Source organism: Zingiber officinale, unplaced genomic scaffold (genome assembly GCF_018446385.1).
Source record: "Zingiber officinale cultivar Zhangliang unplaced genomic scaffold, Zo_v1.1 ctg200, whole genome shotgun sequence".
Taxonomy (NCBI): domain Eukaryota; kingdom Viridiplantae; phylum Streptophyta; class Magnoliopsida; order Zingiberales; family Zingiberaceae; genus Zingiber; species Zingiber officinale.
In genome coordinates, this window is record NW_024589883.1 from 380 (window position 1) to 70589 (window position 70210).

The following is a 70210-nucleotide window of genomic DNA, read 5'->3' on the forward strand; positions in this document are numbered from 1 at the left end:
ATTTAAGTCAGCCAATTAAATGTTGGCATGAGATTATGATTATGGTCTTTTGAGGTCTCTATACTACATGGAGGATTATTATGACAAGGCTGCCAGCTGCACGAGGCTCTAATTTATCGATTTTCTTACAAAACTGCAGAGTTTGGTTGCATAAGCTGTTAAATCCATGGTAACTTCTTTGCTGGACTTGAGACTCATCTTTGCTGAGAAACAATTTAACTTGTGCACGTACAATTCAGTCTCCTGACTTGCATTACACCAACTGAATCCGCTTACATGAGTTTGCAACTGAAGGTTCATGCTGTCGAAGTACAAACTTGGGATCCTCCCTTTTCTTTGTCCTCCCCTTTTTGCTACAAAAGCTTGAGATGTAGATCATGCTATGGTTGGGATGTATTCTTGTGATTAGTTATATGGTTTAGCAACGTGTAAAGCAGTAGTGTTGTAGGTCATATCTCTATTAGCAATTGTAGGGAAACATTTTGTTACTTATGAGTAAATTTGGCATTGTATTAATGCTCTTAAAGTGTTCATAAGTCATAACAACCTCAGTCCTTTACAGAATCTGAAAATGGAAGCTGCATATCATGTTCATCAGTTTGTTAGCAAGTCGGTGAATACATCTTATTCTCAATTTCCTCCATTGGATTGTTGTTCTAGTAAATCACCAAAACCATCCGTACAAGAACTGAATTCAGATGTCTTGAATGACATACACGACATGCCATTATCGGAAGTAGTAACTCGAACTGATGCAAGTATTACTTCTTTGAAAGATTATTCAATTTATAACATTTTAGTTTAAAATCTTTTTGTTTGGCAGACGTGCAAGGGGAGCTCAACAGATGCAAGAATGGCTCCAACATCAGTTCTTATCATCATACAAAGTGGTATGCCACTGCCTTTTGTTCCGGTGTACATTATCAACTTCTAGGCTCAACTATAGATGCCTCACATGTAAATATTGAGTTATTGGTTCTAGTACAGGGCATTTATGATGATCCTTTTTGCCCTAATATTTGAAATGAGATAGTTAGACAGGGAGCAGACTCCCCTATATTGTTCGATGCAATGTTTTCAATACATAGATTTCACAGCTTGATTTGATGATTCAATTTATGCCGACAATTTAGTTAAACAAGAGTATCAAATCAAGAATCAGTTTGGTTGAGATTCATAGATTTAGTTTGGTTTGACAAGAGTACCAAATCAAGAATCAGTTTGGTTGAGATTCATAGATTTAGTTTGATAAGAGTATCAAATCAAGAATCAGTTTGGTTGAGATTCATAGATTTAGTTTGGTTTGACAAGAGTATCAAATCAAGAATCAGTTTGGTTATGATTCACAGATTTGGTTTGGTTTGGTTTGGTATGAATATGTTTTATGCTCTTTTCGATGTGGATTGGTATATTTTTCGCAGGTGTTCTTGATTTTCAGTAGTTTTTTTACTTATAAATTTTTAAATTTATCGAAGGTGATACTGTCATAAACATGAAATTGATTTTATTTTTAATCATTTAATATAATATTCGTTTGAACTCTAAAGCAATCCAAATCCAAATTGGATTCGAACTCCTTTGTCGCTCAGCTCTGCCGACCTCACCCAAAAAGCAATGTACTCAAAACACGCAACAGCCAACACCAAATCCAGCCACTGTTCATCGACAACCCTTTCCTGGGGTCATCTTCTCACCGCAAGACCTCTACTCGGTGTTCGATACAACCATCCAATCCTCGACCCCACGAGGTACACGTGGGATTGCCAACTTTCCTAATCGAACACGACAAAATCCAGAATTTTCTAGCCTTAAAAGGGCATAATTGAAAAATTAGGGCCTCGTCATCCACATTTTACAAGATTTGAGAAAGCAAGCGATAGTCATCTGCCTTCTACGCCTTTCCCTCGTGCGGCTGCTGGTTTCTTTCCGCTTTGTCAGGTATGTTTTGCTAGAGATCATCCGTTTCAATGTTCTTAACTCGACTTCGTCGCTTGATTCGTGCGCGGATCTGTTTGATTCGATCCGTCATTCTAACTTTGTGTTCGCCGGAGCATGTTCTTTCATCGGTGCGTGGATCTGGTTGATCCACGGTTCCATGATCGATAGGATGCCGATTGTTGTTCAAGACAGATTTTGAAGCAGCTCTGCTAGTTCAGGCTTTACTGTGTGCCAAATTTACGCAATCGGGAGTGACTGGGTCATATCCCTACGCTTAAAGGAAGGGTCTTTACTGATGATTATTTTGCAAGGAACCATTGATTGATGTTTTGAAGCATTCTATTGTGTTAATACAGCCCCTTTGGTTTCAAGGAATGGAAGGGGGAATACATGTTACATCTCTGAAACATCATCTTCATCAGGAATTTGGATCGCTAGATCCAGGTTTCATGCTTCATCTTATCTTTCATTTGCTACCTGAATTAATGCTTCAGATACGAAGATTAGAAGACCTTTGATGCGGGGACTTATTCTTTTGAACTGCTGGGAAGGACCAGCATATGCCCCTGATCTAGACTTTGTTCACTTGTTCAGAAACTAAGGTTTTTTAATTTTTCCTGTTAGATGTACATAGTTATTTTCCATATCATTCGTTGAGTAAGAAGTATGGCCGCAACCCTCCCTAGCCTTTTCACATTACAAAAAAAAACATTTTTTTATTTGCTCTTGTTTGAATTGTCTTAATGGCATAGAATCTTAATCCTTAATTACCAGATTTTGATGGCAACTGTATCGATGTCTGCTGTTTACAGTTGCTATTTGGTGAGCCAACATGAGTCGCCCACACGATGCGCCTCGCACATTCTTTCCCTTAGGAAATCCTTTCAGGACTATCTTCCCCAGGGGATCTCATCAATCACTGAAGATTCATGCATTGCTGTTTTCTTTTGAGCAAGATCTGACAGAAAAATTTACAAAACTAATGCCTGAGGATGTCTCAGATGTCCTTACCTTATCTTGGATGAGGTTTGCGATTCAGCTCCTATCAGATGCTCATAATGGCCTGAGAACTTTTATTAATGAGCTTCAGTTGCCTGTTTCCCAGTGGGATGAGAAATGGATTGATGTATACTTGGATGGCAGCGCGAAGTTGCTTGACATCTGCATAGCACTATCCTCTGGGTTATCTCGTTTGGATCAGGGCCAGCTTTTGCTGCAGTATGTGCTGCATCTTGTGGACATGTCAACTACTGCTCCACCAGCCCAAAAGCTTGTACAAGCCCGATCATATCTTCAAGAGTGGATTGAACTAATCGACTCTAAAAGCCCTAAACTGGACACTTGTCCTTCGATCATTAAGCGCCTTCAAGGAACTCTTGACCTCCCAAAGGTCAAGAGCTCAAAAGGGAAGGCATTGATGAGAGCCTTATACGGAGTTAAAGTCATGACATTATTTGTCTGTAATCTTTTTACAACAACACTGTCAGGTAGCCCAAAAGTATTTCCAGATCTAAACGTTTCCGAAGAGTTCGTTTGGTATGATGCTTTTAGTCACTTGCAAGCTGCTGTGACAGAGGAAATAAAGAGACTCTGTGATACTGGCACGGTTTCATTATTCAAAGAGTTCGAGTCAGTTAAAGTTTGTGCTTTGAGGCTACAAGATATGATTAGCAGCATCAGTTGCAACGGAGAACCAGTGCAAGAGGAAGAAACTGTACCTGGGAAGAGTACCGACTTTGGAAGACAAAGGTTGCGAGATTCTGTTACCAATTTAGCGGACGGTGTACAGACACTCGGGCATGAGCTAGATTCTCTGTCGAAACAGACAAATGATTTTTTCGAGCTTATTTTGGCTGGACGAGATGCTTTGCTTTGTAATCTCAGAGTGCATCTTTTAACCCCAGAAAATTCTTCAGAGGCAAGGATTTGATTGGTGAGTTTGCCCCATGAAAAACTTGGTGTCTTGTTGGATGTGGGATTTGAAAGTCTCTCACTGTCCATAATAAGCTAATTCGAGAGACCATGCAACATATGTATTTTATGTATTCTGTAAAGTGTATTGGGTACTTTTGAACAAGTTTTATATTGCGTGATTTAGATTTGGAGGTGTTTCAGTCATTCTGTGTTTGCTACGGAGAGAACCATTTGGACAAGTAAGGACATAATGCCCTCTCCAAATCTACTAATCCAATATCTTTGATCTTTGGTTGTGTCATTTCTTACATGTCTTTGTGATTTGTAGGTGTCGTTGTGTTTCCTACTTAGAGTCAAAGAAATCAGCAAGAAGCTTCACAGGCAAAGCTCAAAGATTTTCTCCTTCAATCTCCTAAACAAAATTAAGGGCCACAATTTATAGGACAATTTCAGGTAGCCCACATAAACAGCTACAAATCTAGGATATCTTCAGATCTGTTTGATAGCATGTTGTTTGGTAGCATGTCCTCTTCCAAATTAGCATAATTATCAATCTTTACATAAGAAAGCCTAATTAATGTGGGTCAGGTACCATGTCGCCTTCCTAATAACCATCAATCATAATTAAACCAAATTGGTTCAACAAGAAAGGAACAAGAACTAAGAAGTAAAAAACATTTGAACTAGTTATTTATGTATGTCATACATAATATTATTACCTAAGAAACAATCCCATCGAAAGTTTGTTATAAAGAGCCATTGGTTTATTTTCAGGTCTATTAATCATTTGATAATTATCCAATTTTTTTCATAATAATAGTTAAATATACTCCTTTAAAAAAAAACAAAAAACTAAAAGTCCCTATCAATTTTCTTTTCTTCATTCTTACTAAAAGTCAAGGGCTAAACTTGTTTTTCAAGGAAAGTATAACCTCCATGGCACAACCACCTTGAAGCTCTAATCAACTTGTTTTGCTTAGTTGAACTACCATTAATGATTGTAATGTGACTATGTGAGCATGAATTTTTCAAATGCAATGAAATATTATGACACGCTCAACTACTACTACAACAATAATATTTTACATTATAATTTTCTAATAATTAAATTCTAGTTATACAATTTCATATTTATTTTTATTTTTTATCTATTAAAACTATTCTAATTTATTTAAGAACAATACTAAATGGCTAGATTTTAGCCAGAATGAACTTTTTTTATAATATTTAGGATCATTATATTTTTTTTAGAGTAATATCATATTTTATTAGTCAATTATATCCTTTCTTACTTTTTTTTTTCATATTTAATTTTTTAAAAATATTTTCTAATTAATTTTTTAAACTACATTACCTATAAAAGTTACGTTCTAAATTTATTAAATTGATAAATTAAAGAAGATAATCAATTTTCAAAAATAATCAATATTTACATTATAAAAATTAAAAAATAAGTGTGAGAAAATTTTTTTGATAAACTAGATAACATCAAATTTAATATGATTGATTTGATCTTAAAAAACTTTTCATTGACCGTTAGGATAAATCAGAAAGCGCTCAAAACAAATAGTCTAGAAATCCAGCATCATATAGTTACACATCTCATTTGGAAAAAAAAAATTACTATAACTAGGGACCAAATCATGTGAGCATCTCTCCATGGAATTATAACCCAAGCAAATTTTTTTTTTAAAAAAAAGAGAGAGGGTCTAAGTTGGTGCTTAAGATAAGTATTCCTTTAGAATCATTATTTTATCAATGCAATAATAACATAATTAAAAAAAATTCTCCGATTTGATTTTTTAAAAAATTATTGTTATTAAAATCAATCATCTCTCTGTACTTTTCAATCATTTTTTTCAATGATTGAGAGGAAAAAATATTATTATTATTTTTTTCAATGATTGGGAGGACTCAAAAATTATTGTAACATTGACTCTGTATAATAATATATAAAAATTATAATTATCAAGACAATAAAGAAATATTAAGACAAATTTAAAAATAATCTTAACAACAAACGCTATTGAAGAATGATAAGGAAAGGAAGAAGAAAACAAAAAGGAATTAATGTTATAGAATTATTAGAAGCATTTTGATAATAAAATTAAAATTTGAAAGGTATTTTGACACAAGTAAATTACTAACGAGAGTTGATGTAAATAGAACTCTAAATATCAACTTTTAATGTGAAATAAAAAAACCCTTTCATATTGAATAAGAGAGTTACCAAAATATTTTTCTTTAAAAATTAATTTTATTTATATATTTTATTCCCATAAACCAACTTTTATTTCTTTAATATTAATCAAAATATAAATTAATGAGATGAGATGAGTCGTTTCTTATCTTAAACTTATAATCACTTATATTTCCAATTTAAAACAATTTACTTAGGATTGATCTTCTAAAATCCTCTTCTTTTTTTGTAATTAATTCCAACTTGACATTATAATTAACGTTTAATTTCTATTTAAATTCCAATTTGCGATCATCGTCTATATTTAACAAGGAAAAGAATTAGAAAAAGAAGAAGAATAAAATGACTTGCCTGAAATAGCTACATATATCTAAAACTATCTCATATCTTACTGATAAATTAAACTATTTTTGTGCTAATCATTTGGCTTATCTTATTAAAAATCTGTTTTTTAATTATTAAATTTATATTTTTACTTGAAATTAATATAGATATCCAATAATTAATACAAGTTTAATTGTATAAAATTATGATTTGTTTAAAATGTAATCATAAGGATATCAAACAATTCATTAATTAGATTAATAAGAGCCACTAATCTGATGGAATTTGCAAATATTGATGTCCTCACATGGTTACTTGAAAGAAGATAAATAAAAATGTCCCCTCGGGATGGTCTAGTGGCTAGCATATATGGTATTGTCATCATGAGGTCTGGGGTTCAAATCTCGACAAAGCTGAGATAAATGTCTTCCTTATGTGTTAGTCATTATTCCAAAGGCTAGTAGCCGTCCGTGATTTATCTCCTCTGTATTGACCCTAGGGTGAGTTGGCGAGGACGCTGGGGGCGAGCGTATTCGTCTTTTACCACTTTGAAAGAAGATAAATAACAAAGTTTATAGGTGGAAGGAGTTTTTTTTCAGGTGCATATTATAATAAATTTATTACTCTCTAGTCAACTGGCCAATCTGTAAGGACAAAAAAAAAAAAAAAAAAAAAATCAATTATGATATTATTAGTAATGGCACTACTTAAAAAAAATAGGATTAAAATGTTTTAATCACTTCCCATGGTACATTAACCATTTTTATTTCTATACAGGTTTATAATTAATTATATTTGTCTTTTGATATTTTTTATCAATTATATTTTTAAAAAATTGGCATAAAATAAAAAAAATATAGTTGTGGTGGAAACCATTTTATTTCGGAGTTGCTTTATGTAAAGGAGATATTTTAATTTAAAAATTATAATTTTTACGATAAAGATAAATAAAAGATATATATACTTTAATTTTTTATTGATAAAAATTCAAAGGACACCATTTTTTAAAATATCTTTATTTTTCAATAATCATAGTTTGTTATAAATTGGACCAACTATTGAAATAATTATGTGACACGTGGCATAAGCTATTGATTCTATTAATTTGTGTACGAATAATGAAAGTAATCTCTTATAATTGATTCGAAGAGGAATATAATGTTCCATGAAAAAAATGACAACTCTAAATAGTAGTAATCAAAACTATTTCAAAATAACTAAAAAAGGTTTAATTATATGGAGTTAATTATGGACCAAAAATCTAATTGCAAGCTGAAAATATAAAAAATACCTTAAATATAAAATATAAAAGTTACTAAAATGTGTAAAATTGATGTTCAGAGTCTCTGAAATGTCTTAAATGGTATTTTTTTATCTGAAAGTTAAGTTGAATTTTGATTAAGTCAAATAACGTTTTATTTTGATATCCAAATTAAAAGTTATAGTTTTAAAACCAACATCATTATTAGTGATTTTAATTAATTTGATAAATAAAATTTTGATATAATAGTTAAATTATAGTAATTTTAGTGTATTCATTTTATTTATTTATTGTTAACTCGTGCGAAATAAAAAAAATGTAATGTTAGTTGTTTTTGTATACAATTTTGGATCAATTTGACTTCATTAAAAAAAAAAAAAAAGGAAATTCTCCACCAAATTTTGGTAACCTCACTGGCCACGGCGGCGAGTGACCGGACCCACAAGCCCCTTGTTGCGAATGGGATATAATCCTCCGCCGGTTGGTGGAGAAAGCGAAGCTGCTGCTGCTGCTTCTTCTTCTTCTTCTTCTTCTCGGCCGCCGCCTCCGAAGCGAAGGGTTCCATAGTTAGCGATCGTTAGAATTCGAGAAGACGAGAGGGGGTCGAATGCAAAGTAGACTTCCCCGGAGAGCACAATCCGTGCCGTGCACGCTATAAATAGTAGACGCTTGTCTGTTGCCGTTCTCTTCTATCGGGGGAAGAAGGGGGTTTCGTAACGTTCTCGGAACGCTAATCTTGGCTGCGGGGACGGAGTGCGGTTGTGCTCGATCTGCTTTTGGTTGCTTTGTTGCGGATGCCCCCTCTCGAGCTCCGTATTAGATCTCACCCGATCGGCTCCGTTGCATTGAGCTATGGCACCAGGTGCGTCTCTTTTCTTTGTTTGTCTGCGGCTGAGACGTTCGGTTCGTGATTGTCTTGAAAGTTGGGATTGATGTTGTTTCTTTTACTCCGAGTTCGTTCTTCCAGAGGGATTCGATTTTTGTTTGTTTGTTGGTTGGATCCTTTGAGAAATTAAATTTGGGTAGTGTATTTGCTGTGGAATTGAAGGTTTCGTGCTGTGAAGAGATTAATAACGAATGGATTGATTGGCATTTCGTTGTTCCGACGGGGGCAAAAAAATCTTTTGTTAGGTGTAGTGTATAATAGTAGGTTTAGGGTGACCTTGAACTGTTTTAATAGGGAACCTTTCTTTGTTTACTAGTTTTTTCTCCCCCTCTGGCTCCAACAACGATTTGGTTTGCTGGTGATATTGCTCTGGGCGGAGAATTTTGCTTGTTGAAGAAGTAGAGAATGAGACAAATATTTGGGCATTAGCTTTTTCTCGGAGATATTTTGCTTCTTTTACTCATATTTGTGCTCCATTACTTCTTGTATAATTTGGTGAGAGTAAGTCATTGATAGCTGATCATTTCAGTGAATCTTCTGTTATCTTTTATTTTTCTGTTCGAGGAATTCTTTTTACGTCTGTAGGTCATGAATATAAGTTATGTCTAGGCAAACCAGAAATTAGGCACTGCTCCATGTTAATGCTCTGAGTGATGCTGGAAAGAAGTACGAGTTGTGTTACCACTCAGACTTGTAAGAATGGTCATAGACGATTACCTTTTGTGGTCACTAGAGTAGACCTGGAAAAGGGTCGCCAACAGTGTCAGAATACATCTGTGATTCTGGCACGAGATAAATTAGCAAGAAAATGACATCTGCTTATAAGAACTGCAGGAAGACCTATGTTAAAATTGAAGACCTATGTTAGGGTTTATCTAGCTTCTATTTTGTAGGATATGAATTAGGATAATTATAAGACAAGAAATTTGTTGGCGATTGCTACAAGTACTATACTGTATTCATGTGTAAGTTGATCTAATAAATTCTGTGATTTTTCTTTGTCTATAGTTAATTGTTAAACAAGTAGATATAATGAACCATAAAGTTTATTCCTCTCTCCCTCTCGTCCTCACTTTCTCCTCACTCCCTAATTTTCTTGATACTTGAAGAACTTTTGAGGAGGTTTTACAGGACAACTTGTTGATTTGCTGCTTCATTATGCTCCTGCTCTCGTGGAAACCCAAATCCAACACCCAGCAAGAATTTCAAAGCCCTAGAAAGGAGGATGATTAGGGAGGAGGGACTGCAAGGAAGAGGAGAGAGAGATTGAGTAGAAAAATCAAAGAGAGAGAGAGAGGGGGGGGGGGGGAGGGGGAGGGGGGGATTTCACCTACATAGGGACTGAAATTATACAATTATGTAACTGTAACAAAAAAAAAATTCTTGTGCGTCTAATTGCAACAAAATGCACATATACTTGGTGTTTTATTTAATGTATTTACCCTTTCTGAAATCAATGTTACTTTGATGAATCAATACTACAGCAATAAAATGACATGAGCATTTGATATCATTAATTGTCATTGCACAACATGTTTTCTGGCAGTAACAGATGTTCTGCTCTGTGTTATGCGGGCTCTGATGTTGTGTTATGATTGTTTTGCATCAGGTTCAGGTCTAGAGAACGATATCTTATGAGATACTATTGCTCCAACACTGTGTTTGTGTTCTAAACATCTGTTCTGAATTCATCCAGTATTTGTGATAATAACAAATATCTTGAAACTTTGCTTGCATAAATAAATGCTCAAGTCGGTCCCACAGCACACAGTCACGTCACCAAGGGGGTCCCTGCATCAATTTGTTCATCAAATGAGCCTCAAACATTCTGTCATGGAAGCTAGGCAGAAGATGTCCTTATCTGCCTTTCCTGAAAAAAGAGGCAAGGTAAAATCTTTGCAGCAATCGGATGCTCATGTGACCAGTGACCATCCTTTGAAGCTTAAAGAACACAGATTAGATATTGGAGATGAAAATTATGATTTGTTGGGATATGAAGTTTACTCTGGGAAACTTGTTCTAGATAATAAAAACAAAAGCACAACTGCTGATGAACAAATTGGATCAAGGATTGGAAACTCTGATAGTATTGATGCAAAGCTTTCAAGCAAAGCCCTAGCTTGGGGTTCCCATGTGCTACATGTTGGCGATGTCATATCAGTGAGTTCAACAAGTTTTTCTTTTAGTGGAAAAGATTCTCTCATGCTTTCTGTAAAATTCCTTGTTTTTTTTTTTGATAATTTTGACCCACTTCTGGCAGGTTTCATATACTGCTTGTTTCCGACATTTTACTGTTCATGCATACCCTCTCAGAAGAAGATCATGTGGTCTTTCTTGTTTTGTGAAACCTCAAAGATATCAAAAAGATTTTTGTTTTGTAGCATCTAATCCAGAGGAAGCCGTAAGGTGGGTCCAGAGCTTTGCAGATCTCCAATGCTACATAAACTGCTCGCCGCATCCAATAGTGTCTTGCAAGAAGCAGTCTACAAATGTAGTGGCATCTGAGCCTCTGTATGCCATTCCATATATAAAATGCAAAAGTCAACCAAGGATATTAGTGATTTTGAATCCTCGTTCTGGGCATGGTTGTTCAAGTAAAGTATTCCATAATAAAGTTGAGCCAATTTTTAAGGTGTGACAGGTCTTCTACATTCTTGACTAGGAAATAGTAGAAACTAAAAAATATCTTCAATTATTGAAAATCTGACACTACTATGAGTGTTTATGCTTGTTTATTCACAGAGAAGCTTATTGACAGCTTGCAGGCTTTGTAATGGAAGTGGTTAAAACAGAATATGCTGGTCATGCAAGAGAACTTGCTTCCACTGTAGAAATCAGCACCTACCCTGATGGTATGCTAACATAGGTTGGTTGGCTTAGATTTACACTTGAAAATCAAAAGCTTACTGTCTCACTACTGAAAATGTCTCAGGAATAGTATGTGTTGGAGGAGATGGCATTGTGAATGAGGTACATTGATTTTGCTTTCCGCTATTTACTCATCTTGTTTTGTGCATTTTATTTGTTTGGGTAAGTTAAAGTTGATTAAGAAAATCATTAGATGCAATAATAGAAATTCCTTGATAAGTGTGCATTACTAGTGCCAAAGGCTAAAAAAGTTTTGCAAAATGTTGCCCATCTTCTTCCACTTCATTCTACCACTTTTTCACCTCCAGCTCCTCATTACTCTACTGTTTCATAGTTGCCAACGTCCTGTTGAGTCTGCCTTCTTTGGCCAATGATCTGTTACAATGAATCAAAATTTAATAATTCAAATTTCCAGCTAGGATAAGCTAAGTTAGGTTGTCTCTTTCTGATTTTTAGTTAAAAAGACTGGCAATTGTGCATCAATTTCCTTTAACCTGATTGATTATTTCTTTTTAGTGATCACCATCTTATGAGCTTGTCACTAAATTGACCAATTTGAATGGACAACTACTATGGAGAACTAACTTATCCCTTCCTGGAATCTTATCAACTTTGTGCTAATGCTTTTTCTCCTTTGTAGAACTATTGCATCTCCCTTACTCTTTGTAAATTTTTCTTTGCTCTCTTCCTTTTTAAGTAAGTTTAGGTGGTATGTCTCTCCCAGTGATTCTTTTATTCACTTTCTGTACATATTTTATTTTTATAATCTGTACAGTAAGCACAACATGATTTGCTGAAAATTAATATTTTTTGTACTTGTCTACCCTGCCAGAACTTTGATAGAAACCATGGAATTACAACATTGCTGAAGTCAATACATTTGGTTGTGAAAATTGACAGATGAATATCTGGTGCATTGATATATCTTGCTTAATATCTCTGCTGCAGATTTTGAATTTTATAGGACAGGAGCTGAACTAACATTTTAGCATCTTCCTATGAGCATTTTGAAGCTGATCAATGATATTGCAATTATATTGTGACTGCATGATCTATATTAATAGGTCTCCTTTACGTCTCGGCTTTTTTGGTATTAGATCAATTATGAACTCTATATGAACTTTGACACCAACTCTCAATGATGCCAATAACCTACTGGCTTCCTATGGTTCTTTTTCTTAGTCTGTTTGTCATCTGCCCGATAATTCACCTTTCCTGTGATGTTATATAATTCTATAGACCAAGCATTGGCTATTTGAAATTTGATAATTAGCTTACACGATCATGCAGGTACTTAATGGTCTTCTGAGCAGAGATAACCAGAAGGAAGCACTTTCTATTCCAATTGGCATCATTCCTGCTGGTTCAGACAATTCACTAGTCTGGACTATTTTGGGGGTCAGGGATCCTATTTCTGCTGCAATGGCTATTGTAAAGGTAGGTTCGTAACTAACTGGAACTAGCTGAAGCATAATCTTCTTCTCAACATTCTTGATGGTTTTCTGTCAGTTTGCATTCCTCATTTAATTATATTTGTTATTTTGAGCAATTTATGTGTTCCTAGATTTTCCAAAAATATCTCACAGTTGTTTTAGTATAGTTCTGGTTTGTTTGTAGATATTCCAATTGGAAAGAAATTTCTTGCTGAATCTGTCATTTTGCTTCTGTAAATGATTTTTTTCTTATTTCTCTGTTGTTACCTTCCAAACACAGGGTGGACTGACTTCTACTGATGTTTTTGCTGTTGAATGGATTCAGAGTGGAGCTATTCATTATGGGTCAACTGTTTCATACTTTGGCTTTCTTAGTGATGGTAAATTTTTTTTATTGTCTCTCTGGTTCTAGCTTCAATTGTTTTAAACTGGCTGCCTTTTTAGATGTTAATATAAATGAAGTTTCCTACATTTCCATATGATCATTGGTAAATCTATTTCTAAAAATGCCGATTGGATATATAGTTGGCAGCATTTAAATATGTAGCAAGAATAGATACTTCTCTGATAGAATTTAATGTGCCTGATTTCAGTGTCATAACTTGCTAGTGAGTCAGTTTATAGCACCAAATATTAGTGGCTCATCTAATGCAAGTGCTAGCAGGAATGATAACTAGGATTCTTGTGAGGAAGTGTGATTCTTCTCTTTTCTGTAAAATTGTTGCTATTATCATGAATCTTTAGTTTGGATGATATGAGTATCCATTAGTATTTCCATTTAGTCAAAGTAGTTTTAGTATAACTTAGGCCCTTGTCCAAGTCACAATACTTTCTAGTGAATCCAGTCCACCATGTATCTACATGATTTGCATTCAATTCTTGTTTTTATCCTTGAATTGATTCAATGTGGTAAGAAGTTGGCATGCCAATACATGCTAATTTACTATATTCTTAAATAGGGGTATTTGTCTAGTGAGTTTAGTCCCTTATTAGTAGTTCTAGCCCATGAATAAATTTATATCAAAAATGAATACAATGCAATTTTTTTTTTGGTTTTTCCCAAATTCTATATAGTATGAGAGCCACTCTCTATAAGGATCTATAGAGGTATCCCTTCGTGATCTCTCCCTCTCTCAATCATTCTTTCTCTATCCCTTATTTGTGCTTTCCGAACTGCCATGCATTACCTGGCCTTGGTTTCTCTCATACTTATCTTCCACGAAGTCTATGCAAGCTCATTGGTAAAATTTTCTCTCTTAAATCAACTTCAATTACATTAAATAGAGTTTTCATTGGTCTTCTACTATCCATCACACATTTAATTTTATTGACTCAACTTGTCTAATAATAGAATGCATGGATTATCTTTGAACATGTATGTTCTGTCTCGACCTGTTTTTTTTCTCTCTCTTTTTTTAAAAATTTTTTTTTTCGAGTGATGTACATAAAAGTGAACTTTAAGAGGGTTGGATAACTAACCTTGAAGGTTTGGTTCATTTGATATATAGAAGGAATTGCTAAAGAATAAAATAATTATTAAGGAATAGAATTGACATTGAATATATTAGCAATGCCAATTCGTTAATTTGGTTTGCAGGAAGAAATGGATACTTCATTTGAATTCCTATGTTTCATTTGTAGTAATATTATCAGTAATATAGAAGTAATTGTTTTCACAAAGATAAAGTAGTCCTTCATGAAATAATTGGTTCAATTCATCCAATTCACAAGACATGTTTGGCCTGGCTGCCCGACATCCACGTTTCTCCATGGAGTAAGAATTGGTAATTTTCAGAGGATTGAATAAAAGAGTGATAGCTATTCTGCAATTAATGAATAAGTGTTCCTATGGAATTTGTATTCGGGCTTATTTTTGTAACCAAATATTAAAAAACTTATTTCTTAAGAGTTTACAGGGAATAACTATTCATATTAACTAAGCATATCATTAGTGTTTGTGGAAAGAATTGATGTGGAAAAATTCACATTCCTTACATAATGGGAATATCCAACATTGTATACAAAATTAGAATATAAGAGAGAATAGGAAACTAATTATTCCTAAAGATATCTTTCTAACTAAATCCCTTAATTTAAGGGATTTCTTACTCTGTTCTCAAGCTGTTTATTCCTGTTATTTCTATGTTGCTCGACACTCCCTCAGGCCGAGGAATATATATTTTCCATTCCTAACTTGACTATAAGATCATGCAATCTAGAACTGTTCAGTCTCTTTGTTAACACATCAACAAATTATAATTTTAAAGGGACATATGACATACACACTAATTCTTTCTTCAATTTTTCCTTGATGAAATGCATATCAATTTCACTATGCTTAGTCCTATCATATTGAATAGGATTATGAACAATATTGTTACTTGACTTATTGTCACAATAGAGTTTCATGGGGCATTCCTATTTGATTTTCAAATAATCTAGAATAATCTTCAAACAGAGTAGTTGACATAATCCTTGAGCAATGACCCTAAATTCTAATTTTGCAAATAATCTTGCCACCACATTTGCTTTCTGCTCCTTTATGTCACCATATTACCATCAAGGTAAGTACAATATCCTGTAGTTGATCTTCTATCTACTAGAGAACTTGCATAGTTTCCATCTATATAAGCTTCTAAAGCTAGTGTTGTTGGTTGGTCCTAGGAAGATCATATCGGTTCCACTGTACAAAAATTTTGTACAAGTGTCGAACCTTTCCTAACAACCTATTGTGTTCTTTAGAAATTAAATTCGGAATCGCAAACGGAACTTAACGTTATTGATTCCAAATTTAACTTATCTGTTCTTAGTGGTTTAGACTTAGATCGCAAACGATACTTAACATTATAGATCCAAATCCACCTAGGTTACAAATTTAATTAAATATTAATTTCGGAAATCGGCTCCCAGGTCAAACATGGCGAGGCACATGACCTTCTTGGGTATGGGAACATCCACCACTGCCTCGACAAAGCCTCTTAACGAAATTCAATATTTAATTTTCTTATATAACCTTAGGTTTAACCAAAAGGAACAATCGAATCACAAGATCGACAAATAAAATAAAAGAAACACAACTTCGAATTACAAATCCGAAAATCTAGAATCTCTAGCCTCTTGTGTTTGAAATTCATACAAAGAAAAACTAGTATGATGCGGAAAACAATTACTAGTTATACCTTTCTTTGTAAGCAATAACCTCTTGATCTTCTACCGTATTCCTCTTCTTATCTCGGACGTTGTGTGGGCAACGATCTACCGAGATGAGAACCACCAACACCTTCCTTCTTGCAAGATTCGGCCACCAACCTTCAAGCTCCAAAGGATGCAAGAGCAAAGCCTCCTTTCTCTCCTTCTCCTAGCTAGAACCAACCACCAAGGACTCCTCTAGTGTTGATGCCACCGACCACTAAGGAGGAAGAGAAAAGGAGAAGAGCAAGGAACTAGGGCCGACCACCACCAAGGAAGAGAGGAGAGGAAAATAGAATAGAGTTATGTAAGGTGAGGCACCTCTACCCCCTCTTTTATATTCCTTGGTCTTGGCAAATAAGGAAATTTAATTATAATTAAAATTCCCTTATTCTCCTAGCTATTGGTTAATAAGGAAAATTTAATTAAACTTTCCTTTTAACCCTCATCATGGCTGACCACATCACAAGCTCCAAATAAGGCAAGTTTTAACCACAAAATTAAAACTTCCTTATTTGTTTCCGGAAATTTTAAAATAAAAATTTCTCTATTAATTTTTTTCCCTTCATGGTTGGTTATAAAAGGAAATTTTATAAATTAAAATCTCTCTATTAAAACATGTGGATGATTCCCAAAAAGGAAAGTTTTCTCTAAAATTAAAATCTCCCTTTCAATCTACAAATAAGGAAAGATATCAAATCTTTTCTTAATCTTTTGTAGAAATTTATAAAAGGAAATATTTAATTTTAAAACTCTCTTTTTAAATCATGAACATGGTTACAAAAAAGGAAAGTTTAATCAAAAAATTTAAATCTTCCTTTTATCTACAAATAAGGAAAGATATCAAATCTTTCACTTAATCTTTTGTAGAAAACTATAAAAGGAAAGATTTAAATTTAAACTCTCTTTTAAAACCATGGCTTCCACACAAGGAAATATTTTAAATAAAATCCCTTTTATTTTATATGTGGACGACCACACCTAGCTTGGGCTTAAAGCTAGGGCCGACCACTAATCTTAGCTCAATCCCTTGTCTTTGGCCGGCCCAAGCTTGGGCTCCAAGCTTGCTTGGTCGACCACCTAAGGGTGGGCAGGAAGTGGGTATATGGTGGGTATAATTCTCTATATATAAGAGGCTACGATAGGGACCGAGAGGAGGAATTGATTTTGGTCTCCCGATGAAATTAAGCTTCCCGTGTTCGTCCCGAACACCCAACTTATTTTCATCAATAATAATTCATATCACTAAAGAATTATTATTGAACTACCGCACCAATCCCAAATTACATTTTGGGCTCCTTCTTATCATGAGTGTGTTAATCTTCATGTATTTAAGATGTCGGATGTCCACTAATTAATTGAGTTACTGTCATTTTAATTAATATCTTAGTCCAAGAGTAGTACCACTCAACCTTATTTTCGTGTCGGACTAAGTCCACCTGCAAAGTTTAACATTACAATCCTTATGAGCTCCTCTTGGGGACATTATCAACCTAGATTACTAGGACACAGTTTCCTTCTATAATAAACAACACACACTATAAGTAATATCATTTCCCAACTTATCAGGCCTATTGATTTATCGAGCTAAATCTCACCCTTTGATAAGTCAAAGAAATAAATACTAAATATATGTGCTTGTTATTATATTAGGATTAAGAGCACACACTTCCATAATAACTAAGGTCTTGTTCTTTTATTAAATTGGTATAAAAAGAACTTATCTTAAATGGTCCTGCTCAATACACTCAGAATGTACTAGTGTAATTTATCAGTCAAGATAAACTAATACCTAATTACACTACGACTATTCCAATGGTTTGTTCCTTTCCATCTCAATCGTGAGCTACTGTTTATAATTTATGAGGAATTGATAACATTATCTTCTGTGTGTGACACCATACACTATACTATCTACAATATAAATTAATTGAACAACTACACTTAGCTTATAAATGTAGATATTTGACCAATATGATTTTTATTTCTAAATAAATGTTTATACAAAAAGCTAGGCTTTTAGTATACATTCCAACAAGTATCTCATTTCTCTTGAACAAAATTCTCTTTCCAGGAGTGCATTTTAAGTAATATAATACTCTGTAAGTAGCTTGAAGGTGAGATTCTCTTGAATCATGCATGAATTGGCTGATTACACATTTACACTCACAACATGTGCTATGTCTGGACAAGTGTGAGCAAGCTATATGAGTCTACCAACCAACCTCATACATTCTTTTGTCAACAATTAGTTCTTTCTTAGATGCTCCTATGTTGTGGATTGGATCCATCGGACTAGAAATCAATTTACACCTAATGTTCCTTGTTTCAGCTAATAGATCAGTCCTATACTTCTATTGAGAAATAAAAATTCCTCGTAGAGTATGCTACCTCAATACCAAGGAAGTACTTCAGTTTCCCAGTTCCTTTATTTCAAACTCCCTATCAATTTCGGCTTTATATCATGTTTTTTCTTTTTCATCATTTTCGGTTACAACGATATCATCTACATGACTAGAAGAGTTGTCACCTCCCTTACTGTTGAGTGCTTAACAAAGAGAGTATGATCCCCTTGGCTTTGGTTATATCCAGACTTCTTCATGACTTTTGCAAATCTTCCAAACCATGCCCTAGGAGCTTGTTTTAGAGCATAAAGAGTCTTCCTCAGTTTACCTACTATGTTACCAGTATCCCTTGCAAACCCTGGTGAGAGGTTTACATAAATTTCTTCAACTAAATCTCCATGGAGAAATGCGTTCTTAACATCATAATGTAGGAGTTGTCAGTTGAACTGTGCAACTAAAGATAGTAAAACTCTGATCGTATTTATTTTTACAATGAGAGCGAAGGTCTCCTGAATCCCCATAAGTCTGACTATAACCTTTGGCCACCAACCTAGCTTTATGTCTCTAAGAGAGTCGTTTGCTTTGTATTTTATTGTGAAAAATCACTTACAATAAGCAATGTTCTTCCCCTTTGGTTTCTTAACAACCTCCCATGTCTTATTCTTTTTTAATGCATCTATTTCCTCCCTCTTGGCATCCCTCCATTCCCTTTTTGATAATGCCTCAAAAATAGTATTGGGAATAGTCATGGTATTTAGACACAATGAATCTTTTGTGGGATGGTGATAGATGTTTAAAAGAAACATAGTGAGATAGAGGGTAGAGATGGTGTTTGGTGCATTCTCTAGTACTTTTTCTAATAGCAATGGGAAGGTCAAGGCTATCTGTTAGGTCAGTGGATGATTCAGGAGGTTGCAAAGATGGGTCAGATCTTAACATGATCTCAACATCAAGGTCGGCGGTTTGTGGTTGAGGTTCTTGGACTTGTACTGCTTCTGGAGCGGTCTTTCTCCTTGAATACACTTGAGGAATACTTGGAGTATCACAAGAAACACTTGGAGGAGACTCACTAGATGGAATAGGAATGGAAGATGATTTGGTACAGACTTGAGTAGGAGAAAGATCAAGAGTGTTAATGGGTTCAAATGACTCATAAGTGCTATCTTTTGTCACTAAAATCTCCCCCTGAGAATAGGACTTAGAGAAGAACGAAGTATCTTCAAAGAAGGTAACATTAACCAAGATGTAAACTTTTGAGACGAAAGGTGGTAACACTTGTACCCTTTTTGAGTGGATGAGTAACCAAGGAAGACACATTTGATGACACGAGGGTTTAGTTTACCTCGAAGTGGACTATGGATATGGATAAAAGTAGTGCACCCAAAAATCATAGGAGGAAGTCCATTTGTGGTTCAGAAATGAGGATAAAAAACATTGAGGAGTTGCATGAGACTTTTATTGTCTAACACACATGAGGGAAGTCTATTTATCATGTATGTGGCATTACGGATAGCCTCTCCCCAATAGGATTTTGGGACACTATTGTGGAAAAGAATGACATGAGTAGTGTTAAGTAAATATCCATTTTTTCTTTCTGTTATTCCATTCTATTAGGGTATATGAACAATAAGATGAATCATGAATAATCCCCTGGGATTGGAAATAGGAGGATAAGGTTTGGTTGAAGTAATCTCTAGCGTTATCGGTTCTAAAGCTTTTGATTTTCACTCCAAATTGATTTTGAATTATTGAGTGAAAATTAGGAATAATAATGCTGACAACAGATTTTTGTTTGAGGAGAAATACTCATTTAACCCGAGTGCAATTATCAATTAAGGAGACAAATCATCGAGCCCCATAAACATTGGGAATATTAGAAGGACCCCATATGTCATTATGAATTAAAGAAAAGGGTACATGAGAATGCTTTGTCAATTTGCAAACATCACACTGAAATTTAGAAACATTCAATTCTTGAAAAATATGAGGAACGTTGGTGATACAACCAAATGTTATCTTTATTAGAAGAACCGTGAAAGGACAAAAACAAATTATTTTTTTTAGTGGATTCAAGGTAGTAAAGACCACTATGTTCCTTAGCAAGTCCAATCCTCCTCCCCGAGTCGTGATTCTGGAAAACACAATGAGAAGGGGGAAAAAATGGCATGATAGTGAGTAGCTAATTTTTGAATGAAAACAAGGTTGACAAACAATTTTGGTACATGGAGGACACTTTTAAGGATAAGGCTTGGGGTAAGGTGAACATTTCCAAAACCAGTAATAGTAGCTAAAGATCCATTGGCTACTACAATTTTTCTATTACTTGGGTTGGGGTTATAAGTGTGGAAAATTTAAGAATTGAGAGTCATGTGGTTTGTGACACTGGAGTCTATTATCCATGAGTTATCAAAAAAATTATTAGAGGTATTCATGCAAAAAGGGAGTGAGGGGATACATGAGAGAATCAAAGCACGCACCAAATGGTTTATCAAGAGAATCCAACAATCTTCGAAGTTTCTCAATTTCTACACAGTTGAATCCTCCTAGGATTGAGCTGTCTTTAGTGTGGGATTACTCGATTAGGTGTGCCTAAGGTTTATGTTGCCCCCACGACTTCCCCATTCTCGACTTGGTAGTTTATCAATTAGTTTTCAATACGTCTCTTTGGTGTGGCGCGGTTTCTTATAGTAGTTGCACCAAAGATGGACTCTATTGTCTTTAGTCAGAGGCGCACCACACTTATCTTTCAGTTTTGGAAGGGTTGATCCAGCCATGAGTTGGGGCTCAAGCATCACACTTCGTCGACTTTTCTTAGCTCGGAGTAGAGAGATCGCCTTTGCTAAGGACGGTATGCAGTCTTTGCTAATGATTTGGATCCGGATCGGATCAAATTCAGGATTTAAGCCGGCCAAAAAATCATATACACGCTCATTTTCAATAAAATTCTTCAAAACAACAGCATCTATAGCACATTGCATCTCAATTACTTGGTAATAATCCAATTTGTGCCACAGATTTTGTAAAATCGTGGCATATTCAATTATTGATTTATCTCCTTGCTTAGAAGCATTTGCTTTGACTTTGAGTTCATAAACTTGAGCAACATTACAGGCTTTTGAGTAAGTGCGGGTAAGGTCGTATCAAATTTCATTAGCAGTAGAGAGAAACATATATGTATCACCGGTGGATGGTTCCATAGAATCCCATAACCAAGACATAATCATAGAGTCTTTTTCATCCCATGCCTCAAAAACTGATCAGTCGTGGCAAGACCCTGTCCCAAGGATATGGCTAAGTTTCCCTTTGCCTTTGAGGTACGTACAAACCACCTGAGACCATTTCAAGTAGTTTCTTCCCGTTGAGTCTATTTGAAGCCTGAATATTTTGCAGATCACCAATTTTCTGGACTGAATTACACACAATAGGTTGGCTAGGATTGCTGGAAATGGCTGTTTGAGAATCAGATGATGAAGAAATGCAGAAGCTGAAAGGAAAAAAGAGAGAATTAGCAATGAAGGCTAAAACTCTGATACCATGTGGAAAGAATTGAAGTGAAAAAATTGACACTCCTTATATAATGAAAATACCCAGTATTATATACAAAATTACAACAGAAGAGAGAATAGGAAATTAATTATTCCTAAAGATATCTTTCTAACTAAATCCCTTAGCTTAAGGGATTTTCTACTCTGCAAACTATTTACAACTGTTCGATAGTGTTGCAATTGAAATGCATCTAGAGTGGTGTTTGGAAAGAATACTTTAGAGTGGTTTGTTATATTGTTGGTCCAATTGAAAACAGACTTATAATTGGATCAAAAAATAACTTGTATAAAAGAACTAACAACTAACATGATAACTAATAGAGATATTCCCTTATGTGAGAATAATTATATATTCTAACACTCCGTCAAACTGTAGCATATTATATTGAACAATCTTCTGCTAATTACATGAAATAGAAAAGATTACTGAAAATTGAAAATTAAGTCTAACTACAATTCTCAATGAAGATATCCAAGATTCAGCTATAGTATAGTGTTTAAGAGTTATGGTAAATGTAATGCTGAAATCTTTTAGTGTTCCAAAAGAGAACTTCAAAATGTTATTGTTTTCTTGAGTTTTTGTCAAACTGAAGGTCTATAGGATTTTAAAGTTTGTGAAGATGAAGAGACAAATGTGAAAGGATTACAGGAAAAGAGATATATTTGGATGAAATTAGGTTTTCAACATCTGCTCTAGAAAGGAGATTACTCACCTAAGTACTTGGATAACACCTATTCTAATTGTTTTAGATTCTAAAGGAGTAGATTATACCCCTAGGTTTCTGTTTATTAATTGCTAATGGTTGGTATTTAAGATTAGTGGTTGTCTCAAAAGTTCAATGATTGTTTGAAATAGTTAACAACTTGGTATATATTAATAAACATCCTCTCCATCATGTTAGCTTTGAAATGCTTGCTGACCCAAATGCCAAAAGTTGTTTTAAATGATTTTAAATGATTGTTTTTGATTCGTTAGCAACAATAGAACAGGATAAAATTCTTTTGAATATAAATGAGGATATATTAGGGGATCAAGCCTAATGACATATTAGTAGGATAAAGACTTGATTGTTATTATGTATTTGATTCGTTAGCAACTGTATCATTGCTTATATTTACTGTTTAGAGGCTATATATGATAATCATTGATGTTCAAATGTAGTTTTGGAACTCTCGGAGAAGTATCAAAAGCGCTTTGGTCCATTACGCTACTTTGTTGCCGGCTTTCTCAAATTTCTGTGCTTGCCAAACTATAGCTTTGAATTGGAGTATCTTCCCATGTCGAAGAAATCAGAAAACCCTGTGGAAGAGGTTTTTGAAGATCAAGGCAGAGCTGATATGTCTGAGTTTTATGCAGACATAATGCGCAGGTCAAGAAAAGAAGGAATACCAAGGGTTTCAAGTTTATCCAGTATTGATTCATTGATGTCTCCAAACAGAACACCTATTGAAGAAATAGACACTGGGGGTAGAACACCTGCTTGTAGTGAGCCATCTGATTATGTTAGAGGAATCGATCCCAAAACGAAGCGCCTTTCCTCAGGAAAAGGCAACTTGGTGACTGAGCCAGATGAAGTACTTCATCCTCAACCTCATCTTTCTACCAACTCTAACTGGCCAAGGACCAGGTCAAAGTCAAGGACAGATAAAACCCGAGTTGACCTGAGTGGTGCAAATGATACAAGGGGCACGAGAGCATCAGTGATGCTGTATGATAAAGAAGATAATTCATCCACAGTTTCAGATCCTGGACCAGTCTGGGATGCTGAACCAAGGTGGGGCACAGGACCAAAATGGGATGCAGAACCCAACTGGGAAGTTGCGAATCCTGTTGAATTGCTGGTGCCACCAGTTGATATTGAACTAGGATCAACGAAGGAACTGGTCCCAAGCTTGGAGGACAAATGGGTTGTCAAAAAGGGCAGATTTCTAGGTGTTCTTGTGTGCAACCATTCCTGCAAAACTGTTCAGAGTTTGAGTTCTCAGGTTGTGGCACCGAAAGCTATACATGACGACAACAGTCTAGACTTGTTGTTAGTTGGTGGAAGTGGGAGGTTAAGATTATTAAGATTTCTCATTTCTTTGCAGTTTGGTAAGCATATAGCCCTCCCCTATGTGGACTACATCAAGGTATGTTCATGCCTAACCCCCAGCTTGTGTGTGCTTCAGCTTTCCCTCTAATTTTGTTCTTTGTTTGACTTCTTGTTATTTATTTCTACATTTAATTCTTTCAGTTATTTCAAATTAAGAGTAGCTTACTCTTCTATTCTCATAAAGCTTTTATCACCTGCAACTTACATCAATTAAACTTGAGTGTAACAGGCTATCATTTTGACCAAGAGCTCTGTATTTATTGTAGTATATTAGGAGTCACGGAATAAGAGCACTCTTCCAGATTTGAAAAAAAGATAATATTAGTAGTTACTAATTCTATTATTGTTTAGTCGATTAGTGGGACTAAATCAAACTTTTGGGACGATTTAGGTGAAATATTACAAAACATTCTGCCAAATGAAATGATTTTCATAGGAGGTGATGTAAATGAGTATGTCGGAGTGAAAAATGATAAATATGAGAGGATACATGGGGGTTATGAGTTTGGAACGAGAAATGAGGAAGGGAAAATTATATTAGATTTTGCGATAGCATATAACCATATATTAGCTAATACGTTTTTTTAAGAAAAGAGAAGAACTCTTAGTCACGTTTAAAAATGGGAATAATAAATCGCAAATTGATTTTCTTATGGTTAGGAAGAATGATAGATTGTAAAGATTACAAGGTCGTCCTTGAAGAAAACTTAACTATCCAACATAAGTTAGTAGTGTTGGATATATGCCTCAAATACAGTATCAATAAAAAGAAAATCTATACGACTCCTAGAATTAAGTGGTAGAAGTTAAAGGATGGGAAGCAAAATATATTTAAGTAGAAAGTAGTAGTACAAGCATTAGGTGAAATATACGATGACTCTAATATGACATAGGATAAAGATGGTATTAAAGTTAAAAATAGTAGCTAAGAGTGTACTCGGTGAGTCAAAGGGACATGCACCACTAAAGAATCTTGGTGGTGGAATGAAAAAGTACAAAAGAAAGTGAAGGAAAAATGAATAGCTTATAAGGAATTATATATTTATAAGAATAAGGAAAATTTTAAAAAAAATATACAATAGTCAAGAAAGAATCTGAGAAAATAGTGAATGAAGCAAAGAATGAAACTTTTGAACGATTATAGCAAAAATTGGATGCAAAAGAAGGGGAAAGGGACATTTATAGAATAGCTAAAGTGAGATAAAGTAAGTCGAGAGATCTTATTTAAATAAAATGTATTAAAAATTAATGTAATAGGATACTAGTAAATGATGAAGAAATAAAAGGACGGTGAAAGAGATATTTTCATCAACTTTTTAATGAAAGTTTAGATGACCAATTTAACTTAGTTAATTTAAGTAGGTCAAATGAACATAAAAATTTAAATTTTTATCGTAGAATTCAAACTTTAGAAATTTAACAAATTTTAAATGGAATGCACATGGAAAAGTCGTTGGACCAGATGATATTCTGATAGATGTATAGAAATGTCTAGGGAAATAAGATATTGAATGACTTCTAAAATTATTTAACATGATATTAAAAATGAAAAAAATACCTGATCAATGGTGGATAAGTACTCTAGTTTCCTTATATAAGAACAAGAGAGACGTATGAAATTGTGAAAACTATAGGGGTATTAAACTAATGAGTCGGAAAAAGTAATAGAAAAAAGATTAAGGAAGGAGACCATGGTGATCAAAAATCAATTTGGGTTCATGCCGGGAAGGTCGACAATAGAAGTTATACATCTTCGACAATTAATTGAAAAATATCGGGAGCAAAAATAAGATCTACACATAGTATTCATTGACTTATAAAAAACTTATAATAGAGTTACAAGAAAAATTATATGGAAAATTCTAGAAAAAAGCGGTGTTAGTGTAACATCTATTGAACTAATTAAGGATATGTACGAGGATGTAACAACTAGAGTAAAGACTTCGGGCGGAGTAATTGAAGCATTTCCAATAAAATTAGGGTTACATTAAGGATCAACTCTAAGTCCCTGTGTATATATAAGACACAGTATCGTGGTGTATGTTATTTGCAAATAATATTATTTTGATAGATGAAACAAGTGAAGAAGTAAATAATAAACTAGAATCTGGTAGAAAATACTAGAAGGAAAAATATTAGGCTTAGTAGAATAAAGACAGAATAAATGAAATTTAAGTTTAACAATATTAGACGTGATGAAATAATTGTTAAAATAAGAGATGACAAGTTGCTCGGAACCGAGAGTTTTAAATATTTAGGATCATTTTTGCAAAAAGATGAAGGAATTGAGAGAGATGTCTTATATAGAATACAAGCAGGATGGTTGAAATAGAGAGCATCGGGTATTTTATGTGATCGTAAAGTATACTTAAAGGAAAGTTCTATAAAACCGCAGTTAGACCTGCTATGTTATATGGAGCTAAATATTGGTAGCTTTATATAGAATGTTAGACTATGACTCGAGCACATGAGCAAAAGATCTGAGTTGCATAGATAAGGATGTTAAGGTGGATGTGCGGACATACGAGGATGGACAAAATAATAAATGAGAGCATTAGAGAGAAAGTCGGAGTTGCATCTATTGAGGGAAAACTACAAGAGACACGTTTAAGATGGTATACTTAGACAATCAATCCAGTTAGGCAATGTCAAACTATGACAAACACGCATGTTAAACGAGGAGAAAGACTAAAAAAGATTTGGTTAGCAATAATAAAACAAGATAAAATTTATTTAAGTATAGATGATTGATCCTGTCTTCTGCGTTGACCAAGTCGTCCAAAGTCTTTTGGTCAACACAACCAGCGACCGGGTTACCCCGATCCCTGGTACCTCGATGCTCGAGGTGGGTTCCGCGAACATATGAGCAGTCAGATAACAATAGAGAAATAAATGCACGAATAAGAAGTACGAGAACGTACCCTGACCCCGGGGGGGGGGGCGCCCTCGGATGGGTCGGTGAGCTGATTGCGATGCTGATCGAGTTGTCGTGGCCCGGATGAGTAGATGGACGTGAGCTAGCTGGGGAGCCGGATCTAAGAGCGACACCCTGGAATCCAGTGCGGCAAGGCTCCAGAAAGACAACACGTAGGCCGGGTATGATAGCGGTTCGTAGGCCGGTGCACGGCACACAAACCGGATAATACGACACGCAAGCCGGATAACCAACAACCCACAATCATAATAGTGATACGAAGAGTAAAATACAACGGCTCGATGGTTGGAACCACATCGGCTCGCAGGCCGAACATCATCTCGACCCGAAGGTCGGGGTAAACAAACCTGAGCACTTCAGACTGCGGCTGTTCGGAGGGTGACGGCGGATGGTTGCACCGATGGTGACGGCGGACAACTACACGGATGGTGGCGGCGGACAGCTGCTCGGAGAGCAACGGCGGGCGGCTGCCTGGAGAGCGACGGCAAGCGGCTGCATGGAGGCGGTACCCGCTGTAGTCGCCGACAACGACCACTGGAGGTGGTACCCGGCGGCGGTGGCGGAGGTGTCGGTGGCTACTGGAGACGCTGGCGGCGGCTGTGGTAGCCTCCGGAAGCGGCAGTGACGGTGGGGGAGGTCGGTTGCAGCTGGAGGAGGTGGCGCTGGCCGGAAGCAACAACGCCTGTCGCTAGAGGTGGAGGCCTAGAGAACTCACTGTGGTGCTTGGCGGCGGAATGTTGCTCGCGCGAAGAAAGGAAGAGGAGGTGGTGGCCAACGAACGACGTCGGCGAAGGAGCAGACGATGCTGGCGATTAGGTCGCGATGGCGTGGAGCCACGGCTCGACGGCGGCGAAGCCGCGTGATGCGCCGGCAGTAGCGGCGAGAGGCACCGATGTTGAGAGAGAAAGGAGGAGGTGGCCCGAGGACGCTCGTCACCGGCGGATCTCTTCGGCGTCAATGACGATGGACCAAGAAGAAGCTCTTTCTTCTTCCCCAAGTGGCGGCGGCGAAACCAGACCTCCCTAGTGGCGGCGCTGCGGAGAAGAGGAAAGGAGGTATAAGAGAGGAGGAAGGGAGCGCCGGCGGCTTCGTCGGCGCAGGCGAAGGGTGCGAGTGGGAGAAAGCGCTCCTTGGCTGGCGGCGGCCCCCTCCCTTTTTCCTCTCTGTGAACAGTGCTTTAAGCACTAAAACCTTAAAGGCATTAACCCTTAAAGGGACGAAAATGCCCCCTTCCCTCTCCTTAATTCCTCTCATGTCCTAAACTATATCCGGATCAATGATAAAATAGTATGAGATACAGTTTAATGACGTAAAAGGATTCATATAATCGACCTCATCTAATAGGATAAGACTTGATTGTTGTTGTTTAGTCGATAAGTGATGAATAGAATAATAGAAAAAACAATTGATCATCTTGTTGACTGATACTATTGTAAAATTCACGTATTGTGCTCTGTATGTAGATTTTTGTGCATACTTTTCATATGATCTTCCTTTTGTGTTTCATAACGATTTCATCTTCCATCGACACTCCATCCTGTTGCCTTCTCTTGGGCAATAAGCATCCACTTAGTCACAAGTTGACCTTGCAGGTTAAGTCAGTGAAGATTAAGCCTGGGACGGGCACTCACAACGGTTGCGGTATCGATGGGGAACTTCTTCGTGTTAAAGGACAGGTTATGTGTTCTTTGCTTCCGACCCAATGCAGACTCATCGGCCGCCCCGCCGAAGATTGTAAATAACTCTATATCTTAAACTCTGAGATCTGGATTTCTAAGACGAATTCTGACCTGCAAGCATCGAGTCGAAGAAACAAACACTGTTCCTGATGTTCATATGTGTGAGTGATCTTTTCTTTCTAAATCCCCGGAACTTTTGTTGTATGCTTTCCTGTTGTATTACGAGCATAGCATTCCCTCCCTCCCTCTCTCCCTCTCTTTCTTTTTCTTTTATTTATTTCATTTTTTCTCGGTTTTTGTATAAACAACTTATTATTATCTGCTAATATCCAGATGCTTCTGCTGATTGCATTCTTACTTGTTCAAAAAGGCCGATGGAATTCCTAAAAGGCACCCATAACTTTCAAATTTCTGAAAAAGGCATATTTATTTCTCATTTTATCTCTCCCATTAATCATTATGTGTTATATTATGGTGTTGATTTTTAAAATTCAATACCATTAGTCACTGCATAAATCTTTAAACCATTTTTGTTATAGTGTTGATTTTTGAAATGTGTTGCATTGTTATAGTGATTGACGGCAGAGATAAAACAAAAAAACAAATGTGACTTATTTGATCAATTGCCGAAATTTCATATATCAAAGGCAATCGTTAAGTCCGCAATATCTGCTGCATTTGCTACTCTTTATCGTGCATGGCTCCTGTAGCAGAATGAACATGAAGCAGTAGTAGTACACAGAGAAGGAGTCGGTCGCTGCCGTTGATGATCGAGTTGTCACGCTCAGAGAATGAATGCATGGACTTGGCCTTGTTCATGGTCGACAAGATCGTTCCTCCTCGTTCCGCCCTTTTTACTATTCACCTCGAGAACCCTCTTCTTGCACAAGTCAAGCGGGATTCTGATTGAGAGAGAAAGAGGGGACAGCGAGTGACGATGGTCTGCATGAATCCCGCCGCTCAAGACGCGGTCAGTCTGCGTTCGGACGACGTGGGTTGGGCAAGGTACGCAGCTGCTGACTTGACTCCTTTTACTGCTATTGCGCTGCTACAAAATCCAAGAGGAGGACTCTGTTATAGTGCTCAAAAACATCTGATTAGCAAGTACTGGAGATCTACAAAACAAGTACTGGTGGAGTGGACGTTTACGTGTTGTAGGGTTGTGAGTGATTGTGTGATGGATGGATGGATGGATGGGTTTGGGAGTGAGAAGACAATTGGTTTGACTTTTGAATAAAGGGGAGCCGGCAATTAAAGATTTAAAGGGCCCGGTGAGGAGTCTGAGAACTGGGAGGGACGGGAAGGGAGAGAGGGAAGAAACACAATTAGAATGAAAAGTGATAAAGAGAAAAAAAAATTAATTATGTCTTCTTTATATAATTATTATCGGTTAATTTTAATAAAAAAAGTTTGCTTTAGCTGGTAATTAAGTTTATATATATATTAATGATCGTGTAATATAATACATTGAAATCACATTAACACTTTATAATGAAATTATATTAATTAAAGTATTTTAGTATTTAAATACTAAAATAGAATCATTAGGGTAAAGTACTTGATTTTTGAAAATATGAATTATTTGGATCACCCTTACGACTTCCCTATAAAAAAAATTAATTTAATTTAATATTATACTTATCTTAGAAAAAAAATTAAGAAAAATATATTTTTTAACATTGTTGGTCTAAAATATTTATAAAAATTTCTTTGATCATAGTATTGTCAATTCTAAGATGTGGGACTAAAGAGAATTATATTTTTTTTATATAAAACAACCAAAGAAAATTAATGATGAGAAAAATTCATAATAATATACCGCAGCTGAGTCTCAAACTCTAGATCACTGATTATTTCACTTGTAGAATTACTAATAAACCTTGAAATTATTTTAAGTGTGAATAGAAAAAAGGATATTAACGTAAATTCATTTTAGGCTTCACAAAAATTAGTTAGTAAAGGAGGAGATTTTTAATAAAATAGTAATATATATATATATATATATAACCATAAAATTATTGTTGCTGCTTGACGTTGAAGTCACATGTTCTAGTTATACAAATAGTCTTTTATAAAATGAATTACAAAAAATATAAAGGAATATTTTAAATGTTAAATATATAATTTTTAACAGAAGAATGTTTTTTTACTATATATATATATATATATATATAAAATGAGTTTTGTTATCCTGTATACCATTCATAAGTATCTAGTGTTATTTTTTTAGGACCTAGGGTTTAAAATGGAAGTTAGAGTATAATATTTAGGTTAAAGAAAATGAAAATTAAAAAAAAATATTAATACTAGCTATAGGTGCTCACTATTGGAGATGTAGGATAACAAAATTTATATTATATATGATTTGTTGTACACCTTATATCCTAAAACTTAACTTTCTAAATCCTAAGCTTGGAAGAAAAAAAAATACACAGCTCACGAGGTGTGCAGCAACTAATTAATTTGTTAGCATTATCTTCGCCTCTTCCTCTCTTCTCAATCTATTAGATTCCAAACATAACTTTTAGATGTTAAACAAAGTGTCAAAGAAAATGAACAATTGTAATTAAGAAGGACTAAAAAGGAGAAGGATGAAGAGAGGAGAAACCATAAATACATCGCCGGAGATTATAACATACCACGCACAATATCGACCGAATGCAAAATTATTTTTTTCATTTGAGACCAAGAGTACAACCCTAACCCTTAGCAAAAAGTTATCCCATTGGTAAATATGCTCATAGGCTCACTATTGCACGATGACATCCTTTATCTTCCTCTTCCAAACTCCAAATTAACACTCTCCCCCTCAACCCTGCAGAGTGTTTATCTGAAGAGGCATGATCGTCGTCGTCGTCGTCGTCTTAAGGAAGCTTTTCATTTGAGGGGAATGCTGTCTGCGTCGAGGCCTCATATCGAACAATCATAGTTTTATACAACTCCATTTTCTTTCTATTATACATTATTGTTCTTATGATCTCGGACCAGGCTTCATTCCCCTTAAACGTAGCTTCCAATCCATCTCTCTCCTCTGCAACTTTTTTTTTTTATATATACTGATTTCTTCGATGATTCTGTAGGTTTCTCCATATCAGAAATCAAGGTGCTGTTTCTGAACTTTAATATTTAGTTTTCAGTGCTTCTGTTTGTGCTTTTCTTCATTGAGAGAAGGAAGAAAGAGGTTTTAATCATGATCTCATCATTTGAAGGGTTTATTTTGATGCTGTTTTTTCTTTTGGATTTTTCTAATGTTTTTAGTTTTTTTAAAGAGAAGGTTTCAAAAAACAATTTTTTAAAAAAAATCTAATGAATTTTCAAAGGTAAAAAAGGAGTAATTTTAGAGATATATTTTTTATAAAAAAAATAAAAATTTGTTTAAATGCATTAATAAGATGTATCAATTTTTTTTTTTTTGTATTAATTTTCAATGGACGGCTCTGATAAGCGGATTTAAAAGGAAGAGGCCTCCCGGTTTAAGTTTTAAGCCGAAGCAAAATCGGCACCAGAGCGAGACGCCGTCGCCGACGATGGAGTTCTGCGCAAGCTGCGGGAATCTGCTGCAGATCCAACCGGGGATTGGCCAGAGGGTTCGCTTCTATTGCCCCACTTGCCCCTACGTTTGCACCGCCATCAATAAGGAGCGTATCGATCTCTGATTTCTCCTTTTTTCCACTCTTTCTAGGGTTCTTCTCTGGTTCATGGTCACGCGTTGATCGCTCATTTTAATGTATAAAAAAAAACCTTTTTTTCTGCTTCGATTGTTCAGATTGTACGGAGGCAACGATTGGTGAAGAAGGAGTTGGACCCCATCTTCAGCGGAGCCGACGCCATGAAGTTTGCCTCTAAAACCCAAAGTACGTTGTCTCTCTCTCTCTCTCTCCATTTATTTTCATCTTTTCGAATTGAATTTCGTGCTGGGAAGGACACCAACATCTGTATGTTTGGCTTGTTCCGGTGAAGGTTCTCCTGCACTTTCTTGCTTGTTAAAATGCTACTGTCATGGTTTTGCAAAACCACCCCAAAAAAAACAAATTTTTATTTGTAATTCAGAATGAAGAAGGTATTTCATTCATAGGTCTGATGCAGTGATGCAAAAGAATGTATTAGCTTCTTTAGGTCTGATGCTTTGCTCTAGGATTGAGCCAACGCTAAGAATTTTTCTAGATACCATGATATGTTGCACATCTTGTTAGAGCAATCTCTATATTTCAAATTTGATCAACGACATATACCATCATTTATTTTTCATATTGGTAAAATTTGTATACTAGGCTTTTGCAAGAAGAATCTGTTCTGAATGCTTTTTTCAACAAATTGTTCATACCATTGTATCATATCATATTCTCTTGGTCTAATGCTTTGCTCTAGGATTGAGCTAACAATAAGAATTTTTCTAGATACCATGATATGTTTCACATCTTGTTAGAGCAATCTCTATATTTCAAATTTGATCAATAACATATACCATCATTTATTTTTCATATTGGTAAAATTTACAAACTAAGCTTTTGCAAGAAGAATCTGTTCTGAATTCTTTCTTCAACAAATTGTTCATACCATCGTATTATATCATGTAATGCTTTCTAATCTTCAACTGGAAGGTTGTGTTTTTGTAATCTTCTACAGCAAACAATGATTTGTAGTTTCAAAATATTGATTGGACTCTCTTATGAACCTCTTCTCTCATACCTACAGCAACGTGCCCAAGATGCCATCACGGAGAGGCGTACTTCAGGCAAATGCAAATTCGATCGGCCGACGAACCAATGTCGACATTCTACCAGTGTTGCAATGACATATGCAACCATCAATGGCGAGAAGACTAGTAATACATAAGTTGCAACTGGAATAGCCGAGTGACATCTATTACTGAACTTATTTCTGCTGTCTGGGATTTCAGAGTCAATATTTTAGTTTTACTTTGTGCATTATCAGTAAATTAAAGTTGATTTTATTGTCCCTAAACTAGGTTAACACTTATTACACTTATCTAATCCATATCATCACTGTTACGGATTAGCAAGTAAATTAGTGTCTTATGTTAATACTTAAGTGTGCCCTTTGAGGATGTTGGTGTCTAAACCTCTTGAGGTTGAGGCCTCACTGACTCATCTTGGGGGACTACGGAGGAGTAGGAGGAAGCCTTCTTCCTGTCGAGGCTCGGCTCAAAGCTCGCGAGGCGCGCGAGCACGCCTACTGCCTCGACGACACTCTCAACCCGTTCGGAGACCTCGATCAGCAGGGAAGCTGCCGTGACGAGCGGCATGGCCTCCATCAGTGACAATGTCGCTCTATGCTTCTTCACATGGTCAGTGGGGAGTGACCTGAGAGCAACTTGCAACTCTTGCACTCCGTTCTTCATCTCGACAACCAAGCAGTGGATGCTTCGAGACTCTTTCATCGACATGATGGAGCTTGATAGCTCCTTCAAGACGTTCGATGAGTCCAAGCTCAGTTTGATGCTGGCGCCGCGCAGATGGCTCTTCACGTCCTCCGGCGCCTATTCAGTAACGAAATGGAACTCCGGTAAGCTTCTTAAAACAGGTTGAAGATTGCATTAGGCTTAAACACAGTCATGTTATACCTTGATCTCAGAGGAGATGCAGCCATTGAAGGCCTCCATGCAATATGCACAATACCTCATGGCGGCTGCCACCTTGAGGTACTGACTCCATGGATGCCGAAACCTAAACCGGCCATGCCCGGGCTCCCACTTTGCCAAATTGGCCTGAGAATCTTCGGTCGCTTTCGAGTTGAGGACACACTTGTAGCCCTGCGACTTCGCGGTGGGCAGCTCCTTTCCTTCCTCGGCCTCGTCCTCCATGAAACACTCTTCCACTAGGCCTTGTAGGGAATCTGCGAGCTTCACCAGGTTGCCGGAGACGAGGAGATGGAGTTCTTGGCCGGCCCAAACAGGGCAAACGAGGATGCAGACAATGAGGCAAATGCCGACGCCGATGCTGATGGTGTACACGCGCTCCTGCGCGAGAAAGAGCAGTTGGTCGACTCGGTACCCGGAGACGGCCACCAAGCTGAAGGTGAGGATGAAGATGGTGATGCCGTAGTCGAACCGGGCTTTGATCGCCGGAATGAATCTAGAAAATGTGGCGGCCGAAGCTGAAATAGGCAAATCAAGCAAAGCACACAGAAATCATCAGAAAACCAATCTGTTTGCTTCGAGAAGGAGAATTAGGATGAGGGTCGATCGAAGCATCACCGAGGATGAACACGGAGGCACTCAAGATGACAGGCTCTGCTTTCTCCCCTGCTTTACTCGCGGCCCAGTGGATGCCGACGGCGAGGAATCCGGCGGTCGACGTCGCGATTGATCGGTTGAATCCTTTGCACAGGCATCCACCGACGGTGTATTCGAAGACCACCACGACGGTCATGACCGCCCACATAGCCCACCCTCCCACGCCATCGTAGAGTGGCCTCGTGTAGTAGAACAACGACACTAACGTGAGTCCAGTCCCCACCTTGACGCCATGCACCACTCTCCGGGGATCGTCGGAGCCGACCGACCAAGCCTTCCTCCCGAACCCGACCGCCTTCGATACGACAGCCAGCACGATCCCGGTCAACCAAGCCCATGCTCGGTCGACCCAATCGGGCTGAGACTCGACCACCACAGCCAATGAGCCTTGAGGCACCCTCACCCGCCATTCCAAACCGTCCTGCACTTCCTTCGCAGAAGTAGCCATAGCCATAATTGGCGAATCCCCGGCGGTCGGAGACGATGCCGGAGGTCGCCGGAGCCTATTGTATATCGTCGAAGGAAGGAGTTGCGACGGCCAATTCTTTGCACGTAGTGGAAGAGCTAGCGTCTATGGGTTATATAAGTGGCGAGGGCACTAAGAAGGTGACAACGGATAGGGCATGTAAAGGCCATAGGACTCAGTGGAAGGACCAAACCTTAGACAGGATATTTTTGTAGAGTACGTGTATCGCTCAATTCGTATACGTCGTCCCTAAGTGGAAAGTTTCTATATATACAGCTAGCTTTTTAGTTTCGGGATGTCAAAGCGATGAAGTGACGAAAAGGTTAGATGAACAATCAGGTTAACTCGTGTACGAGTGTGATCTACGAAACACTTGGAATGCCAAACCTTGAGGCAAGCAAAAATTACCTAAGTAATGCATTCGATGAGCTATGAACAATGTGTACTTAGTTGCTTATGTTGTTGAGCTATTATTGTATCTTAGGAAAAGAAAGTCTGACTCGGTCCAGTGTCCTGAGCATTTTGACTCGGTTTAGTCGAACATAAAATATATATATATATATATATATCGCATGGTTAAGATATTTGTAAGGCATTTGTCGGTAGCTAGAAAGGCAGGAACATGGCCTAGTGCAAGTTGTTCGAGAAAGAGAAGGAGATTGTTAAATGAGAGCTAGAAATATGATGAGAAGGAAAGCAAAATCAAATGAGACTACTTGCGCCAAAAGATCTAGCCGTGAGTTAGTGTAGTAGTCAATGCGCCGATCCAAGCTGTCATGCATAAGACTTCTTCCCCTCTCTCTTTTGATTTTGTTATTTTTTTCCTTTTTTGGGGTGTATAGTATAGAGAATTGTTGGTCATGAGTGGATAGCTTGACTCTGTTTTTTTTTTAAAAAAAAAACTTAAATTTAGTTGAAGCTTGACTCAATGTTGGTTCATCAGCTCTCAATTTAAGTTTGTTTAATTTGAAATTTTTATATTTTAAATTTATTTGGTTAATTATTGAATTTGATAATATAATTTTTTTTTAAAATTTTATTTATTTATTTAGCATGTTGATAAAAGTTTTATTGATGAATATTATTTATAAACGTTATTCACGTATATTAACGAGTTGAATACATATGTTTAAGTTTATTTGTTTAATTTACGAGTTGTTCAAGTTTGTTCATTTAATTGATCTTCTGTTTATTAAACGAATATAAATAAGTTCTTACCAATTGTGGTACAAAAAAAAAGCGAATACGCTCGCCCCCAGCGTCCCCGCCAACCCGTCCCAGGGCCAACACGGAGGAGATAAATCACGGGCGGCTACTAGCCTTTGGAATAGTGGCTAGCACATAAGGGAGGTATTTACCTCGACTTTGTAAATAAACTCTTACCAAGTTAAATATCAAGGTTGTTCACGAACGTTTGATTCATTAACAGTCCTAAGGTTAGCTACTAGGGTTTAGGGTATCACTAAGAAGGTTAAAAACATTCGAAGGGATTTAGGTCCAAAGATTCCAAGGAGGCTAAGTTATGTTAGATTAAGTTAGATTTAGCAAGGTCTTATTCGGTGCTCGTGGTATTAATTACATCTCATGGTAATTTATGCATGAATGAATCTAACTAATGATTCAATGATCATGATTTTGATTAAGTATTTCTTTAAACTAACAATTTAAATGGTTATTAATGTGACAAATATATGTAGCCTACATGTAACGCCACCGGATCAGTCCGAAGTGAAGTTGAATTACAATTTGGCCACCCCCGATTCCTTGAGCTTGGTAACGTACCCCTAACTCACTTAGCTCTCCCATCCCCCCTCCAATTCCATTAGCTCGGTCCCCCACAACTCACTCAGCTCGGTCATTCTCGACTTTCTCAACTCAGTCAAGCTCAACTCCCTCTACTCAGCGACACTCGACTCACTTAGCCAGGTCACGCCCGACTCCCTGAGCTCAGTCACGCCCGACTCCCTGAGCTCGGTCACCCCCGACTCACTTAGTTCGGTCACACCTGACTCCCTCAACTTGGTCACATCAGACACCCACAGGTCAACTCTTTCCACATACCTCCGGATGCAATGGCAAGAAATGTGGGTACCGTGACAAGCGAAAAAGGTGGAGAGACTGGATGAGGGTAAGTGGGCTCACATGATGGTCTCATGCCCTATGCTAACCTTTTGTTGAGTGTTTCAAAGACCCCGAGAGCTTACTTCGCCACTAGACCTTCAAGACTTCTCTCCACGGTAGTTGCTCCCTAATGACTCACCTGATAACGATCTCAAATAGGGACAATTATATTTTTATAATAATAATTTTTTGAATCAACTTATAATCTTAAAACCTAAGATGTGAACACACTCGATCGAATGTTTGAAGGTGTCTGCAAGAATGGTGATATTGTCCAACGTGGATACCACTCCTTTTTAGGATATTAATCCAACGTATGAATAAAGAAGGCATGCACCTTATGACCTAAAAAGTTTCTATCGATAGATAGATATTATCTAGGATATTCAAGCAAGAATTATCTTCTTGAAATTAAGTTGTAAATTTAAGAATATTGATGGTGTATTTGTTTTGCAAGAATAATATTTTTATATGTCTAGTATATATGATGGAAAAAGTGATTATATTACGCTCGTCCAGCGCCCCCGTCAACTCGTCTCAAAGTTAACACGGAAGAGATAAATCATAGGTGATTACTAACTTTTAGAATAATGACTGATATATGAGGGAGATATTTACCTCGGCAATCAGGGACGGAGCCACGTTGATGATTGGTGCATGGGGCAACTGCCCCACCTCAATATTTTGTAAATGTCCATAGATATTAGAAAATTACAATCTTGCCCCAGTAAAAAATAAAAGTAGGGCTTGCAAGTTGCAACCCTCATCCTGAATTTCCCTCCTCGCTACCCTCTCCTTGCGCAGCTGCGCACCGCCTGTGCTCCCTGAGACGACCCCCTAATCCCTATCCATCTTCATCAACGGCGACTCTAAGATTTTCTCCGCCCTCCTCTTCCTCCTCCGCTCCGGTTCTCAAGTATCTAGTTCTAAGATTTTCGGCTAAAAATATTTCTTCTCATTTTGATGCTTATTTTTTGCTTATCATCAGTTCAGAATATCTTATTTGGTCCTTTTACATGTTCCAGAATTACTGTAACTATGTCATAGGTAACGATACTGAGGTTTTATTTTACAGTGCTAATTCTATTCTTTCACTAATCATTTTTTTCCTAACACTTGATGTTTAACGTAATCCTTATATATCTTGTTTTGTTCCCATTTACATGGCGAAGCCCTGATTTTTTTTAAAAGAATCGTAGGTGGTTAAACCGTTAAAGATCTATGAGTCACTGTTTTTTCTGATACTGCACAAATTTATCAAAATTTTCTATGTTCATTAATGTAACTTTTATTTATATTTGTATTAGATCATTGAGGATCAAAAACTCACCAACTTCATAATCAACAATGACATTCATTGCCCCATCTGTTATAAGGGGCCTAGCTCCGCCCCTGTCGGCAATCATGGTAGCAGTACCTCATACGTGAACCACTAGACCATCCTGAGAGGATATATATATCTAGTATATATCTTGGTGAAATAATATTGCGCGTGCTTAGTTATTCTAAATTTTTAGACAAAATGAGTCAATCATTTTTTCTAGATATCTAATTTTTATGATCTAACTAATTTTTAAAATGATTGATCCAACCATATAATATCATGTTTAATATATCTTGAATAAGATTTAAACCCTCGTTATCAAAGTAAATAGATAGTTAGAAATGCACCTTCACTCTTACAATCACACCAAGCCAAAGCTTAGACCAAGACAATTGTAGCTAATTTTATTTCGCATCAAGAAAAAATATTTGAAAATGAAAAAAAAAATCTAAAAAGACTACAAACTATCAAAATGAAATTCGCCTTTTCAAATATCTTACTTCGATATTTATATATCATTTTTTTTAAAAAAAAATAAATAACTATGTCTAAATTACAAGAAAATTAATGCTCGACAGCTTGATTGACATAAGAACAAGTGCGTACAAGGTCATGATGAGAAAAAAAAAATGACGATATCTTAAAAGAAAAATGTGTCCTATAAAGTTGCACTAGCCACGACCTAATTTACTAATCTCTCTCTTTTCTTTTCATTTTTTATAAAAATATATAGATATATTTGATACTATCAAAGTCATCAATAACCTTTTTCCTTTAGGAGACAATCACCACATAGGTACAAAAAGTAGAGAAGGATAAAAAAAAAAATTAAAATTAAAATTAATATTATCTTAGAAAAAAAGTTACTACTAAGTTTTAAATATTTTCAAAATGACCTAACTATGCAAAAATATGATTAATAGAAAACGACTACACGACACGTCTTAGAGGAGCTTTACGATGATGATAAACATGGTTGATCAGGAGATTAGTGATGCTCAAACTTTGCCTAATTACCTTCTTTTACTCAATGGGTTAAGAACAAACTTATCAACTAAGCATATCCTCCTCGACTTTTATCTTCGCTTTTCTCTCTAATTAGGTAAGCACACTAACTAATTAACTCTCCTTTGAACAACAATCCACAAAGTCCTTTTTTATCTATTTATTACTTGTTAATTAGGGATTAGTGCTTGAGAATGACCATTACTTATCCTTAGGTTTGGTGAATGTTTCTTATTTGAGAACCGAACTCAACTATCATCGCCACAACTAGAGAGAAATAGTTGTGCTTCCTAAAGGAATGGTCGGGGATCAGTGCATATGTTGACCTCTAACTCAAAAGAAAGTGCTTAATTAGGGGTCTAGATAGGTCAAGTGCATGCTTAGGGGTCCCTTTCGTCTTTGGGGACTAGAGAAGTCGATCGGAAAAAGAGAGGTCAAGTGCTTTGTACGAAAGCGTTGTACGATAAGCTAAGAGAATATTCCCTCGCACGAGAGACAATGAAAGGTAAATGGTGAGTTCTTAGCTATTCGAGAATGGTGGTTAAATTTAGCCTTTTGAATCTTTTAGTGGAAGGAGGGTGAGAATGGGCGGTGTTTGTTTGTTTGGTTTTTATTGAAAAATGGTTGGATTTAAATTGCTAATTTGTGTTGAATTTTCTTTCTAAAAGGTTGTTAAAAGGAGGAAGAAGGAAAGAAGGAGAGAATTATTGTTTTATATATAACTACCTTTGTATTTGGCCAATGGATTGAGTTGTATAAGTTCACAAGCTTATCGACCAATGACTTTTGTCTTTTTTGACTCCGTGAGGATCTAATCGACTCAATCATGTTCAAACGATTGATACCCTTTTAATTCTAATTGAAAGTGTTTACTTGATCATGAAATTCTAATTGATCATGAAGTCAACTAAGCTTCCCAATTAACTTAGATAAATTTTAACCCTTTTAATCCTCCAAGATCGTAGCTCATACTTAGATGATAACAAAGAGTTCATGTTCCTTATGAAGACAATCAATTAAGCATATCTAATTGTTAGTACACTTTGGGAGATAGAGGAGATGATTAACTTCAATCGCTTCGTCTATAATGATTTGTAGTGGAAATTTGAAGCAATGCTAACACAATTAATTTTATTTAGTATTCACCTCCTTGAGATGACTAATCCAAGGGTTCGTTTCTCACACTCATAGCTCTACTATGAACATCTCTTCCCGAAGGCGGAGAAGCAAATACATACAAGAACATACAACAAGAAATACAACCAGAACAAGTAAATAGATATAAAAATAAGGAACCTTGCTCTTGATATCTTGTTGCTATGGATTGACTCTTGATCGGTTGAAAAGTGCAGTAACATTTGTCTTCCAAAAGGTCAAAAATAGGGATGTAAACGAATCGAACTGAGCCGAACAATATTAAGCTCGAGCTGGGCTCATTTAAGTTACATTCGGGCTCAAGCTCGAATCAAACTTTTATCACAAGGCTTGAGCTCGGCTCGTTTTGGAATTACCAAGCTCACAAACAGTTCGAGTTCGGCTCGTTATTAGCTCGATTATCATAGTTAACGAGTCTAACTCATTAAGCGAGCTCGGGCTCATTTTTTAGCTCGTTTTAAGGCTCATTTTAGAGCTCATTTTGCAGACTTGTTAAGCGAGCTCAAAAACTCATTTTGAATAAATATTCAACAAACCTAACAACTAAAATAATATAAACTCAACATATCATTGAGCATCCCAAACTACTACATTAAATTTCCAAACTTAACATATCATTGAACATGTTCGCAAGTCCTTTAATCGAGCCGAGCTCGGGCTTGAGTTCACGAGCCTATAAACAAACATGTTCTCGAGCCCTTTAAACGAGCCAAGCTCGAGCCTGAGTTCACGAGACTATAAATGAACATGTTTTCGAGTCCTTTAAACGAGCCGAGCTCGAGCTCGCGAGCCTATAAACGAACATGTTTGTGAGCTCACGAGCCGAATATCCTTAAACTCGAGCTCGGTTCGATAAAACTGTCGAGCTCGAAATCGGGCTCGAGCTCGGCTCGATATGATAAATGAACAAACTCAAACGAGTTTTTTACCAAATTGATCTCCGAATAGCTCGCGAACCATTTGATTCATTTGCATTCCTCTACTCAAGAATCGACAACTTTGAATGCTTGCGAGACATGCTTCGAAATATCCATAAAAATCCTTTTCTAGGGTCAGTCAACATCTCCCAATCGATTTAGCTTTTCCCTAATTGATTGTCACGCCATCCGATCATTTGAAAACCTACAAAACGACTCTTTTCCTGAACCCTATTCGATTGGTGATTCATCCAAATTGATTAAAAAGACTTTAATCGATTGCCCAATTGATTACCTAACCTTTTGTTTTCTCGCGAAAAGTCTTAATCGATTAGCCCAATCAATTAACAATGTCTTAATCGATTGCCCAATTGATTACCTACCTTTTTGTTTTCTCGCGAAAAGTCTTAATCGATTAGCCCAATCAATTAACAGTGTCTTAATCGATTGTCCAATTGATTACAAACCCTACTGTGCTTCATGAGCTTCTTCTAATTGATTCCCCAATTCACCGTACTTCTCACAACAAACAACTCTTAATCTATTAGCAATCGACCTAATCAATCAAGATCTTCTTAATCAATCATCCCAGTTGATTAATATAGCTGAAATTGATTGCCCCAATTGATTCTGGCACCTTTGTGAGAAATGCTACTCTAATCGATTACCCAATCGATTAGCCATGTCCCAATCGATTGACTAACCCTAATTCACTTGATTCGAGTCTAGGGTTTTCCTTACACAACATCTAATCAACTGTGACTTGTTGGGTCTTCCTTTAAGTGTCTGATCAACTTTTTGACTCACTTAGAGTTTTTCTTATACCAAGTGTCTGGTCAACATTTGACCCACTTGGACTTTTTCTTTGCTAACTTCTCGTTGGACTTCTGATCACCAAGTGCACGGTCCATCTTCACCCATTTGAATGCCCCTCTTACCTAACCATAGCTCGGGCTTTCCTCTTGTCTGCGTGTTGTCCTGCTTGATTAACTTGAACTTTCGTTTGCTTAATCGTAGTTAAGACTTTCCTTTGCCAACGTGTGACCCTCCTTGACAACTTGGACTTCCCTTTGCCTAACCGCAATTAGGACTTTCCTTTGCTAATACGCGGTCCTCCTTGACTCATTTGGATTTTTCTCTATCTAACCGCAGTTAGGGCTTTTCTTTGCCAACCTGCGGTTCTCTTTGATCCACTTGAATTTTCCTTTGCCTAATCGTCGAGTTAAAAGTTTGTCTTGCCTAACCTGTAGTTAAGACTTTAACCTTGTCTAACCCTTGAGTTAAGACTTTTTCTTACCTAACATTTAGATAGTAATTTATCAGTTAAGTATTCGGTCTTTCATAACCTACTTTACTTCTCTCTTACTTAGGCTACGTTTGATTGGGTGTAATGTAATCTACCTTGTAATGTAATCAAATTTGTAATGTAATGTAATGTAATCTTGATTACATTACTACGTTTGGTAATGTAATGTATGTAATCTTTGATTACAAAGGTGATTACATTCTTTTGTTTGGTGTCCATTATTTTTTATAAGGAATGTAATTCATATTATTATAAAATGACAAAAATATCCTGTGACCTCTATCGGCGGTCGCCACACCTCTGCCGGAGTTTGCGGTAGCCATCGGCAACCAGCTGCCCCCGCCACCGTCGGTCGCCGCAGCCGACCAGCGGCGGCCGGCGGCCGGCTACCGGCGGCCGGCTACCGGCGGCGGCGACCGGCGGCGGCGGCCGGCGACGAAGGTCGGCGACCGGTGGTGGGCGGCGGTCGATAACAGACTAGGGGTATATTCGACATTTAAACTTTGGTGAAACAATGACCTCGTAATGTAATCGGATTACATAGCATTTGCTTTGTAATTCAGATTACAAATCTTCACTACCTTTTGTAATCCTGATTACATTACAAGTTTTAAATCAAACCAAACAAAATAATCAACTTTGTAATGTAATCTGGATTACATTACAAGGTAGATTACAGGCTACCAAACGCAACCTTATTGTCAAGTATTCGATCAATCTTGATCTTCCTAACCTCTTCTTCATATATTTTCAAAATATCAAAACTCAAACTCGAATCAACTCGAGTTTAGTCAAATTAACCAACCTTAATCTGAGGAAGATTACAACAACGATCTCCTAACACCAATGTGAAATCTTGAATCCAAAGTTACAAAATCTTTCATACTTCATGTTATTTGTCATACTCAATTAAGCATCTACGTTCTCTTGCATATCTCATATCATTTTTTTCTAAAATCCTACGGATCTCTCGAGCTTTGAGTTGAATTACTTTTATCATCCTAAGTCAACGCCACACTACTCGATTTTGTCAGGTCGCAAACTCTGTGAAAATCATTGGTTCGACACTATAAAATTTTTCTACTTACCATAAAAGATAAATTAAAAAGTACTTATAATGAAAAATAAAAAAGTCCAACATATTTTAATTACGCGCTCCATAAATCACAAACGTTACGAGCTTCATGTGCACAATAAGTCCCTACAAAATTAACACATTAATTTATTATACCAGGGAAGTCCCTGCAATTTGAAACTAACCCATAACTTATTAAACCTATAAAATTTATTATACAAATATGGATTTTATACAGTTTATTATACGTAGAGACTTAGGAATTTAAATCTCAATTGTTTAAACTGAATTTCTAAAATTTCTTAAAATTAATTGAACCGTGTAAATGTTAATTTTATGCAATTAAAAATATGGATTTATAAAAATATGTATTTGGAAAATATGACTCTATAAAGTTTTTTTTAATGTAAAGTTCCTTTAAAAGTATTATTTACAATATAAATAAAACTAAAATTTGTATTTCCAAAAAAAATCTATTAGAAGATGAAGAAGGATTAAAAAAGGAAATAATAGAGAAGCGTTTTTTAATGTTTTTTTTTCTAAAAAAAACTTTTAAAAATTGGCCTTTTTTTTTATAAAAAACTTAATTTTAGTGCGCTAGAAGGTATAAATAAAACTAAAATTTGTATTTCTAAAAAAACTATTAGAAGATGAAGAAGAATTAAAAAAAGGAAATAATAGAGAAGCGTTTTTAATGTTTTTTTCTAAAAAAAAACTTTTTAAAACTGGGCCTTTAATAAAAATCTTAATTTAGTGCGCTAGAAGGAGGGCTTGAACCTCCGACCTTGTGGTTAACAGCCACACGCTCTAACCAACTGAGCTATTCCAGCTTGTTATTTCAATTATGGTATTAATTTATTATATCTAATTATATCATAATAATTACTTTGTAAATCAAAGATTTAGTCAGATTTAAAGGCAAAAATCGAAGGCGTCCTTTTTTTTAAAATATTTTTTTAATAAAAATAAATGAAGATAAAGCTGAACGAGGATGGGAAACCTGGTTCTGAAGCGCAACGAGAGAAGATGTACCCACACCGATCTCCCTGGCATTTGTCGGTCTCTTATAGGCTTCACCCGACGCTCATCCGATCAAAGAGCGGGTACGCATGAAGGGTGTAGAAAATTGAAGAACAAATCTCAAAAATGATTTTATTTTCCTTTATTTTAGTCCATTGCCTTTTTGCCGCCGAAGGGCTCGGTCGGCTTCAGTTCCGTCGTCTTTTTCTAGGGTTCCCTCTCGATCGGATGATCTCGCTCTGTGGATTCCGCTTCCGTCCTCATTGTTGAATCCAAGTAGAAGGATCTTTCTTTTTCCCTGGCTGGCCGTGTAATTCATTGTATTGATTTGGTTGACGGGATCTGATCTTGGAGGCGGCTCCCGGGAATTGTTGATGGAGAATCGCTGGGATTTCTTACAATGGCTGGGACCGGATGCGTCTACCTCCGTGTTTACGAGGTTAGATGAACCGGCGGATCTGGTGCGGGCTAGTGCCGTGTCGCGATCGTGGCGTCGGTTCGGTACGTATTCCTTTCTTCTCGAGTTTGCTTTGGTTCGATATCGAAGAAAAAAAAGTTTTTTTTGTGTTGTTGTTCCTTGCTGTTGTATCATTTGCGAATGAAAGGAATATGCTTAGTGATGGCGAATGTACTGACATTGCTTCCATTTTCATTAAATTTAACACTTCTGCCAATATCAGGATAATGACGTATTGCAAGAATTTTGTTAGTCCCAGGTTTACGATTTGATTAGCCGATACCAAGCTGATTATAAATTTATCAATGCTCACTGGTTGATGCAAAGGTCAAATGTAGGATAGTCATCCCAGTTGAACTTAATGATTAGTAGCGAAGTCTATTTATCTGTAAATTTGCTTGTGGTTTATAATAGAATTTTGTATTGAACCTTGTGACAATTGTTAGGAATTTAAATACCCGTGTATTTGGTTCTTAGTTTTGTACATCGATGTATCACACTCCTTTTAACGGAACTTTTTTGGCACATTACAGTTGTAGAACATGGTCTTAGTAGGAGTTTGTGTACAAGAAAGTTTCCTGAGGTATTAAACTTCTCCAATGTCATTAACGAAAGCAATGCGGATGTGGAGTGTAGCAGTTCATATGATTGGACAAGCCTGGAGAAAAGGCACATATTATATTCCCTTTTATGTCATTTAATTTCTTCTCCTGAAGGTAAAACGGATTGCATTGATCTGGGGATATTTGCTTCCAGCACTGATGATGAACCATTTGAAAGCATTCAGAATACTTTGGTGGCAAATGAGATAGTAGGTGGCCTTCCTTCATATTGGTCAAGTGGTGGACAAAATGATACTGCAGTGCCTGAAACTCTTACCTACAGATTGATCTCTGACTTCTGTGTTGTGGACGAAATAAAAATCCAGCCATTTAAAGGTTTTTTGTTGCATTAATGAATTTTCAGTAACATCATTAATTCTTATTTATTGTTTCTCTGTGCATACTATCTCTCTTATTATCTTTGATGCAGCTTTCTTCCAGGATGGCCATCCCATATATTCCTCAAAATTTGTTCGGTTTCGTTTTGGTTCTAGATCAAGAAAAGCTATCAGTGCATACACCAACAAATCTCTACAGTTAGATCATAGTGAGAAGTACAACTGGACATATGTTTCTCCCAAATTTGCAATGATACAGGTGATTTCTTAGCATCTCAGATATTAAAGTCTGTCGAGTATTGGCATTGTCATGGATATTGTTCTAGGTGTCTGATGCTTATATATGGTCAATGGTGATGTTGTGCCTCACTAAGAGCATTGATGCCAGAGTGTCTGGTGTTCAAAATGAGTATAGGGTAGATGAAGGGTCTGTCATATATCATAGCATTTTATTCATGTGTGAAATCGCATATTCAGTAATAGCAACATAACAATCTTACTGGTTTATTTGTTTCTATGAGGGTTCATAGATTGGTCATTGAATAGTCATATAATGCAGGTTATAGATATCATTTAATGTATAATATTTTTGTTAGCCCATTCAAATTTCATATTCTTCACCCCAAGGCGAATTGTCTTGGAATTGGAAGCTAGCTTGGGCTGCTTCTAATTGTTCTCCCAGGTACAAGCAAGGTGATATAGGATTTTCCCAAGGTACTTTCTTTCCTTGGCAGAAATAGAGGGTGGAAAAGAAAATAATGTTGAAATCTTTCAGTTTGCCTCAATTATGCTTCAGTTCGATTTGTATGGATAAGTCTTCCCATGCAATGGAGCTTAAAATTTCAATTTTTTTTCAAGCCCATATATATATATATTTTTTTTTTTTACTTTTCAACAAAGAAAAATTTATGCTCTCCTTCCTCTTCCCTCCCAAGGAAATGATTGGAATGAAATTTTGCTTCTAGGAAAAATTTTCTAATACCCCTATCATTTTTTTCCCCTAGACATTTTTTTTTGCCTAAGAAGGAAATAGGATCTAAATAAAATGTTCTTTGCCTCATCTGTATTATCCACACAAGGTTTAACTTAATAAAAGAACAAATGTTTAGTGGCAAAAGATTTGCCTCATGAAAGTAACTGTTTTAATTCATCCTGATTTGTGCAGGAAAATGTATTGCAATCTTTCAAACTTCCGCATCCAGTCGTCTGCATTGGTGGAATCTTGCAGATTGAACTGATGGAAAGGGTCCAGAGGCAAGCAGCAGATGGTCTGTTTTACATATGGTGAGTCTGTTTGCCCAGTGCTATTCTACTAAAGTTTGGATATTATGCTGAAGCATCTGCCCGGCATGTGTCTAGTTTGTCATCATCCTTATCAAGCCATGTTTCTCTAGATCAACTCTATGAATTGTATCCCTCCATGACTACGTGTTAATGTTTTTCCCCTCTTTTTTGCCATTTTGAAGCGTGTGCCATGTCGAAGCAATTGGAAGATCGCTTTCGCCTCCCTTCCAAGTTATTAATCTTCTCACTCCTGGGAGTATGGCACTATGGTACCTGCGGAGAAGTTGTGTATGATACACGACTCAAAATTTTTGTTTGTTATGTATGATCCAATGCGAGGATTGATTTACCATATTACTTGAAAATGGACTCTTCAAATTTTGCATCTTTTGAATTACAATTTGTTGTGCAAAATAATTTTGTGGACATGGTGTTTGTGAAAGCTATGAGAAATAAAAAAAGATGGCATATTTTTCATGATTAAGAGTTGCTTTCATGTGTTAAGTATACAAAAATATAATCTCTTTTACATTAGTATACTATTGTTTGACCTTAAACACTTGTCATGCCTTAATTTCTTCTTTGTTTCTTCTCCAACTTCTAAACCTAACCATCCTCTAATGATTAACAGTTGACATTCATTCAAGTGGCATGTTTATCAATTCAACAACTACATAGTTGATTTGTTTTATTTGGATAATATTTTTTTGACTAAACATAACTTACATGACCACACAAACGTTTGGATTCGCTTCCGCAATTTCATCACAGTATTCGATGGGCACGTAAGGGTAACAATTCTTATGTTGAGGCGGCATGCACGGGTTACAATAGTTTTCCGAAAGGATTTGTTTGATCATCTTTTCAGTCTCTTTTTGCTTCTCCTCTTCTTCTTTCTTCTTTTTCTCCTCTTCTTTCTTCTTTGTTTCCTCGTCTTTCAGTTCTTCCTTTGGTCCGACCGTGACTATCTCGGTCGGCCACCCTTTTCTCAACTTGCCCACGACATCAATGGCATCAACGTCTCCGATCACGGTCATCTTCCTATCTTTCATGTCAACGGAAATGGACTCGATCCCTATTCATACAATAAAGATCTAGGGACCAAGTTAAGCAAAGACAAAGTCGATCGATAATGAAGAATGAGATAGGTAGAACCTTGAAGAGTAGAGACTTTTTGCATTGCCTTTGCCTTCTCCTTGTCATCGGGCACATCCACCCTCACCACGATTTTCTACAAAGAAAATGCAATTAAAACACAAACATTCTACAAATAAAGAATGAAGTCTCACCTTCATATCTTGTCTCGCAATAGACAAGGAAAAAAATGCTAGTCGAGCAATGTACGAGAAGTTAGAGACGAAGTGGATGAGAGATGGAGTGGGTCTAAATACAATTTCTCTCATGGAGCATCAAGTGGTTTCGATTTTAAAATTCTTAATTGCCATAGTCGATATGCCTCTTCTGTTGTTATACAATTTTATTCTTTCTTTTTTCCTTCCACTTTCGTCACGATTATGACCTACTTCTTCGAGTTAGGTTTTGCGTTAAATCAATCGAACAGAGAGAGATCAATCCATTTTCGACTTGATCTCTTAGTAGACAACGAATTCTTTATAGTTGATAATCAATATCTAAGAGGAAGGTAATGTGGCAATAAAATGAAAAAAATGTAAAATTAATATTTAATTAAGCTTTAATTATTTAAAGTGATACTCTCTCATGGCATTAACCTAATCATATTTCAATCCATCACTTTGTTTCTTCTTTTTGAACTTCAACTCATCGAAGAATTATTATTATAATTACAGCACATTAAAATATAAGATGAAGTTGGTGTCTTGTCACAAACAATCAATCCATCAGTGAGGTTAAGATGTAGCAAAAATATTTAATAACAACAAACACTTTGTTTTTTATGTAAAGTATTTTAATTTAAGCCATTGTTTTTGTTTTGTGTTTTCTGTCTCCGTTAGTCACTTTCCATAAAAACAATTTATGTGTCTATGGGATAAAATATCCATGTTATCACCTAAGAATCGAAAGGAAAGCCTTTGAACTATTTTTTGTGATATGGAGGATGCTTCTTTTGTATATATTAATAGGGATGGATGATCCGTATTTATAAAATAGGTGGAGATCATTTATCCTTATCAATACATGTAAAGGGAGCATCATCTGGATCACAAAAATGATCCAGAGGATCTCGCCTCCTAAGAATTTACGATTATTTTTTCTTCTAAATGGAGGGCGCAACTAAAGGATGTTGGACCTCTGAGCTGGCTGTCGCATGTATTTTCCGATTTATCCTGATGGTTAATGGAAAACTTTCGTGAGGCCAAGTCGGTCACCCATAGTCAATGAGACTAACTGGGATTATCATTTATGCACATGCGTTGCGTAACCTAGACTCTTATATCAGGTGGGGAGATCTAAGGGAAAAAGAATTGACCTATAAAAAATAATTTTAATTTTTGATAATTGCTCGTACTTTTATTTTTTTATTGAGGTAAGACTATAATATTTTTATAATTTTATACACCACTAGAGGTAGTTACAAAAAATTGAAGTGGGGCAACTGCCCACCAAAACATTAGATATTAAATTGATAAGAATAAAGACTACACATAGTTTTAGCTAAAAGATCGTCCATAAATTAGGTAAAAGTGCACCCCGTACTCATGTAATACTAGAGTGACTTCGAGAATTTAAAATTAAGAAAAATATATTTTCTAATATTATCAACCCAAAATATTTATAGAAGTTTCTCTCCTCGTAGTATTATCAATTCTAACATATGAGGTTGATTTTTTTTAAATATTTAATTAATTAATAAAAAAAATCTCAATAATATAACTATGTTTCGAATTATATATCTGATTAATACGTTTGTTATATTTTCAGTGTTATCAGTGTTAATAGTCAAAAAGAATATTAACGCACTTTTATTTGGGGTTCACCAAACTTTGTTAATAAATAAAATAGTAATATTTCTTATTAAATTATGATGAATTTTAATCTAATTTTTTATTAAATATAAAACACGTTCTCTCTATATATTTTTTTAAATAAATTAAATTTTTTTATAACGGCTATGTTTGACTTGCACGTTTAGGTGGAACTAGCGTTGATAGCAATAGTCAAGATGACGCCGTTTCATCTAAAAGTCGGCCTGTGTGGGCTTCCGGCTCTTAATTTGTACGGTCGGTTCGGGTTATTTTTTTTTTACCGTAAATGGTAAACAGGTCGTGGGCTTTTCTGAAAAGCAAGAAGGCCCATTTTTGGTCTCTCTTTCCACTCTTCCCGCTCAAACTCTTTTGAAAGTCACCGGCTGCCCGATCTTCTCGCTTCTGCTCGTTTGCCGTTCCGGCGGGAGAGGAGGGCGAAGCGGAGGCATCGCTGTCGCCAGCCCTTGTCTCACAAAGATGGCCTACGACCCAAAGGACGACGCTGACCGACTCTTCGCTTGCTTCAAGTGCGGAGTCTCCACCCCCGGTGATAAACCCTAATTAATCGCCATTTCGATTCCTTGGTTATCCTTAGTTTAATCATTTGAGGCCTGATTTTGGTCTCTTTCTCTGTAACCGGCTTGATCTTGGGAGATATTTATGTGCCAGAATCGGCAGTCAGAGAAAGAAGGCTCTCGGTCGCGAGACTCAAGGCGACCTCGGGGAGAGGGGAGGCGCCTGAAGTTTCAATGCCAAGCTCATCTAAGCGATCCTGTAAGGATTCGGGTGAAAAAGAGAAGGTATTTGCTGCATTTCTCATTTCGCATTAAAGTGGAAGTCTAATTTCTCTACATGTATTACTTATTGCCAGAAAGAAGTCTGATGTCGATCCTTCTGTGAATTTTGTATTTGAACTTGTCACCATTTTTCTCCTGTTGCCATTCTAGTTATTGTTACACTGTTTCTTCTTCATCTTGTAATGATGGATGTGTTGCAGAATTTCCTTTGTCATGGTTAATCCATAACTTTTATCTCAGTTATGCAATGTTATTCTCAGAGGATTATAGTGATGCTTCCTAACTAGAAGGGCATTCAGAATTTCAGATCCATTTAATCACCTTAGCATTGTTACGGAATCATTAATATCATTAACTAAGATCAATTCTCATATTTAACAGCACACTTGACCAATTTTCTCTCCAACGTTGTAGAAAACATGATATATGTCGGGTTTCTTCTGAACTTATGTGCATGTAGTTACACACTTGCATCCTAGCATTGTGGTCATAAGAAATATTTTCCACGTTTACCAAGTCAGTTAGTTTCATTGGTTTATCAGGTGAATCATTTTCTTAGAGTTTTGTAACAATAAGAAGATGATAAATCATTGTTTTGTTAGGGCCAATTTATTATATGAATAGTTTCTTTATTTATTTTATCAAGGGTTGAAATCTCTACCCATGTCAAACTTTTTGTTTTTGATTGGAACAATACGTTTTCATTACTATGTTGGAGTGTTGATGCATGTTGTTGTTGGTAAATTGGGAAGGATAGAAGGAAATGAAGAAGGAAAGTCAACTATAAGCTTGGGGGCAATTATTGAAGTATTATTCTATGGAATAATGTTCTGATTTACAACTAGAATAGCATTGTTTTGTCGATTGAGCATCATATTGTGCTGACACTTAGCATGCTTTGGCAAACAGGCTTCAATTTTGACATATGTTAAAGTATTGCGATATGAATTTTAATGAATACTCACTTAATCCTTTGTCAAGTAGTTTTTTTTTAAAAAAAAATTGGTAAGGATATATCAATTAGTAATTAAATTTAAAATGGTTTTATTTTATTTTAATTCAATGCATGTCAGATTGAATTCATGTGTACTATTATAATTTTTTCACTTAACTTATTTACTTATAAAAAAAATTATTAGGTAATCGTATTAAAATTTGAGAGAAACAAGGCTAAAAAAGAAGCATTACTAGAATTCACCTTAACACGTATTGTAGTATGCCAAGGCATGCTTGGTATTGGCTTGCTATGATAGTCATCAACATGATCGGTGCATGCAACAAAAAGAGATTACTAGTGTCAAACAGTATTCGATTTTAGTAATATATTGGATCGATATATTTTGACAAACCCACTTGGTACTGCATGATGCCATCTAGTATGGTATGGGATCTTAAATAATGTATTATATTATAAAATCACTTTTCTAAAGATGTATGTGCTTATTTTGAGGAACAGTTTGTGTAACCCGAATAGTTTGAAACAAGACCTTGTGAATATGTGAGTTACTTCTTAGCCACTTAATTTCCATAAGATGTTAGTATTGCAACCTTTAGTCATCAAACTTTTAAAAATTATAATCATTGTTAATTCTGTCATTCATCTTCTCAGCATGGTGCATATATGTCTGCAGCAATCAAACTAAAGAGCGGAAAGCAGATTTCTCCTATTATTTTTTATGGGTCTCCACATGGAGTCCCACTTAAAAGACCATCACGATTGCTTCGATTGTTGCATGAGATTCATGTTGATCTCAATGAAGAAAATGACTTCATTTCAAGGTAACTCTTTATGCTACACCCTGTTAGATGCTTTTTCTCTCCTCCCAATACCACTATATTGTTGTTATAACATTGATGGCTAGCATTCTTCTTATTCTCTATGATTCTGTATCCTAGTGGGTTGAATGTTGATATTTGTTTGGACTGGTAAATTCCAGTTGGTTCATACAAGGCTGACCATCATTTTAAAATATAATATTTTGAACTAAATTTTGTTCATTGTCTCAGTTAATTGTTACACCTTATACAGGAAAGGTGTCTGGGCAACTTTCCCAAGACAAGAGGAAGCAATCAGATTCTTGAAAGGGCATACGCAAGCTAAACTGTTTAGTTATCAAGATCACTTGAGTGGACAAAGAAGGTTTCTTGCCTCTACATACAATGAATTCTGGACAAGGTTACCATGTGATGCTGACTTTTCATACTCTGAAATGTTAAATTTGAATGCTATTTATTCACTAAGACCATTCATATGTTCTTCTGATTGCAAAGGTAGAATTACCTGAGAACTCAAAATAAAAACATGATTGGAGCATTTTCTGGACACTATATAGCAATATGTTAAAACACTCAAATTACCATAATTCCTTTTCAGTAGTTTGTCTGAATTAGTTTCTGTAGAATGTGAAAGCTTATTTTTCCATTGCAGGTATATAGGTATGGATTCTAAGTTACGTCATCACTACGAAGTCATTCAAGAGGTGATAGTTTACCTCCTAGCATGTGTAAAGGAGTAAAAATGACAAGCATGCTACTTAATCATATGAAATAGAATCACTCGTTTGATTAATTTCTTTATAATACCATACATGCCTTTCTTTTTTAAATTTGTAATATGCTAAAAATAACTTTATTTTTCACAAGTTAATTTTGACAGGGTATGCCTTGCCACTTATATTTTGATTTGGAGTTTGATAAGAAAGTCAATGCTGACAAAGATGTTGATGAAATGGTGGACATTTTGGTATCATTTACTTACGATCTCTTATTTGACAAGTATTCAATTGAAGGAAATAATGGATGGATCATAGAACTTGATTCATCCACGTCAGGTATCTTATTTGTGTTTGTTCATCTACATATTGTCTGTTACTGTAATCTGTCCTTTTTGTCTTAACATTTTTTCTGTTACGTCAGGTATCTGTTACTTTCTATGATGCAATCTACCTATATCCTAGTTCTGATATTAGTTAGATCCAATTTGTATATAGATTTGCATTACCTTCATATGTCTAATCAGTATTATCATGATCATCAATGTTCACTTTTATAATGCATTGATATAATTGGAGGTGTTATGTTATGCAAGATTTGACTAGAAAACATAAACAGTTTTGAAATGTACAATTATTGTGTGATATTAAACTGTATTAACTTATTATTCATATGGAATTCATTCTCTTGAACTTTTTTTTTTTGCCTATTTCTTCTGAATTGTTGGTCCAAAGAAACTAGCATAGGACTGATTACATTTGCACTTATAAACCATGAGTTAATTGTTCAATTTGGATAAAGTAAATTTTATTTTGCAGTAAAATTTTCACGCCATGTGATTATTCGCATACCAAGAGTTGCCTTCAAGGACAACTCACATGTTGGTGCATTTGTTATGGAGGTACTTGAAGATTTATAAAGTCATTGTTTTCTACATTCTTGTAACTTTTATGATATCAAGAAATTTCTCATTGTTATTATTTCTACATAAATTTGTTAACTATAGTGACCAATTTATATTCCAAGCAAGTTTTTGTTATATTTCAAAAAAGAGAGAATCTCATTTGGGGTTTTCCCGGTTCAGGAAGTATAGGTTTTTGTAATGAATAAAAATCTTATTAGTAGAACATCTTATTCTAATTATTCTCGTAAAATATTTCTGCCTATAGAGTTGTTTGCCTCAAAATTTGTTAGCTCAAGTCCCTTGTAAAAATTTGTAAGACGCCATTAATGTTTCCACTTACAAGATTGAAGAGAAGTTTCTCCCAAGGTCCATGTCATATTAATTCCTTAGTTATAAAGTGAATCCATTTCTTTTAAGAATAACAGTAAGTAGTTTTCCTATGCAACTTATGTCAGATGCTTCTGACCCTGCCATGCCACCTGACCCAAAGCAACTACAACTGTAAAATTGACACTGGTGGCATCAGTTGATAGCTTTGTCATGATATTAAGTATTTAAATGTTCAAGTTCGAATTTAGAGAATACCTGTCTGACAAGCAACTGATTAACAATCAATTATAGTTGGGCGTAACCAGGAGAATAAATGTTGATAGTGGATTTGTCCAACAATGACTTTATTATGATATTTGAGAACCTCTTGGAATTTTTTATGCTGTTTTATATTCATTATGCCACTGGACTGAAAATTTATTATGATTGCATGAGATTTAGGCTTGATTTGCAGGTTTAGCTGTGTAGCAGCTTCTTTGCTTCTACCTGATTAATCAAATTACTTAAAAGGTTTGAGTTCCAATTTGGGAAATTAACTGTTTCATAAAGTAGTCTGAACAATTATGTTAGAGTTATATCTTATAACTGGAAAATGAAAACAGAGTATTTTTACAAGTTAGAATGATTTCTATGTCCCTTTGGACTGCTTATGCTGTTTTACATGCACCTGCTTTCTTTACCTTGTTTAGAATTTTGATAGATGAAAGACCTAAAGCTGCTGAAACAAAAGGTTGCATAAAATAATTGAAAACGAAAACCTCAGATTTGCAAGGTTGTCACTGACAATATTTGAATTTCTTTATTTGTCCTAATTTATAAATTGTCAAATTATTCCTACTAAAAGGGAGTATTGTTGGAAGCTTTGTTTATAATTTCATCAATTTTAATTATTGGATATTTTGTATTTTTTGCTTAGTTATGTAAAATGTATATATAACGGTAAAGTTGGCGCAACGGTAAAGTTGTAGCCATGTGACCAAAAGGTCACGGGTTCGAATCTTGGAAACAACCTCTTGCAAAATACAGGGTAAGGCTACGTACAATTGATCCTTCTCCGGAATCCTGCATGGCGGGAGCTTCGTGCACCGGGCTGCCCTTTATGTAAAATGTATATATGACTCTCACTTTTTGCTGATTAGGTGTGTTCTCGTATCACCAGTCAAAGGGGAAGTGCCCCGCAGGTTGACAAATTGTATGTCAAGAAAGACGCTAGCTCTTCTGATCGTCAGCCTTTTCTTGACAATGCTGTCTATTCTCGAAATCGTTGTTTCCGTCTAGCTTTCTCTTCAAAGGCCGGGAAGAATTCTTTTCTTTTGCCTACTGAACGCTTTAAATGTAAGAACATGGTGAGTATGTCTTCTTCAATAATGTTGCTGCTACTTTTTACCTATTTAGGAAAATGGCAACTGCAGCCTATGCTTTTCTCCTGTAACTTTGTTTCAGTTGTACAATAAACAGGTCATATTATTATGACTTGTTTGTGTTGGACTTATCTGTATTTGTACTCATTAGATAGATTTTGAATCACAAACCACAAATTCTTTTTGTGAGAAAATTTCTAGTATTTTAATTGAATTAATCATCTTATTTGCATGTGCATTTCCAACACCAGCGAAAATAGATAAGAAAATTCCTTCTGGAGAAAAATTCTGATCATAATCGCAGGACATTTAAGACTTGACAATTTTTACTGTGTTGGGTGTACCTCCTACTAGGCTGATTAGGTGGCTTATATGTTCATTTGAATTTTCACTTGACTCGGTACAATAACCTGATTCCATTGACTTCACTAATTCTTCTATTGCAAGACTGATGCAAATTATACAGGTAGTCTAAAGTTGTCTTACATCCTTCATTCTCCTTTTTTATTAGCTCATTCAAGCTCAGTATTCATGATTTATCTCATTTTTCCTTCATTATTCTATTACAGAGTAAACAGGACGTGTTCATGGAATCCTTAATCTGCAGAATGGACTGTGATTGCAGTAAACTTTTAGTTTGTCAAATAGATGCGGATTGCAGAAAAACCTTGTGCTTTGATTTTGAGGTTATCTACTATTTGTGTGTTATCTTCTTCATAGATTTTTTTTACCAAGTGATCGAAGAAATTTTTACTGTATGGTGTAGTCAATAGTTTTGCCAAGTTTATATTAGGAACAAATATCATAGGGTGGCCTAACCTACTTTAGTACGCGAGACAATATAATAATACTGAATGATATTGTTGAGTTGAAAAGACTTCAGCACTTTACTGATATGAACTGTTTGATTGTCATAATATAATTTTCCTCCAGCAAACTACTGTATTTGAATACATATGACTTAACACCGCCTATCTATATCTATTCAACTCTTTTGAAATGATGTTTTTAGTATTAGTTTGGTTACTCGATAAAAAAAAATACTAATCTCAATAAACAGTAGGACATAGTTTATTGAGGTTTCCAAGAATAGTATGTCACTTTAGAACTATAGAGTTCATCAAGAGCCATTTTTCTCAGCGTAAAGAAATGATGTAGTTTGAAATTCTGCTATAGATACAATTTCCTTCTTTATTCTGATTGAAAATAGCTTATTACTTTTTCAATCTACAAGTTCTGGTTCCTAAATAAATATCCAATTATACACACTATTAACTTGTAAAAATCATTTCTGATATCCATAAATCATCGCATGGATCCTTCTATAGTATAATGGGAATCAATTAATCTAAACAACATGTTCACTTATCACACAAGGTGCAAAATCGTGTCATTTCTTAGTTAGTTAGGAGTGTAACATTTCTTAGTAGTGTTGTGCTGTAACAATCTGGTTCTGAAATGGCACAATGTTTGAGCAGCAAATGTCGAATGTAATCTGGCATTTCATGGTGTTTTGAGTTGCTGTGTAAGTAATCATGTCATGGTTTACCAGAGAATGCTGTGATGTTTGCAATGGCAAGTGCTTGTCTTTATCATGTTTCAGACCTGTTCTTAAGAAATTCTGATTGATATACTTTTTTTTTCAATTTTTTATTCTATTGTTTAAGATAATGTGGTGCCTTATGAAATCAACACTGTGCAATTGTTTGTGTAAAAATTTTTTGCCTCTTCATTTTATCACCATTGTGCTCTTTTAAAAGTCTTGGTTGTTATTACATAGCAATTCCTTCTTTGTATTTCTTAAAACAGAGTGTGACCTAATGAAACCAGTTTTCATCTAGTGTTTCTAACTTTCTATTGAATTTGTTGCCTCTTAATTTTCTTAGTATTGTGCTTTCTAAGTCTTGATTGTTTGTAGATCAGGTTCAACAACAAGCTCAAGATGTTTCACAATATGCTGCATTTGATGTATATAGAAGTGATTTCCCAAACACATTTACTTCAGGAAAATCTCCATTTCCAGCTTTAGATGCATTTGTGGAATATATAGCATCATCAGGGAATGCTTTAGGTATTCCTTTAGATACTCTTATGTAATGAGCCTCCTGAATTTTTTGTATTTATGTTTTTGGGGCCCTTGGATTTGGCTGCTGGTATATGTTGCTACCTCACATACAGTTCGACATTTGGTATAGGTATTTATGGTTTCATGATTACATAAATCTGGTATTGACTTGATGATTTTTTTTGTTCCAGGAAAAATTCGAAGTTGGTATTGGTTTTCATCACACGGTCTAATTGTTTACAGTATGTTAAGAAGCAGATATTGTGAGAGGATTGGTAGAGAACATAAAAGCAATCATGGTAACTTGTTTGTTGACCATTGCTCTAGAATCTTTCCTTGTGTACAACGTTTGCTCAACTTGCTGTGGTTTTGTTGTTTTCTGTTAATAGTTGATTCAAATCTATTCTATCAAATGGTCTTCTCAAGAATTAGAATCATTGCGGTATAAATATTCTGAAGTGTCATTTTTGGCTTCTAATACATTATTTTGAAGTCTGTATCATGGTTTAAGGTCTCATAGTCAAACTTGTATCATGGTTTAAGGTCTCATAGTCAAACTTGGGACTGGACTGGTTTTGGTAGTTGATGGTCTCTTTTTCTGTAACGACCCGCCTTCTACTGACTAGGCTGTGAGGCCGATCGCTACATTATGCTGTGCTAAATTACTATTGCGGAAATCTGGATTGATTAAAATTTTACTAAACTGATTACTGCAAAATCTGAACTTAATATTCTAGGTGTACCTAGGAGTTGTACACATGCTAGGGAAGATAATCTATACCTCTCGGATATCCTGCTAGCTGTAATCAGGCATTTCAATCGATCCATGAATCGATTGGGCTGTCGGATCGATCCAGTGATCGATCCAGCTTGATACCGGCACGGAGAGAAACTCTGGATCGGTCGGCTGACCGATCCACAAGCCATCTCGCTTCTGTATGCGGCTGGATCGGTCTACCGACCGATCCAGGAGTACACTGATCGGTCGGTAGACCGATCCAGTGGCTCACTGATCGGTCGGCTGACCGATCAGTGAGCTTTGTACTTCTCTGTTCGCATCTGGATCGGTCGGCTGACCGATCCATAACAGACGCTAACTCTCTGTTCGCGACTGGATCGGTCAGCTGACCGATCCAGTGGCACAACCCAACTCTGATCAATCTGGGTTTCTGATTTCGAACCAGAACCCCTGATTTCAGCACTATTTCGTGCCTCAATCACATTACATGTTCTAAGATGGCTAGGAAACACTCTAACAACCACAACTAACATTCTAACATCATAAAGAACAATGTTCTAAGCATAATAGAGTGCATGGTTAACTAATTCATAGCGATCAACATACTAAAGTGCAAATTGCTAAAATACTAAAAAGTACTAATGTTTAAACAAAGCTTGCTAGAGTTCCCTAAGATCTTCTTTCCAAGTTCCTGCCCACACACATCTTCGTAGCATTGTCCTCCAGCCTCCGCTAGTCCATCTTTCCTTTACCTTTATCTGCAGTATAAGGAAAAGAAAGTATCTATAAGCTTTCGCTTAGTAAGAAACCATCTACCTCACTAAAACATGCATTCGATGCAATATGCTTTTAAAACATGCTGTTTGAAAGTGCACTGATTAGACTGAAACATGGCATGTTATCATACATAGAAATCAAAGCTAGTCATGGCATACTATCATCTAAACATGTGTAATAAAAGCTGAACATGAAGACTAAAGCATAGCATACAAAGCTAACCATAACTATCATGTGTAACAACAAGGAAAACTGAGCTGAACATGAATTAAACTAGTCTGGAACTGAATTCAAACTCAACTAACATAACTGATCTTTGTGAGTTTTGAAAAACTATAATATAATAGATTAAAATACATAATCATACTGCTAATGGGCCCGACAACTGTACATGCTATGCGCGCATCCTCAATTAAACCCGGGGTTGCAAATCCCGAATTTAGCAAGGTTTACTAGGTTATTTAAAACTAGGGACCGACTATGGGAGTCCAGCCCAATGGATATCTAATCCTGTCTGCACTATAAAATAAAATAAAATCTGCAATTAATCGCTTCTATGCTTCGAATTCAAGAAGAACAAAGGTCCGAAACTGTACCGACCCGACCCTCTTGGCCCATTTAAACTAAACTATTTAAATGCTTATAGCTATTAAAATGCCTAAGTTGCATTTTTCTGTGCTAAATAATTTAATCGAACACTTAGTATGCACTAATTCGCATCCTTGTGCCGAAAGTCTACATATAACTAAACTAAAACATGGAATTCACACGGAAGCTACTTATACTGCAGGTGAGGGGTTTCTTACCTCGTATGCTAATTTCCTTACAATTCTATTCGCTAGAATTCCGGTGGAGACGATCCTTTCGACAATCTCCCCGCTCCAACGCGTTCTTCTCGCGGAGGGGAACGTTCTTGTGCTGGAATCGCTGCCGGAAGGTGCTCTTAGGGCCCTAGGGAGAGAACCCTAGGGTTGGCGCCGAGAGGAAGAAGGAGAGGGGGCGGCGTGTAAGGTGAGGTCTCGGTGGAGAATTCCCGAACCAAAGAAATAAACCAAACCCACTCAAGTTTTCTATTTATTTTAAGTGGGTATTTCGGCCAATTTTAAACTTAAATATAAATGTTTCCCTTTCCTTTCAGCACGGCCCTGCTGGGTTCAACTGGTTACTAGAATTACCCGTAAACCATAGGTCTCGGGTTCAATTCCCGTTTAGGCCGTTTTCGTTTTCTATTTGTTTTTGCTACTTCCGCTACTCTAAAAAATTATGTAAAAATATCCTAAGATTCCAGAAAAATAATAGAATATTTCTAAAATAGTTTTGAGAATTTTCGGGCGTTACATTTTCCGTCAGCTTGGGCTCCTCTTCTCTAGAAAGCTATGTCGGCCTTCCAACTTGCGAAGTTCAATATCCTAAGATGTAATATAGATTAGAGCTTGGACCGGCTTACCGACACGATCCAAGATAGTCATCGGAAGAAGTGGAAGAAGAAGAAGAAAATGCAAAGAAGAGGAAGAAGAGAGCTTATTGGAGAAGAGTTGTCTCTGTTTATGAGAATAAGAATACCATACCTCTGACTTACTTCCCTTGGTGAGCGGCATCTCCTCGTTAGACATTTCACGCCCTTTTATTTTTTCCCATGTGAATTGGTGAAAATGAGGCCTCTGACAATCCGTTATCGTTCCTCCACACATTGATCGCCATGTATTGAGAGGAAGACATCAAGAGAATCAATTCTGACATCCACTACTTGTTTCTCCATTCACTGATCATCACGTATGGAGAGGAAGGAATCTAGGGAACCAACTCTAATTTCCATTACTTCTCCATTCACCGATCGCCACGTATGGAGAAGAAGGAAGCAAGGAAACCAACTCTGACATCCATTACTTGTTTCTCCATTCACTGATCACGGAGAGGAAGGAATCAAGGGAACCAACTCTTACATCCACTACTTGTTCTCCATTCACTGTTTGCCACATACTCTTAAACAGAAACTTCGGATCTTTTGATGCTCGGTGAAAGTTATACTTGATGCTCAGTAGAAGATAGCTATGTTAATAGAATTTAGCCATATTGCTCGGAAGAACTTAATCATATTACTCAGCGGAACTTATCCATGCTGCTCGAAAGAACTTATTCATGTTGCTCAGAAGAACTTAGTCATATTGCTCGAAAGAAGTTAGTCGTATGGCTCGGCAGAACTTAGTCGTATTGCTCAGTGGAACATGCCGTATTGCTTGGAAGAACTGAGCCATATTGCGCGATAGAAAACTTAGCCATATTGCTCGGTGGAACTTAGCCATATTGTTCGATGGAACTTAGCCATATTGCTCGGAAGAACTTAGAAATATTACTCGGCATATAATCTGGATCCCATAAGATGTTTCTCCTTCAAGTTGGGCAATGGCGGAGGCAAGGGGATGCGAGGGTGTGCGGAAGCACCCCCTTGCTTCTAGAAAAAAAAATAAAGGGTACAATTGTGATTTTTCAAATTTATTGGATTTTTTCAAAAAAGTGCCACTAAAAAAACCACAGCCGAACCTTCCCATGAATCATCCCTTTTTCCAGCCATGATCCACGATCTCTTCAAACCAAAAACCCTAATCTCTAAGAGATCTCATCATTGCTCCCTTAAACCGTTGACCTCATCTATGTCGCCTCTTCACTTTGTCAACACCACTATTGTTCCGTCAACGCCACTGCTATTCTGTCAACGCCGCTACTGCTGTGCTCCGTCGTTGATCCTCCACTACAAGCAAAATCCCTTCAATTTAGGTGAATCTGGTTCCTTATTTCATTTGATTCCTAATTTCGTGATTTATACTTGGTAGTACTATAACTTCTATGTTGATTGCATAAATCAATAATTTTGATAAATTGACATAGGTTATGGGGAAATTTTTAAAACAAAGTGTTTAGTCTTCTAAGAGTTCTAATGTAGAAAATAGTAAGAGAAAACATTCTTACGTTGAATTCAACCCGGAAGATGTTGTTAGTGATCCAAGGCTACACAAACCAATTAATGAATTTGATGTTTCTATTAGAGATCATATTCGAAAGGGCAACCCAGTGCACTAAGCTCCCGTTATGCGGGGTCCCGGGGAAGGATCCATTGTACGCAGCCTTACCTTACTTTTTGCAAGAAGCTATTTATAGGATTCGAACCCGTGACCTTTTGGTCACAAAGCAATAACTTTACCGTTGCGCCAAGGCTTCCTTTCAGAGATCATATTTGAAGAGAATATTTAATTAGAGGACCTTGTCAACCATTTGGCCATAGTTATCCCTAAAGATAATTTGGTAAAGAGCATAGAAGTTTTCAAATTGCTTGGTTTAAAAAATTTTCATGGTTAGAGTACAACATATCAAAAGATGCAGTTTTTTGTTTTTGGTGCTATTTCTTTAAAAATTCTCATAGAGGATGTCGAGTTGGAGATTAGGCATTTACTAATTCAGGGATGAATAATTGGAGAAAAGCAATGGAAGTATTTAACACATGTTGGTGGTGTAGCTAGTGCTCACAATGATGCAAGGACATAACTTGAGGCTTTTCAAAATCAATGACAAAGCGTGTCACATTTGCTACAAGCACAAGGGCATGGAATGGAGATTGTATATCGCACTCGATTAACGACAACTTTGGATGTTACAAGCTTTCATTTGAAACAAGGTTTGCCTTTCTATAGACTTGACGAGTCATTGAGTTCCTCAAATAGAGGTAATTTTTTTTTTTTGAATTGATTGAGTGGTATACCCAAATAAATGAAGAGGTTGCCAAGACAATGAATGAGTTTGCCCCTGTAAACAATCAAATGAAGTCTCCAATAGTTCAAAAAGATTTAACACGGGCTTGTGCTGCTGAAGTCACAAATGTCATTCTTAATGATATAAAAGACAATATATTTTCTCTTATGGTTAATGAGTATCGAGACATTTCAGTCAAAGAGCAAATGAGAGTTATTTTAAGATACGTAAACAAACATGGATGTGTTATTGAAAGATTTCTTGCTATTGTGCGTGTCTGATGTTGGTGCAACCTTAGGTCAAGGTTGACCTGGTTGCCCCGACTCGAGTTGACTTGACTCGAGTTGTATTTTGATGTTTGACTTGGGAAGATTGTTGATGCAACTTTAGGTCAAGATTGACCTAGTTGAGTTGCATGTTGATGTTTGACACTCGTGAGAGAGTTCTATTCTTGATATGGGACAAGAATAGATGTTTGGGAGATTATTGGTGCAACCGTAGGTCAAGGTTGACCTGGTTGACCTGATTCGGGAAAAAGTCCAAGTATGGAGACTTGGCAACGGAAAAGTCCAAGCAGGGAGCTTGGCACTAAAAAAGTCCAAGTATGGAGACTTGGAACTGGAAAAGTCCAAGCAGGAGCTTGGCGCGAAAAGTCCAAGTATGGAGACTTGGCAGGGAAAAGTCCAAGTATGGAGACTTGCATGGAAAAGTCCAAGTATGGAGACTTGGCGGAGAAATCAAGCAGGGAGCTTGGCGCGAGGAAAAGTCCTAACTGGATGTTAGGCGGTGTGGAAAGTCCCAGTGAGTAAACCGAGTGAGTGAGTGAAGCTAGGTGAAGGAGAAAGTCTAGCTGGGATGTTAGGCGGTGTGGAAAGTCCCGTGAGTGAAGCCGAGCGGTGGAAAAATCTAACTGGGATGTTAGGCGGTTGGAAAGTCTGGTGAGTGAAACCAGGCGAGGAAAATCTAGATGGATCGGGATGATCGGACTTCGTGTTGGAAAATCCGGATGGATCGGGGATGATCGGACTTCGGTGTTGGAAAGTCCAAGTAGGTCGAAAGGACTGGACACTTGGGAGTGCGTCACGGGAGTGACCGGATGCTAAGCGTGATGAACCAATAGGTCAGGTTGACCGGATATTGGTTTGAAGTCTTGGGACTTGGTTTGGGCAAAATTGCTACGGATCGGTCACCGACCGATCCGATGTCTGTTGCTCGATCGGTCGGTGCCGATCGCATCTCGGCTCTTTCGATTCTTGATCGGTGACCGTCGGCCAACAGGCGAAAGAAAGCGGTGATCGGTCCGCAGGCCGTCGAGGTCTGACGGTGCGGGACCGATCGAGACGATGTCGCGAGCACGGCGGAGTTGGGATCGATGCGTGGACCGATCCGGTATCTGATCGGTCCACCGATCGATCGCGATGAGGCTCGTGCGGCGGTCGATCGGGGGACCGATCGGCCAGTCTGATCGGTCCGTGACCGATCGAGTTCTAGCGACGCGGCTAGTTTCTTCATTGTTTCTCCTTCGCGGTATAAAAGGGTGAGGGCTTCTACAGGCGAACTCTTCTTTTCTTCTTGAGCTTCGCTCTTCACTACTGAGCGGCTGGTGTGCTCTTGAGCTTTCCTGAGTATTCTTTGAAGCTCTGCGTGAGTTTCTTGCTGGTGTTCTAGCTGGAGAAGCTGCTGCTTCATCAAGGTTCCAGTCGACAACAAGAGGCAAGCAAGTGTTTTACAATTTCTATTGTTCTTGTTTGTTGTCTCTATTGTTGTACTCCTTTGTTTGCTGTTGCAAAAGATTGTGGTGAGGTTTCTCCACCCACAAGGAGTATATTATTAGCCGGTTCTCCGGGGACTCATCCACCGACGGATTGAGAGGCTTCGTCCACCTTACGGACACGCCGAGGAGTAGGAGTATCATCTCCGAACCTCGTTACATCGACGCGTTGAGGTTTGATCTTCTTGTTTTCGTTTCCTTGTTTGTTTTTCCGCTGCGCTAACGAATTGTAGGAAGAAACGCGATCGATTTGGGGTCGGCTATTCACACCCCCCCTCTCTAGCCGTACGAAGGATCCTAACATCTGACACTTCTGTTATTCCTTTGATGAAGGCTATTGATGAATTGTTTGCAAAACATAAGTTGTCATTATCAAGATTGAGAGGTCAAGGATACGACGGGGCTTCAAATATGCGAGGTAAGTATAATGGATTGAAAGCTCTCATATTGAGGAAAATTCATTTGCAAGGTATGTCCATTGTTTTGCTCATCAACTTCAACTAGTTGTTGTAGCAGTTGCTAAAAGCAATCGAATTGTGAGTGATTTCTTCCGATATGTTGCTATGATTGTGAATATTACTGGTGCTTCATGTAAAAGGAAAGACTAGTTTAGACAACTTGAATATGACAGACTTGTAGAATGTTTGGAGAAAGGAGATATTGTTTGTGGAAATCAGTTTAAGACGACCAGGGGATACTCGTTGGGGTTCACATTACATGACTATTGTCCGTTTGATGTCTACATGGACTTCAATTTTACAAGTGCTTGAAAATGTGTATGATGGTGGTACTAATGATGATAATATAGTGGTATCGTCGTTGGTTGATAAGATGGAGAGTTATGAATTTTGATGCATTTGATGAAATCGTTATTGGTAATCATAAATTAATTGTCGCTTGCCTTACAACAAAAGGATCAAAACATTGTACTAGTTATCAGTTTGATCAAGACGATGAAAGTTTGATTACAAAAATTTAGAGAGGAAGAATGGGAGAATTTTTTTTTGGATGTCATCAACACCAAATCTGGAAAGAAATATGAGAACTCGTGGTAATAGCAGACGTAATGGGCAAATGATTACTAATTTTTATCACTATTGTGTTGAACTCTTTTTCTCAATTTGACATTGGTAAGCTACTCCGCCTTGCTGAACTTTATCCAGAGGATTTTTCATTAACTGATCGTGTAATACTTGAGGACCAACTTGAGATTTACATTTAAAATGTACGAGATGAATTTTCTATGATTGAAGATTTGGGAAGTCTTGCTAAAAAGATGGTTGAAAAGGGTAAGAATATATAGGTTTTTCGTTGGTATATGGTTTGATCGAGTTAGCATTGATTTTACCAGTTGCAACTGCTTTTATTGAAAGGGTTTTTCCTGTGATAAAATTTATCAAGACTGATTTGCATAATGAGATGGGGGATGAGTGGATGAATGACAGTTTGGTAGTATATATTAAGAAGGATATTTTTGTCACAATTGAAAATGAACAAATTTACAACATTTTCAACAGATGAACACTTGTAGGATATAGTTGCCTCCTCTTGTTTATATGCCTAGACCTGGTATTGGTAGTTCAAGTATCAAGAAATAATTACTTTATTGGTATGCACATATTTTTATATCTATATTATTATCGTTATCAATTCAGTACTTTTTTCTTAGGATATATTTATTTGATAGCAAGAAATATTGTTTTAGTCTTCTTTGAGCACCCCTTTAAATTTTTATCTGGATCCGCCACTGAAGTCGGGAGTACAATTGAATGAAGTCCAATTAAGTGTGAAGTTTCCCCCTCTCTTACCTTCGTGTAACTCCTATTCTAATTATGATGACCCCTTCTGATGCTCAGCGTATAATCTGGATCCCATCAGTAGTATGCCTGACTGCTGTACTGTGCATCTTATGTACCGCTGCTAGCTATATTGCACCTTTGCCAGGTAGTACAGATTGAGATTTGAAGTTGTCTCTTGAGATACTTGTTTTGATTGTGTCAATGTTTTTGGGACAATAATTTTGCTGGTCCTCTCTACCCCACCTTAGAGTGTCAGTGATTAGAATGTTTGCTCTCTTTTCTTTCCATTGCATGTAGGGCTTCAAGGTGGGTGGCTATAAATTCACGATTCTACTTCTTGTTGCATGCTTGATTGTGATTCAACATTCATTTATTACTTATCAGTATTATAGTTGCCTAACATCGTAAATATCTATCATTGGTCTCACCCGAATGTGGTTCAGTTATGTACGTTGCGGATCTTCATAGAGCTGTGTATTACCAGAAGTGTTATGATCCTGATTGCAGAGGTATGGTTTGTCATTCTGATATAATTATCGAACAGGCTTTTTTACACTACTTAGCATACTACTTGTAACAGGCTATCGATCTCCTTTACGGCCATTACCACATGATGTGATTCCTGACAATGTTCCATTTCTGAATTCAACTGAGGTGACGATGACAAACATCAATGGTGATCTTGGTGGAAGCCATTTGGAACTTTACTCAAATGACAATGACAAGTTGGTTACCGAAAGCTGTATGGAAGAAAATAGCTGGTTGCAGGAAGCCATGAAGTATGCAGATTGTGTCGAAAATTCGAGGAATGCACCTGATTTTGGAATTCAGGTTAGACCTTACTAATTTTCATTAGATTTGTGTACGGTGAATAACAGTAGCTAGGATGCAAGATTCTATATGGCTAATTATGGTCTGATTTAGCCACTGGATTTCTTTAAAAGACACCACAATCAATCAGATCTGCCCACTTGCCCCCTAAACAATATGCAAACTAATCACGGAGAGCAAGGAAATTTGTGACCTAGCATCTATTAGACTTAATAATTTACTAGTTTCACATTGTTTGCCACTTTGCAGAACGAGGAAGCTGTTGAAGACTGCAGCTGGTGGATGGATGTGGAACTGCTGGTGTCACAGGTTGAAGAAGGGATTGGTTGATCTCTAGTGTCAAAAATTTGTAACAATTCACCAACTCACTTTGATCCTTTTTCGGTTGATTAATTATTATTTTTCTATGCTACGTAAAATAAAAGGCTCAATCTGTTATTATCCTTCTGGGAATTTTATTTTTAATTCTGAATTCAACAAACCAAAAGAAAATATGGTGATGGAAATTACTAAATTTTTCTTTCTGTTTTTCCTTGTCATCGAATTTGTGATGTATTTATTAATTACTTATTTTTAGAATTAATTGTAAAACTAAAAGAGTGAAGAAATGGTCAAACATTTGTTATTATTGATTTGGATTGAATTATGGACATATAATATATAATTTTTTAAATGAATGGTTTTATGATTAAATCTGAATTAAAAGTTATAATTTTTTAAAATTTATGTTTCAATACATTGTTGTTGGTTTTTGTTGTTAATCTTTTGAATATTGTATTGTTGGTCTTTGTTGCTGATCCTATTAGTAACATGTAATAGATATGAAATCTTAGTTGTTTAATTGTAAGATATAACTATAAGAAATCATAATTTTTGTCCAGTTGAATTATGAGATGTATAATATATTAAATTAAAGATCATTGATTAAATTTTGATTTGATTTATTATGTGTCTTATAGTTAAACTTAAATCAAAAGTTATGATTTTTTAAAGTTAAATTTATAGTTGTATCAATCACGATTTTGTATTTGTTAGAATGTGTATGTTGAGTAATTTTTTAGAAATTATAATTTTTAACTCAGGTTGAATTATAAGACACATTATATCAAACACAAATGTGATACAATGTATTCAACCCAATTATTTTCCCACTCATTCTAGCTATTAAAAATGAAGTTGTAAGCTTACTATAAATAAAATGATGATGATACTTATTATCTAAGATCGCAAATAAAATTCATTGGACATTCCTATATTAGACAAAATTAAATTTTTTTACTATTAGAATAATCTAAGTCCATCTGCCGATTTCGTTCCAAAAATGAGTAATAGATCTAAAAATCTCCCAAAAATGAGTAATAAAACTTGAAATATATGAAATCAGGATTGATGTACTCATCTTATAAAATTTCATCAATAATTTTATTACAAATATGTATTAAAATAATAATATTTTCAAAAATAAGTACAAGATTATTTTATAATATACTAAATATCTATTTATAATGGGCAGTCTAGTGTATGAATCTTTTATCATACGTGGTCTTGAAAAATGATCCATTATAAACAATTTTACCTTACTTTTTGCTGGAGGTTATTTCTAGGATTTGAACTCATGACTTTTAGATCATAAAGTAACAATTTTATCGTTACGCAAAAGCTCCCGTTCATGATATTTTAATAATAATAATCTAATAAAAAATAATTATCATACTAAT

At 36.3% G+C, this 70210-nt stretch overlaps 7 protein-coding genes and 1 non-coding gene across 11 annotated transcripts; 5 read left to right on the top strand and 3 right to left on the bottom strand.

The window, feature by feature from the left end:
* Window positions 1–1811: 1811 nt before the first annotated feature.
* On the top strand, window positions 1812–4035 carry LOC122036723 (UPF0496 protein 4-like). Of its 2 annotated transcripts, none has more exons than XM_042596125.1 (2): window positions 1812–1938; window positions 2751–4035. In XM_042596125.1, the coding sequence occupies exon 2, from the start codon at window positions 2771–2773 to the stop codon at window positions 3866–3868; it is 1098 nt and encodes a 365-aa protein (XP_042452059.1). In that variant the 5' UTR covers window positions 1812–1938; window positions 2751–2770; the 3' UTR covers window positions 3869–4035. The 2 variants fall into 2 exon arrangements, with proteins under 2 accessions (XP_042452059.1, XP_042452060.1); XM_042596126.1 differs by having other exon boundaries at window positions 1836–2540.
* A 4062-nt stretch (window positions 4036–8097) lies between these two features.
* On the top strand, window positions 8098–28963 carry LOC122036722 (sphingoid long-chain bases kinase 1-like). The gene is made up of 9 exons (XM_042596124.1): window positions 8098–8499; window positions 10133–10683; window positions 10784–11155; window positions 11282–11375; window positions 11456–11493; window positions 12682–12828; window positions 13105–13204; window positions 23066–24033; window positions 28524–28963. The coding sequence occupies exons 2-9, from the start codon at window positions 10267–10269 to the stop codon at window positions 28671–28673; spliced, it is 2286 nt and encodes a 761-aa protein (XP_042452058.1). The 5' UTR covers window positions 8098–8499; window positions 10133–10266; the 3' UTR covers window positions 28674–28963.
* A 3100-nt stretch (window positions 28964–32063) lies between these two features.
* LOC122036721 (DNA-directed RNA polymerase III subunit RPC10-like) lies at window positions 32064–33655 on the top strand. Its single transcript, XM_042596123.1, has 3 exons — window positions 32064–32248; window positions 32377–32464; window positions 33306–33655. Exons 1-3 carry the CDS (start codon window positions 32138–32140, stop codon window positions 33434–33436), a joined length of 330 nt encoding a protein of 109 aa, XP_042452057.1. The 5' UTR covers window positions 32064–32137; the 3' UTR covers window positions 33437–33655.
* Window positions 33610–35386, bottom strand: LOC122036720 (aluminum-activated malate transporter 10-like). The gene is made up of 3 exons (XM_042596122.1): window positions 34828–35386; window positions 34195–34727; window positions 33610–34110 (listed from the first exon to the last, which is right to left on the bottom strand). The coding sequence occupies exons 1-3, from the start codon at window positions 35318–35320 to the stop codon at window positions 33688–33690; spliced, it is 1449 nt and encodes a 482-aa protein (XP_042452056.1). The 5' UTR covers window positions 35321–35386; the 3' UTR covers window positions 33610–33687.
* Window positions 35387–44991: 9605 nt separating this feature from the next.
* TRNAN-GUU lies at window positions 44992–45065 on the bottom strand. Its single transcript has one exon. It is a non-coding gene; the product is annotated as a tRNA-Asn (tRNA).
* Window positions 45066–45403: 338 nt separating this feature from the next.
* Window positions 45404–48420, top strand: LOC122036719 (F-box protein At4g00755-like). Of its 3 annotated transcripts, XM_042596119.1 has the most exons (6): window positions 45404–45756; window positions 46246–46381; window positions 46469–46650; window positions 46745–46911; window positions 47818–47936; window positions 48119–48420. In XM_042596119.1, the coding sequence occupies exons 1-6, from the start codon at window positions 45630–45632 to the stop codon at window positions 48228–48230; spliced, it is 843 nt and encodes a 280-aa protein (XP_042452053.1). In that variant the 5' UTR covers window positions 45404–45629; the 3' UTR covers window positions 48231–48420. The 3 variants fall into 3 exon arrangements, with proteins under 3 accessions (XP_042452053.1, XP_042452052.1, XP_042452054.1); XM_042596118.1 differs by having other exon boundaries at window positions 46246–46650; XM_042596120.1 differs by lacking the exon at window positions 46246–46381 and having other exon boundaries at window positions 46429–46650.
* Window positions 48421–48653: 233 nt separating this feature from the next.
* Window positions 48654–49368, bottom strand: LOC122036728 (heavy metal-associated isoprenylated plant protein 39-like). Its single transcript, XM_042596131.1, has 3 exons — window positions 49226–49368; window positions 49092–49167; window positions 48654–49011 (listed from the first exon to the last, which is right to left on the bottom strand). Exons 1-3 carry the CDS (start codon window positions 49337–49339, stop codon window positions 48659–48661), a joined length of 543 nt encoding a protein of 180 aa, XP_042452065.1. The 5' UTR covers window positions 49340–49368; the 3' UTR covers window positions 48654–48658.
* A 1865-nt stretch (window positions 49369–51233) lies between these two features.
* Window positions 51234–68939, top strand: LOC122036729 (DNA-directed primase/polymerase protein-like). The gene is made up of 14 exons (XM_042596133.1): window positions 51234–51428; window positions 51551–51681; window positions 53288–53457; window positions 53708–53854; window positions 54107–54158; window positions 54335–54509; window positions 54990–55072; window positions 56545–56751; window positions 57336–57452; window positions 58690–58837; window positions 59023–59130; window positions 68105–68170; window positions 68242–68492; window positions 68742–68939. Exons 1-14 carry the CDS (start codon window positions 51359–51361, stop codon window positions 68820–68822), a joined length of 1806 nt encoding a protein of 601 aa, XP_042452067.1. The 5' UTR covers window positions 51234–51358; the 3' UTR covers window positions 68823–68939.
* The last annotated feature ends 1271 nt before the right edge of the window (window positions 68940–70210 follow it).

What these genes read in the sequence shown, in the direction of transcription:
- LOC122036728 (XM_042596131.1), bottom strand. Translation starts at nt 49,339, where the DNA reads ATGAGAGAAATTGTATTTAGACCCACTCCATCTCTCATCCACTTCGTC. An exon ending in TTGCGAGACAAGATATGAAG is followed by an intron (nt 49,168 to 49,225) that starts GTGAGACTTCAT and finishes TTTTCTTTGTAG; the next exon opens with AAAATCGTGGTGAGGGTGGA. An exon ending in AAAAGTCTCTACTCTTCAAG is followed by an intron (nt 49,012 to 49,091) that starts GTTCTACCTATC and finishes TTGTATGAATAG; the next exon opens with GGATCGAGTCCATTTCCGTT.
- LOC122036720 (XM_042596122.1), bottom strand. Translation starts at nt 35,320, where the DNA reads ATGGCTATGGCTACTTCTGCGAAGGAAGTGCAGGACGGTTTGGAATGG. An exon ending in TGCCTCCGTGTTCATCCTCG is followed by an intron (nt 34,728 to 34,827) that starts GTGATGCTTCGA and finishes TGCCTATTTCAG; the next exon opens with CTTCGGCCGCCACATTTTCT. An exon ending in GCATCTCCTCTGAGATCAAG is followed by an intron (nt 34,111 to 34,194) that starts GTATAACATGAC and finishes GTTACTGAATAG; the next exon opens with GCGCCGGAGGACGTGAAGAG.
- LOC122036719 (XM_042596118.1), top strand. Translation starts at nt 45,630, where the DNA reads ATGGAGAATCGCTGGGATTTCTTACAATGGCTGGGACCGGATGCGTCT. An exon ending in GCGATCGTGGCGTCGGTTCG is followed by an intron (nt 45,757 to 46,245) that starts GTACGTATTCCT and finishes GGCACATTACAG; the next exon opens with TTGTAGAACATGGTCTTAGT. An exon ending in CCAAATTTGCAATGATACAG is followed by an intron (nt 46,912 to 47,817) that starts GTGATTTCTTAG and finishes TGATTTGTGCAG; the next exon opens with GAAAATGTATTGCAATCTTT.
- LOC122036723 (XM_042596125.1), top strand. Translation starts at nt 2,771, where the DNA reads ATGAGTCGCCCACACGATGCGCCTCGCACATTCTTTCCCTTAGGAAAT.
- LOC122036722 (XM_042596124.1), top strand. Translation starts at nt 10,267, where the DNA reads ATGCTCAAGTCGGTCCCACAGCACACAGTCACGTCACCAAGGGGGTCC. An exon ending in ATGTTGGCGATGTCATATCA is followed by an intron (nt 10,684 to 10,783) that starts GTGAGTTCAACA and finishes CACTTCTGGCAG; the next exon opens with GTTTCATATACTGCTTGTTT. An exon ending in CTTTGGCTTTCTTAGTGATG is followed by an intron (nt 13,205 to 23,065) that starts GTAAATTTTTTT and finishes GTTCAAATGTAG; the next exon opens with TTTTGGAACTCTCGGAGAAG.
- LOC122036721 (XM_042596123.1), top strand. Translation starts at nt 32,138, where the DNA reads ATGGAGTTCTGCGCAAGCTGCGGGAATCTGCTGCAGATCCAACCGGGG. An exon ending in TTTGCACCGCCATCAATAAG is followed by an intron (nt 32,249 to 32,376) that starts GAGCGTATCGAT and finishes TCGATTGTTCAG; the next exon opens with ATTGTACGGAGGCAACGATT. An exon ending in GTTTGCCTCTAAAACCCAAA is followed by an intron (nt 32,465 to 33,305) that starts GTACGTTGTCTC and finishes TCATACCTACAG; the next exon opens with CAACGTGCCCAAGATGCCAT.
- LOC122036729 (XM_042596133.1), top strand. Translation starts at nt 51,359, where the DNA reads ATGGCCTACGACCCAAAGGACGACGCTGACCGACTCTTCGCTTGCTTC. An exon ending in GTGCGGAGTCTCCACCCCCG is followed by an intron (nt 51,429 to 51,550) that starts GTGATAAACCCT and finishes TTTATGTGCCAG; the next exon opens with AATCGGCAGTCAGAGAAAGA. An exon ending in GAAAATGACTTCATTTCAAG is followed by an intron (nt 53,458 to 53,707) that starts GTAACTCTTTAT and finishes CACCTTATACAG; the next exon opens with GAAAGGTGTCTGGGCAACTT.